General features: G+C 47.3%; 1 protein-coding gene across 2 annotated transcripts; it reads left to right on the forward strand.

Moving 5' to 3' along the window:
* Positions 1 to 3,974: 3,974 nt before the first annotated feature.
* Positions 3,975 to 45,994, forward strand: PELI1 (pellino E3 ubiquitin protein ligase 1). 2 transcript variants are annotated; one of them, XM_075266963.1, is made up of 7 exons: positions 3,975 to 4,266; positions 37,205 to 37,338; positions 37,607 to 37,736; positions 38,189 to 38,290; positions 39,019 to 39,216; positions 39,310 to 39,498; positions 42,018 to 45,994. In XM_075266963.1, the coding sequence occupies exons 2-7, from the start codon at positions 37,268 to 37,270 to the stop codon at positions 42,582 to 42,584; spliced, it is 1,257 nt and encodes a 418-aa protein (XP_075123064.1). In that variant the 5' UTR covers positions 3,975 to 4,266; positions 37,205 to 37,267; the 3' UTR covers positions 42,585 to 45,994. The 2 variants fall into 2 exon arrangements, with proteins under 2 accessions (XP_075123064.1, XP_075123065.1); XM_075266964.1 differs by lacking the exon at positions 3,975 to 4,266 and adding an exon at positions 19,375 to 19,634.
* The last annotated feature ends 15,486 nt before the right edge of the window (positions 45,995 to 61,480 follow it).

Here is a 61,480-nt window from a genome sequence, read left to right on the forward strand (position 1 = left end):
GGCAATTTTTGGACTGGATTCTGAATTGGATTCCATGTCAAAATCCGGTCCAAAAAAACCTGTGTGAGTTCAGTCTTATCCATCACAGGGACACTCTCTCCATCAGGCTGCAAACCTATCATCCCTTCCTTACCCAGTAATGGAAATCAGGAAGCCTCACCTGAGAACACCTGGGACTAGGAAAAACTCATAGCGGACTAGGGGTGTGCACTGGAAGACTACAACGCCCAACCTGTCCTCTGGTCCAGGAAATCCAGCCCATATAACTTAAATAAAGAGCCCCAGTAGACTGCGTTCTGCTAAAACCACATGTGTCCTTCTGGATTTCTGCTGCCATGCCCGGCTGAGGAAACCAGGTGAGATATACAAAGTGTCTACCACTATACCATGCACTTTACCACTATATATATGTATATAGAGACTTTCCTGTATTGATGGGAGTAAAGTATTTGGGGTAAGATAGAAACTTACTATTTTTAGCTCCAGCTCCTGATTATATAGCAATCCTCTCGGCTCTTTCTCCTATATAACATGATGCAGATCACTGTGATAGGTTCCCTTTAAGGTGGACTCATACAAGGATTTTCTGCCCAACAATAGGAAAGTTCATCCATACTGGACCATTGGAGGGCTGACAGCTTCCAACCCCACCATTTAGCTGACATCAGCCGCTGCGGTCACGAGAATTGCACAGTGTACAGAGCTGGGAGCAGATGGCTACGTATACACTGCGCGGTGGCATTGTCAGACTGCTGTTGTCACCTGGTGTCAGGTGTTGGACCCCCACTCATGTAATATTGACGATGTATCCTAAAGATAAGGATATCTTAATCCTAGTCAGCTCCTTAACTATTAAGGGACCTGAAGGTAAGAACAAACCTACTGGGATATAACTTATAGGTTTATGTAATGCTTTACCTATATAATCTTCTTTCTCAGCCTCAGCCATTACTACACGTCTTCCTCAAACAGGACTCACAGCATAGACATTCTTAACAAAGTAAGATTGGATCTGAGACTTATAGACTTAGTAACCCCTTATTGACAAGAGGGCACTCGAATCCCTTGGATGATTCAGCGATACATTCTAATTTTTTTCCTTTTTCATTGTTTGTTCCTTAGGCAGTTTCCACCTGAGAAATTCCATCGAATTGGGAATTGGACACGGAATTTGATGAATCCGCTCGCAGAATTTAGAATTTGGCCCAGCTCAATAGGCAACATACTGTGAAGCTCCTCTCCAAATTCCCTTCAAATTCAGCGTCCAAATCCTCATCTGTTTTTGACAAAAAATAAAAATCTGGTTCAAGTTGCTGAATCACAAATTTTCTGCTTGACAAATTCAATGTGAAATCTGTGTGAGCTTACCCTAAATGTTGTTAACGCAGTAGAGGAGAAGTTCAGGCAAGATGGCCGTCAGCATAATCACATGCGAAAAACAGAAATGGAATATCTACAATCAGGAAATAAAAACAAATTATAAAAAGTCATAGCGTTTTGGTTTTAATAAATAATTAAAAATTGGCGATACATTCCTTTTAAAGGGGTTGCGTGCCGCTTAGCTCCATTCACGTCAATGACGCTGAGTTACACCAGTCGCAACCCAAAGACAAGGGCAGAAATGTTTTTGGAATGAAACAGTCCTGTATTTCTAGTCCTGGACAGCCCCTATAATGGTGTCATCCTGAGCAGGGCCGGCTCCAGGTTTTTATGGGCCCTTGGGCGACAGAGCCTCAGTGGGCCCCCTTGTAAAGGAGGCGGGGGAGTCGAGACACTGTGCGTTGCAGATGAAGCGAGTGACGTCATGCAGGAGTGTGGCGTCACCAACGCCATACCTCCCAATCTTTTAAAGAGTAGAAAGAGGGGCAAAATGTGCGGCGCGCTCTGCGCGCCGCTGCAAATTTAGCTCCACCCACTTTTATGTTGATTCCACCCATTCTCATTCATTATGTGCTCCCACACAGTATAATCCTCCTACAGTCACCTGTAAATTATATGCCCCCCCCTCCATCTCTCCCCCAGTTTCATATACACCCTTCCTCTGCCCCCAGTTTCATGTCCCCCCTCCATCTCTGTCCCCAGTTTCATCACGTTCTCCCCCGACGCTCCTCTCTCTCCCTCCAATCACATACGCGATGCAGGAGCTGTGAGATCAGCTCCTGCTTAGCTGCGGCCCGGCTTGCGTGTGTAGGCGTGATGACGTCATCGCGCCTACACACGCAAGCCGGGCCGGAGCTTTAAAGCAGGAGCTGATCTCGCAGCTCCTGCATCGCATATGTATTCCAGCTCATCGGCGGACGGACGCCGATGAGCTGAAATTGTGACAGGCAAGTGCCGGGGGGCCCCCAGAGGCTCTGTGGGCCCCGGCACTTGCCCGACTATGCCGTGCGCTGACGCCGGCCCTGATCCTGAGTATTTTGTATTCACCACCATGTCTTCATCTGTTGGGTTACATAACCCTGCTGCAGAGCTCACAGGAGCGTCCATAGTTAGACTTAAGAGAACATTAAAAAGAGAAATGAATAAGTGACTTATCCCTAGCTTAGCAGGGTGGGATAACCCATAGACATATCCCATACCATTTTAGGGCTGAGGAGATGGAATTTGGACAGTGCAGCAGGGGACACACTGGGTGACATCACTGCGGGTAAGCTGACACTAGTTTGCTAGAGGTTAAATGGCTGCAATTTACAGTTACAGAGCAAAAAAAACCTTGCACTGTGATTTCTAGACCCGTAGCCGATCAGTTGTCGTGTTTTACCAGTAAATTTCCACAAGGATGCAGGAGACGGCTGAGAAATCTACAGATGAGGTGCAGCAGAAAGACCTGACTTCAGGTGTTTTTTGCAGGGAAGATTTTATAGAGGAATGCAGAACTTCACTTTTCGGGATAGTTGCAGATGTGACATGGTACCCGGGCTGATCTAGATTTAGCCATCACTGGTCTAGAAAGTCCATAAATCTCTTCTAGAATTGGGCAGTAGTGGGCCGAGTCCAATCCATGTGCCAGAAAGCAGCTTCTAGAGTCCCACACCTAAGGCAGGCCGTGTCCCCTCCCGACCCCTTCCATGAGGACGTATCGGGGTCAGATATGTTTGATGAATAATATATAACGGTAATCATTTATTATTGATGGATGAAGACTCTTTAAGGTGTGACTCCAGAAGCTTGAGTAGGACGTATAGAGAATATATCGCAAAGACTTCAAGACCCCAATCTGGGAATAGAAATACATGGGGGGGGGGGTCTATCATTAATGTGAAGGGACATGTCTCAGCTGTACATAGGCTTCTTATTTTTACGGCATGAGGGCTTTTTGGGACACTAAACCCCCTTTAAATAGTTTCTTTCCTTTAATAATTTTATGTATCTCGGGTAATCCCCTTAAGGAGGGCCTCTGACATGGGCTGTATTATATACCACTAGAAAGATGAATTCAGTGCACTGTGCACTTTGCCGGTGGGAGTCCCCCTGTCAGAGATATTGGTGCTGTTAGTTTCGGCACCTATAGCCCTCCACTGTCAGATGGGTGGGCCTTGCAGCCTTTCGGCATGGCTGGCAGTGATGAACCCCGACCCCTCCCCAATAGTACTCTTCAATAGCCTTGTACTGTCTGGGGGCAATCCTAAGCACCCATCGATGAACGCGAGCTGTAAGGCCGGCCCTTCTGACAGTGGAGGTATATCAGGGCCGCAACCACCAGCACCAATATCTCAGGGCATTGAGCACAGCTTTCTAGCTGTATATAATACCGCCAATCTCCAAGGACATGAAGGTTCCCCTCCATGAGACATCTTTACAGTCTGATATTGAATTCTATACAAATAATAGAGAACTGCTCAATAAGAAGAGGCCACTGTCTCTTTAAATGGGTTTTCACTGCTGAACTACATTTCCCGTGATGCCTCTGTCAGGACGTGCGTCATGACGTCATGTATAATGGTTCTTTCCTCAGTGTTTATGGCCGTGCGTGCTGACGTCACCGCCTAGCGATTCCTTCGCCTCCAGCAGTATCTCGGTCGTTGTCGCTGCCGCTGTGTAGCAGTTCCTGCCTCGCAGCCGGGAGTGCCGGTCACTGAGCTCTGCCGGGCGGCCTCGTCCAGCTCTGGGACTATTGGAGGGCGACGCCCCGCTACAGTTACCTCAGCATCGCTGCCATCACTGGGGGAGCCGCTCCATAGACCTCCGTCATCGTGACAGCAGCGCCGGGCCTGTGACTTGTGCTCCGGTCCGCTGAGAGGACGCCGCGCTCAGCCCTGGCTCTCGGTAAGTCGCGCAGACAACACCCGGGGGCGGTGCGGGGTCTTAGTGCCCGCCGGATACAGAGGGCCCGGCCTGCTCCAGCCATTGTTACTGAGCCGGGCTTTGTTCTCCCCCTGTAGTGTCCTGACTCCAGGCAGGGGGCTGTGAGCGGTCTATGGGGGGCTGACACCCCAATCCTGACACCCGCCACCATTACCCTAAATATCCTGCCATCTAATCGCCACCGTGCGCCATACGCAAGTGGCTTCTGCTGCCATTTTTCTGGTTTTGGAAGGGGTGTGGCCATGTTTTCGCGCAAGAATTAAACCGTGGCCCTTGTGTTAGCCCCGCCGGCCCTGAGCACCCCATTATATGATGTATATGAGCACCCCGTTATGTATACGAGCACCCCGTTATATGATATGAGATATATGTGCGTCATGTGACATTTAGGGCATGTTCACACAGCAGATATTCAGCGCCGGTTTTTGGTGTAAATGTCACGTTTACGGCACCGCCATTTCTAGATCGGCATCCTGAGATTTAAAAAAATACAATAAAAAATTCACCATGTATTTTTGTGTGTGTGAAGGCGGCCTCCTATTTTCAGCTCATAGTGGCCACAGTATGGATGCCCGAACCCTGGCTATGCATTGTGTGAATATACCCAAAGCACTGACAGTATTGACCCCTGATCCCGCTCACCTGATTGGAACCAAATATTATAACCCAATGTCCGAAATTTGTGTTCTCCTGCACATCAACTGTGATGGTTTGTCTATTATAAATGGCCTTTTAAGGGAGAATCGTGTAGTCTGGGATAGAAATGTAATAGTCAATGGCAAGTACAAGGGACGCAGTGACGGCCACACAATGGCGGGATTATGCCGATGTGCAGTGTCTTTAGTTTTTTGCAATGTAGCGATGTTAAAAATTTTTTAGTTTTCTTTGTTACTGTGATGCACCTCTTACCTGGCTTTGGCCGGATCTGGTTATAGTGGAATTGTATCGAATTGTACAATATATCTATAATATCTATCTAACTATCTATCTATGTCCTATCTTTCTATCTCGTATCTATCTATCTCCTATCTATCTATCTCGTATCTATCTATCTCCTATCTATCTATCTCCTATCTATCTATCTCCTATCTATCTATCTCCTATCTATCTATCTCTTATCTCTCTATCTCCTATCTCTCTATCTCCTATCTATCTATCTCCTATCTATCTATCTCCTATCTATCTCCTATCTATCTATCTCCTATCTATCTATCTCCTATCTATCTATCTCCTATCTATCTATCTCGTATCTATCTATCTATCTATCTATCTATCTATTTCCTATCTATCTATCTCCTATCTATCTATCTCCTATCTATCTATCTCCTATCTATCTATCTCCTATCTATCTATCTCCTATCTATCTATCTCCTATCTATCTATCTCCTATCTATCTATCTCCTATCTATCTATCTCCTATCTATCTATCTCCTATCTATCTCCTATCTATCTATCTCCTATCTATCTATCTCCTATCTATCTCCTATCTATCGATCTCCTTCTCCTATCTATCTATTATGTCTATACAATATATGACAGATATCTCTCTCTGTGTGTGTATTGAGTATAACAATGGGCGACCTTCTCTGTGATCACCACTATATGACATCAGATTCATTATCAGGTCATTTACGTAGATGTCTGTCCGCTGGTTCCAGTACACAAAGGGTTACTGCAGGGGCTATTGTGTGCAGGATGATATTTGCCTTTGGCTTTCTGAGTTTGCTCAGACTGTTGATTTGGTCTTTAGTTTACATTGTGTTTGGCTGTAGTCCTGGGGGAAAGTGAACCCTGTACTGTCTGACTGTGCGAAGGGTTAATTCATACTTTGTTGATTAATTCGGAGTGTCCCACGCTGCCCCCTCAGGAGGGGCTTACATCTGTCTTCCCTGGCAGGACCACAAGTCTTTGTCACGAAGGCTGTTGCCTTGGGATTTGGCTTTTGGAGCTTCTTCCTGGATGTATCCCCCCTTCCACCCTGTCATTTGCTGTTACTACGCTATTCCCCTCTCCCGGGGTGTCGGGTACTTCCTTTATTTTGTTACTTTTGTTTTTGTTATGATGATTGGTTTCATTTGCTTTCTTGGTTATTTTGTTCTGTTTCCTGTTCCTCTGGTTTCCTTCTTACTGAAAGGTCTGACATGTACATGGAAGAAATCAGCAAAATCTGTGCCGTGCCTATAAGATCCCGCGAATATTGCAAAGTATATGTGGTGCAAATACAATAACCATCCAGCAGGTTGTAGCTAATTATTGGTTCCCTTTTTGCACGATTTTTCTTACTGTTTCTATCTTTCTAGTAAATGATTCTCCTCCCACCCTTTAGGCCACTTGTTAGGTACCTAGTAGAGCCAGGCCTGCACTTGGAGAACATCATGTACTGTTGTATGGTGCTTCAGACATTGCCGAATTAAGAGATTTCTTCTATATACACAAAGGATCAGAAACCATCACTAAGAGCCTTCCTCATACAACTTCTATCAGGCACTGCAGGCCTCTATAGCCATTGTATTATGACACTGTAGCCCTCACAATGCCTTTCTATAGACCAAATAGAAGCAACGAAAAACAAACCTCTCTTACAAATGTCATCAGGCCTACATTTTTGGCTTATGATGGTGTTTAGCCAATATAATATGTAATTACATAATGTACCTGGAAATGCAGCTTACTGCAGGTTATTGGGACCTAGCTGCATGTAGTACCCCACACAGCCACTACAGGATGGATGGCGCCCTGCCTGGTAATGAGGCTGTGGTTGCCCAAGTGCTGCAACCCCTTCAAATTGCTTGAAAGTTGGAGCGACAGAAAGAGGGACCTCCAGTAGTCTCAGCTTGGTGGGTGTCAATATTAAAGGGGTTTGGCAGACAAACTGCAAAACCAAGGGCCCCTGGGGATAGACTAAATGGGGCGGGTTGTTGTGTGCCCTCATTGGGTGCACTGGAAGTGAAGCGGCTCTGGTGGCCAATCACAGACAAGTCGGCCAGTGTATTGGCCAGCACGTGACCACTGCGGCCAACAATCGCTTACGTCCATGACCGTGTCTAAACAGTAAGGACCTGGTGCTGGAATGAAGTATTGCTTCTTTGCCTACGCACCCCTATCCCTGGGTTTTTAGGTTGTCTAGAGAACCCCTTTGAATTGTGAGAGAACCCCTTTTAGCATGTACCCATGCAGATCTGAGGCGAGTCTCTGAAATCCACGGATAAGTCCTGCTCATAGAACTTTTTATCGTCTGCAAGATTCCAGGTTAAAAACAATGAACACTCAATGGGGGGCCCCTTTATAGTCATTGTACTTTATTGGGCTCCATGTATATTCACTATTGTAGTTCTGGCCCTCCGAAGGACTAGAACAACAGAAGTCCCAATGATGGTCTTACACCACCGTAGTGTTTTTGCGGTCCGCAATTTGCTGATCAGCAAAAGTCATTCCACGGACGTCCGTGTCCATTGGCATGTGTGTGTCGTTCCCAGTCACAGCACGACACTCCACGGATAAAATATCCAGAGGTGTAAGAGGCCGCACAGAGTACAACGTGTCCGCAGTTGAGAACCCACAATTGCGGACTAAACTTACTGTCGTGTAAGACCAGCCTTAGTGTCTGATCTAAGTCCATATAGATATATTGGGCTGAGGTGTGGCTGCCCACACTACACCCCGCAGAATGGGGCGAACGGGGCACATTTTTGGCACAAGAAAGCATTGTCTGCCACATTCACAACCATCTACACCAGAAACCCCCAATGTGAATAGAACAAAATTTGAGAATTTTTTATTTTTTTTAAATGTAGATTGTGAGCACCATATAGGGATGTGTGTGCGTGTGTGTGTGTGTGTGTATATATATATATATATATATATATATATATATATATATATATATATATGGATCACAATGTACATTTTCCCCTATCAGTATGTCTTTGTAGAATGGGAGGAAATCCACACAAACACGGGGAGAACATACAAACTCCTTGCAGATGTTGTTCCTGGTGGGATTTGAACCCAGCACTCCAGTGCTGCAAGGCTTCAGTGCTAACCACTGAGCCACCGTCTTGCCCTATCCTAATTTGAGAATTGATGACAATGCAGCTCTCATTACAATGGACGTCTTCTTTTTCTTGGCCTGACCCCGCACCAGCTTTGAGCTGCCAATCTGCAGGGTTGTCCTATCAAGAGACAGAGGCATTTGCAGCAGATTAACCATCGATTTGACTATTGCGCAGTTTTCATCCGCTACCGTTGCACCGTGGTCACTGCACGTGGCTCACCTTTAGGATTGGTTTATATATCGTGTATATTGTAGGTGACAATCCTATAAAAAGCTGCTTGTGTACATGTGCATCCATTGTCGCCGTTCCTCATGATATCTTGGGCTGTGTCTTGTCTGACTCATGTACTGAATATGTGGAAAACTTATGACATGGTGAAACGTAAGCAGAACCCTATAAACGGCATTTACTCATGTACACGGCCAATAAAACTTAGATGAAGACATGAACATAAAGCTCGCCTGGCTGGTCGGCCTTCCTGAAATCAATGACACAGACTATAAGAGACTTTGCTGGGAACAACTTTTCCCAAGGAAAATTATTACAGAAGTCCATAGTCTTTGCATGTTTTACATTTTATACCTGTATCAATGTGGAAAGGGATTAGGGCATAGAGAGAGGTGGTCGTATAGTCAGGATGGAGACCTGCCAACAAGCATTGATTCTGGTGAGCTTCATCTGTCTATCATGTAATACTAAGTCTGTCCTGCAGAGGGCCCTTGCCTAACCTCTTCCCCTAGGCTAGGACTACACGGCGTCTTTGGGCATGAGTCGCGAAGATCACAGTGTCGTCCTGCGACTCCTTCACCAGTGTGAGCAAATGGATTCACATTGTGACCCCCCCACCTCGAGTGTGCTGTGCAAAAAGATTCAGCCCTGCCTGAGAGTTTTGCAACTAGACGTCACAGACACTCCCATGCTTGGGGTCACAGTGTAGGTCCATTCACTTGCGTTGGTGAAGGAGTTGGGCGTGACGCTGCCATCTTTGGTTGTGCAATGAAACTCGCTGTGAAAGTCGCCATGTAGCCCCAGCCTTGTAAGCACTAGAGATATGACAAGACTAAGCTGTCACAGGGGCATCTGTTTTCTTACCGCTGCTTTTCCTGGACGCACAGAACAGAATCCAGGTCTCAAGTGATGGAGGAGACGACCTGCGCTAGTTCATTATCTCTAACGAGCAGTCATAGGGAAGGACATTTCAGTTTAAGAACCTTTCACCACCTCCACCAAGTCCAGTTCTTAGCATCTGTTAATAGTCTCCGTTCTAGCGCACTTAGAATTTATTTTTCTCTAGCCCTCGCTGTTCCTGAGCAGTCAATGGTGTTAATTCTGGTGTCTGATATGCTATCTAGTCTCTGTACTGATCCTGAGAATGGGGCCCTGTCTCCTCCATACAGAGATTAGTCCTACATGTCATTGTCTATGGGACTGCCAGAGGTTGTAGAGAATAGCGCTGGGGATAGGCCAGAACTTGCTTTAACCTTGCACCACCTCTATTAGTGGCGTGCATATTGCTGGGAACAAATTTCCGCGATGTAAGTGAAGCCTCACCTGTCACATCTGTGCATGAAACTATAAAGAGGCGTCAGATGTTGCAGATATGACCCTGCCATACATGTAGATGGGACATTGGTAACCCAGGCCGCCTACAGCTGTGACTATCACCGCACTAAATCTATGACGTGCTGAAGACTTTTATCTCCTGTTGCAGAATTTTGTTTTTCTCTATAGATTTTACCATATGCAGAATAAAGGGAAACTCTGCCTGTAGATTTGCAGAAAAATTAGTTAAACACAAAGTGATCGGCTTCACCCAGAAAGCAAAGCTGAAGTCCGTGGTAAGTCTGGAGAGTTTTCCATGACTCGAATAGCTGGATGTCCCTGATGGTGACGACTGACAGATGGATAAAAAGCCGGAGCATTTCTTGGGAATTGTTCTCGCTCCTTCAGTAGTTTATTTGTGTCTTCACTAAATTTGGAAAATAAAAGTAGTGATGTCCTCGGGGGCCCCAGCAGTGGAAAAGGATCAACAGAGGATCCGCCTTTGATCTCTGGGTCTTATTGAGACAGCTTTAGAGTCCAGATATGCTGTATATGTCTAATGGATGCCGCTCCCACATCTGTCCTCGTATAGGGGGTCCCCAACCCTGTTCTGCTTAGTGAGATGGACGCTAGACATTACATCCAAGTGAATGGGGAGGTGACCATTGAGTGCTGCTCCTTCTATTCCCTGCCATGGCTGAGCTCTCACTGGGTCTAGTTTCACATCTGCTTTCGGTATTCCGTTGTGGGGTTCTGCTTGGGGACCCCCTGAACGGAAACCCATACACATAAAAAAGTGCTCCCAATAGACTGTAATGGGGTCCTTGTGGTTTCCGATCGATTTCCACACGAAACATGTGGAGAGAAAAATACTGCTTGCAGGACTTTTCTCTCTGCGTGTTTCGTGCTGATACCACACGGACCCCATTATACTCTATGGGGTCAGTGGGTTTCCCAGGTAACTGCTTTTTTTATGCGTATAGGTTTCCATTCCCTAAGCGGATTCCCTGAACGCAGATGTGAACTGGCCTAAGTCCTATAGAAGTAAATGGTGAGGGTGACCCGGATGACTCTTCATTCATTGTCTGGCCTGATGTGGACACCACTGACCTATGAATGGTCGAGGGTTGGGGAACTTGATTCTGGATGTAGGTGCAGGCCACCATTGCAATGCGATTCCATGCACCTAATATTGGTGCAATAGCTGCCGGGGCGACCTGGTGGTTGCGAAACAGAAGTCACAGTCAGGGTTGCCCTGCAGTCGTAGCCCAGTCATTGCATTTACTGGCACCTATAGCTGATTTTGCAGTTCCTTTCCTATATTATTAAATCCCATGTATAATTTTTTTCCACATCTTTACAAGGAATCGTTCTATTCCATAGGTTCCCTGCGCTGCTATATGTCCTCGTGGGTTTGGCCCCATTCAGTCTATAATGGACGTGACTTGGCTCCTGAGATTAGAGCCTCATGTCACAGGACAACCTTCAGAAGGCTTATCCATCCAGCTGCTGGTAATAGGACAGAGTGAGATTGCTTATACAGTATTAATCCAATAATCTATTTATACAGTAGGGTTATGTGGTGTAGATATCCCCTCTTTTTTTAAAATTATGGGGCTGATTTGGTAACAGAATGGGTGAGGGGTTGGGAACCTTCCTATGTGTGGTATTCCTGTGTATAGGATAGGGCAAAAGGTTACTTGAGGTCACTGGTCAGGGTTGGGTGTGAAGAACCTTGAGATAAACCCTAAGACCTCCTGCTCGCAAAGTGGCATCTCTGCTGCAAAATCTAGTCCATACATGGAGCGTATTTTCCATCCGGAGTCCTGGACTCCCAGCATCAGTCATCTATTCAGACTTGTGCATGTCGCCATGTCGTGAGTGATGAGATCTATGTGCTGGCTTGGACACTCTTTTGGCTACCAGTGACGTAACTGAGACATATGCCTTTCATTGGTGCGTACATTACTAATGTAATGGGAATGAGCCGAATGTCTATGACCTCCTTCTATATCCTGCGGCCTCCTGATATATCCTGCGGCCTCCTTCTATATCCTGCGGCCTCCTTCTATATCCTGCGGCCTCCTTCTATATCCTACGGCCTCCTGATATATCCTACGGCCTCCTGATATATCCTGCGGCCTCCTGATATATCCTGCGGCCTCCTGATATATCCTGCGGCCTCCTGATATATCCTGCGGCCTCCTGATATATCCTGCGGCCTCCTGATATATCCTGCGGCCTCCTGATATATCCTGCGGCCTCCTGATATATCCTGCGGCCTCCTTCTATATCCTGCGGCCTCCTTCTATATCCTGCGGCCTCCTTCTATATCCTGCGGCCTCCTTCTATATCCTGCGGCCTCCTTCTATATCCTGCGGCCTCCTTCTATATCCTGCGGCCTCCTTCTATATCCTGCGGCCTCCTTCTATATCCTGCGGCCTCCTTCTATATCCTGCGGCCTCCTTCTATATCCTGCGGCCTCCTGATATATCCTACGGCCTCCTGATATATCCTACGGCCTCCTGATATATCCTGCGGCCTCCTGATATATCCTGCGGCCTCCTGATATATCCTGCGGCCTCCTGATATATCCTGCGGCCTCCTGATATATCCTGCGGCCTCCTGATATATCCTGCGGCCTCCTGATATATCCTGCGGCCTCCTGATATATCCTGCGGCCTCCTGATATATCCTGCGGCCTCCTGATATATCCTACGGCCTCCTTCTATATCCTACGGCCTCCTGATATGTTATATGACCTCCTTATATTATTCTATAGCCTTTTGCACTGTTGGCAGGATTGTGATCTCTGTTCCAGACAATATACATTCATCTTCTTCAGAACGGATATGTACATGAGATGACTGTCGTGTGACGTCCATGATCTTGTTCTGAATTCGCTCTTATATGTCTCCTTTGACTCTTTTCCTTCCTGTCTCTTTATTCTCTCCTTAGAGAAAACGTCTTTCCTGTTTATGAGAAATTTATTTGCTTTTTTTTTTTAGCTAAAATCTAGCTTTTAGATCATCCTCCATTTATTAAGGACTCTCATATAGACTACAACTGAAGGACCTCAGATAAGGTCATCGGTGTCAAATTGATGGGGGTCTGACCCTTGGACCCCCCAATCTGATTACTGAGGTGACCCTGCTCGTACTGCTGCTGCTCCCAATTGGACCCCACAATGACTCCCGAGTGCTGATGTGAAGCTGGCCTAAGAATGCTTTCAGGATACGAAGTGTTCATAGTTTGTTTTTTGTCAATCAAAAAAGTGGAATCTAAACCCCATCAATATTTTGTGTGACCTTTGCCCTTTGGAGGAGGAGTCCTGGGAGTGATGATCCGGCCCCCACAGATATCGCCCTGATCTCATCATCCTCCAGTCTGTCTGGGATGACATGAATACACAGAAGGATTGGACAAGCAACAGAAGATCTGGACTTAGTTCTCCCCCTGCAAAGTTCTCGCAAAACCAGTCAAGTGTACTGAGAAGAATTGATGGAAGACAATGGATGGACAGACCAATCCCAGACAGACTGGATGATGATGAGATCGGGGCTATATCTGTGGGGTCATGTCATCACTTCCAGGCTCCTCCTCCAAAGGTCACACTAAATATTCAAGGAATTTGCATTTCTCTCTTCACTTGATTTTGTTAATTGGCAAAAAAAGAAAACTATTAACCCTTCTATGTCTGGAGGTATTCTTATTTTGCAGCATTTTTTCCACACCTACCTAAAACTTTTGCACAGTACTGTACAACCTTAATAGAAGTGTCTACATTCCTAACCAGCATATGTGTGCAGACAATGCCTGGGAAGCAGTGATGTCCCCGCTGCAGCAGCCATGTCATTAGCTATGTGCAGTCAGGCTTCGGTTCTCTCTGCGCCCAGGACTTCACAGATCCTCCACTGGCGACTCCCGGCCGATCCATTGCACAAGCGGCCATAGTGTAATCATTAATTCACTTGTGTTGTGTGACCTCTTTACACAGCTCATAACCTGTTTGACAGCAATATGAAACCGCGGGATCTGCTTCTGGGGTTTTGCTGCTTTTTATAACCTACAGGGAGAATTTAAGATGTTTCCCCATTTTGATTAAACCACCTGTAATAGAGATCACTCAAGTGTAAAATCCGGATGATATTTGGATATTCTGTGCGGTAATAATGAAGGTCCCTTGTCTCAAGAAAATCGCAAAAAAAACTGATCACAAAGCTTTTAAATTTCCACTAAGATTTAGACTCAGTGGACGCAGGTCCGGTTGTGGCGTATTGTGCCCTCAGTGGGGGAAAAGTCCGAGGCGACTTACAATGACTGTAAGGATTCTGACCATGCCGAAATTTTGACTCTCATGAGGTTTCTCTCCACAAAGAAATGTGTTTGTGTGTAAGTTGCAGTAATGCTTCAGTTGTATTGTGACCGCTGATCCATCCAAAAAGGGACGTGTCTCCCATTCTTATGGTTGGTAGGGGTCTGCTCAGATACCCGGTCCCCTATTAGATACAGCCACTGTAAAGGTGTCTTCCTATCTCCAGGATCATATCCAAACTTGTAACTTGAGCGAACAGAAGGGTTTTACTCAAAACATTGCTTTATATGTTTTGTGTAGTTTGTTATATACTGGTCATTGTGTCTCCTCAGTGTTTACAGCTTGTTGTGTAGATTTCAGGCCACCTCTGCTTTCTATCTGCAGTGGCTGGGCTGGTCTATCCAACTCTCTTCTCTTCTTTGTTAATGATGGCTGATGAGAGTCTGTCAGCATTTCAAAGTGCACTTACCTCCTGAGGGATAGAATAGTGCTTGATCAGTGTATGTTATCTGTGTGTATAAATCCAGAGAGAAGTGTACAGTTCAGTCCCTGCAGTAAATCCAGAGATAACTGTCTGCAGTTCAGTCCCTGAAGTAAATCCAGAGATAAGTGTACAGTTCAGTCTCTGCAGTAAATCCAGAGAAGTGTGCAGTTCAGTCGCTGCAGTACACTGCTGGCCTGACCCGTACATCACACCGGCTTGGTTCACATCAGCGCATGGGTTTCCGCTCAGGGGGTCCACTTGGAGACAACCCCCCCCCCCCTCCCAAACCTAATTTGCATAAAAAAGTGGTTACCTTAAGAAACTCATGGATAGATTATAATGGGGTCTGCGTGGTTACAGTTCAGTTTCCACTCGAAAAGGGCGTAAAATGTGGAGAGGGGAATGGAATCGCCATACGGAGTGGAAAGCTCAGATGTCAACCAGGCGTTAGTCTGTCCACCAACTTGACACTGAAACCAGGAAGTAAATGGGAGAGGAGACAGGAGAGCAAGGAAATCCTGAGATGGGGAAAACCCCTTTAGGTGGGGGCCCCACATAGCGTAAAAGCGGGAAAAGTTGCGTTAAAAACTGCGCTGTGGGCACATTGCAATTTCCAAAACTGGCGCGGTTTTGGAAATCACAGCATGTCAATTAACCTACGGGAATGGCGGCGATTTCCTCATAGCTATAATTGAAACAGTCCGGGGGGAAACCTCTGTATAAAGTGCTGCGGGAAGAACCGCGATGTGTTGCCGCCGTGGTTTTCTTTCCGCAGCTCTCTTTTGCTGCCGGTCGCCACATGGGGTCTTAAAATGATAAACTCCCTAGAGAAAGATGACAATGGAAACTCTTCTTTCTGGGTTTTTCTTCTCAATCATTTACAGTTCCCTTCTTGAGATTTCTTCCTCGGCTTCCTCTTGTTTTGCGCAAGGTGTTCACCTTATTCTTAATAACAGAATAAATACATGTGTGTTCAGGTTTCGTGTCCCCGTTCAGACCAGTGTTGCTCAGTAACTAGGTCAAAGAATCCGAAGCAGCCTCAGATCAATGTTCATATCTGAGGATTAGAAAGGCATTCTTAGCATGGTTTGTATTGGCGCGTGGACATGGCTTCCCTCCAGCATTAAATCCGTGTACAGATTTGTTCTGAGGACGCAGCGACTCTTATTCCATGGTAACCGGGACTGTACATGGGTTTTCCTGACTTTGGCAGTAAAAACAAGTCAAGAAAAATAATTGCAGAATTTTTTTTATTTTTTTTTTTTAAAGAGCCAGAATATGAAATGTATTTTTATACAATATTGCAAGAAATCTATCTGGTGTCGGACTAGAATTATAGAATAAAAACCAGGAGGGACTTAAAGGGAATCTATCAGTGATTTGGGACACAAAAACCACTCGCAGGTCCTTACGGAGCCGGGTTTAGTATCCCAAATCACCCCGCTGTAAAGCCATTTTGCCCCCACACCCCAACACATTACCCTCGTGCTACAGCTGTATTCCCAGCATAGTAAACCATGGCATCAGTGCACATGTGCCCAACCTCAGGCAAGGCAGGGGGTGTCCCAAAGATGAATCCTATGAGACTCGTCTTTACAACAGTGCAGTTCCTTTTAAAGCGATCCTGCTCTGCTCTGTCCGAGGCCTAGAAGTCTGAGACCTGCGCCCGAAGAAGATGGGCAAAGAGGACGTTGATGAAGAAGATGGAGGCGGCGCTGGAGAGTTCTCTGGCAGTATTGGGGATGCCCCCAGTGCTGTTTGAGTGCTGAGATCCGCCCCCAGTGCTACAAGAGAACTCATTTGCATACTGACAAGAATCAGGATTCCTACTGAACTGCGGCACGGAGAAGAGAACGATAGGTAGCAGACGAATAACCTTTCTTAAGGTTAATCCGATGTGTTACTAAGAAAAAAATGTTTGCCTGATAGGATCCCTTTAGAGGGGTTGTCCAACTTATTTGTGTTGATGATCTATTCTCAGTTGGGGCCGACACCTGGGACCCCTCTGACCATCTGGATGAAGGGGCCATTACCCTTATGTGAGTGCCGTGACCTCTTTACTGTTTCATAGTGACCATGTGATTTAATTACCTCATTGTATTCCCTCCTATAGGAGCCCTGACTATAGCCACAGCTGTATACTGCAGCCTAAGAGAGGACCACAATAAGATATAGCTATTAATAAAGGGATCACCCCGGTACAATCATCGCAACGCTTTCCTTTTTGTCTTCTCCTAGACCTCTGGACTCCACAAAGCACATTACACATTAAATACATTCCCACAGTTTTGTGGCCTCGGAGGAGTAAGACAAGAATGTGACTCAGCGCCGTGACATTAATAAGTCACAATTCTATTTATTTGTTTTATCCGTCATTGTTTAACTAATGCGAAGATTGTAGTCAGCCCGGAAAAAGGGAACGCGCTCACATGGGTGCCTGCTCATCGTATCCCTTATATAAAGGGGTCACGATTCTGAAAGGAGCTGAAACTGCGAAAGCCAGAGGAACACAAGCAAACCTGGGGAGAACATACTTCATGCGGATATGAGGAGGACGCAGAGACTCCCATCATCATAGATCCCTGTAAGGCAACGAGTCCGGTCTTCTGACTATGTTAGGAATAGGAAATCTGGCCAGTGTACAGACTGGGTTTTGCTGTCCAGATTTCACTGTGTGCACGCGGCCTATAGGGTCAGACAATGACTTTGATTGGTTCATTCCAACATGGGGAGACCTAGAGGAATGGATTTTTCCGAGGATCATGTCCTGTTAGATTCGGCACACCTTAATGGCACTATCCTTAATGAGAAACCGTACCCCCAAGAGCAACATGTTCCTTAAGGCCGGGGCCCCACGGGCCGGAAACACCGCGGGAATAATCAGTGTTATACAGTAATGTGAATCCTGTGCCCACTTTGCATTAAAATCCGCAATGCAAACACGTTGAGCTTTCCAAAACCGGCGTGATTTTGGAAATAGCATCATGTTAATTATATCTGCGGAAACGCCAGCAGCTTTCCCATAGGTATAATGGTAACAGAACGTCTGCAGAGGAAAACTGAGAAAATGGCTGCTTGCACGGTATTGTAAGCGGCCATTTTCTCGTGGCCTGTGGGGCAGAGCAGACTGCCCATGCCAAGGCCCGAGGCCTAGAAGTTACAAGCCACCGCCGGAAGAAGAGACTGAAGAGGATGCTGCTGAAGAAGATGGAGGCGACGCTGAAGAGATCTCTCGCAGCATTTGGGACGCCCCCAGTGCTGTCTGAGAGCTAGGGCCCGCCCCAAGTGCTGCAAGAGAGCTAGTTTGCATACTGACAAGAATCAGGATTGTAGGTGAATGGTGTTGCGGAGAAGACGACAAAAGGTTGGAGACAAATAGCCTTCTTAAGACGTGGTACCTACAAAAAATTGTCTGACTGATAGGATCCCTTTAAAGACAAGTTTAATATCAGAAAGAGGATCAGGTCCCCGAATTGTGTTGTGCGCTTTCTGGATGAGTGTTATTTTTGGATCTGAATAAACAGAATTTCGTGGGACCGGCTGGTGAGCGCCAAATCTTTTCCATACAAGTGAGCCAGTTTTTTTGATCCCTTAAAACTCGTCTCCTTATCTAGCACCGTATCCCAAAGTCTCCACGTCTTGGAGAAATGTTGATTTGTTTCTTCCAGCAGATGTCTCCATGTTCTGCAAGTGTTTCCACTCTCAGGTGGTTCTTGACTCCATATTCAGCCTAGGGGAAAAAAATACCAGAAAACACGGGAACGTTGGCGGCCACCTTATGGGTACGGCTGGATTATGGCTTTGTATCGTATATAGGGTTCATACTGTATCTCAGTTCTATATGGAAAAAAATGTACTGTATTGGCCGCCATGTTATGCAGCTATACCCTTCTATAGGCCGGCCCTGCAGTGGGCATAAAGCCTAAAATACACCCAAAGTAAACAGTACTCCTTACTACAATCTGGTGCCGAACCTGCGCAGATCCTCTTGCTGTCCTCTGCTGGTCTTTGCTTAAAGGCTGTCAAAGATGGCGGCCATGTCTACTAGTCACTGGGGTCAGCTAGCGGCCATGTCTATAGTATGGCAGGTGACCGCTGAGATTACTACTGGCTGCAATGGTCACACACTGGTGGGAAAGACCACCAAGGACCGCCGGAGCTTCTGCTATGGACCAGCTAAGGATTGAATAGGTGAGTAGTCCTTTTTGAGCCCTTCCCCAGGAGTCGGTTGACTTTAACCCTTTAATTGCCTGGAATGCAGTTCCGTTTTATATACCGCTTTGTGATAGACGCACGCCAGATCTTCACTAACGTTAGCCCATGGGCTAGCGCCAACACTGTGCCCATGATTTATTCACCCAGTGACGGCGTCAAGGGTTTTACTCTTTTTGGACTTAACCCTAAACCCCATAGGAAACCCAAGCCCCGCGCCTCTTCACCTTGTCTTTTTATTTTAATCTGATTTAGACTTGTAATGAATCCCCGTCTGGGCTCGGACACGTGCAAACCTCTTGGCCCTAATGGCTGTGTACGGTGTATCACATGACGGCGATGGGCTTGTGTTCCCGCGGCTCTGCTGTCTGCTATGTAGGAGGTGTATGAGCGAGCGGGCGAGGGGCTGCTGGCAGAGTCGTGCTTCCTTTCACTTCCTTTTCTTCCTTTTGAAGCCACAGATTAATGTGTGGAAGCTGATGAGCTCTGAGTCAGATCCCGGGCCGTCCTATTGGTTGCGGCATGGTGTTTACCTGTTTTGCATAGCACCTTCCCACCCGTCTGAGTCAGCACGCCTCACCAAACACATAAGTAAAAGAAAAGCAGGCAATGAGGATATTGTGCCTGCCGGCGGCGGGGTAGCAGGAGGATTGCCGCACTTTGCTCTGGATTGTATGGCTCTGCGCTCGTCCAAGCGGATTCTACCCCGGGAGCTGTAGAGGTAAGGGGATGTGCTGGGTGCCGCCGAATATCTGAAGCCCGTGTAGGCTCACTGCTCTGTAGGAATAAGGCAGTCCTCCGTCTATAGATATATTACTTCCGTCTTCACTACCTACTTAAGTGAGGATTTGTATACCCGTGGTGCCTTGCCTGGTCTACAAGACTCCTTATACCTTATAGACTGTACCCCCAAGATTCTTAGTATACGAGGGATGGCACTCTTGATATAAGCAGCCCATTTATAGGCTTGGTTCCCCTTTAAGAAGCGGGTGATAACGTTCTTTCTTTGGACATTGTAATGGACTATGGGAAATGCCGCCGGGTCCGTAGATGTGGCCGCTCTTTTGTTCTCTGGCTTCTGATCGTGACTCAGGAAATCTGCTTTCCTTTTCTTGTATCCTCTGAAGTGTCGCTGGTGACAGATGAGGTCACTGATCCAACACTTGCCAGGAGTCTGTGCTGAGACTATTACAGGGATCTTCTCATTAACACCTATCCCTTATACAGTACATGACACATACGTGTCTGGTCGCCGGGAGTCCAACCTCTACGATCTGGAGGACATGTCCAGAAGTGAATGGAGTGGTCGCCATCGCCGTCTGTCCCGTAGGTGGGAATCTGCGTCCAGGGCTAAAGGGAGGAGTGGTCGCCATTCACACTAAGATCCCAGTGGTCCGATATCCCTGCCTTATCCTGTGTTACCCTATGTGTTTGGAAAGGGTTAATGCTAGTCCTCTGCGCCCCCGAGCCGATAATAGAGTAAGCGAACCTATAGCATATAGTCTGCTGTGTCCTCCGGTCTATAGGATGTGTTTCAGGGACTACTACTGTGGCCTCTGAGGAGTCTGAATCCAGTCCATAGATGCCAAGGAAGGATCTGTACACTCCATACATTACCAGGCCCATGCATTACCCTAGGAAAGTTTTGATCTCGAGGTTGTCGGGGTCCCCCTTGGTATCATGTGATGGTCCTGATCTCAGAGGTTGTCGGGGTCCCTCTTGGTATCATGTGATGGTCCTTTACCTTGGAGGTTGTCGGGGTCCCTCTGGGTATCATGTGATGGTCCTGATCTCAGAGGTTGTCGGGGTCCCTCTTGGTATCATGTGATGGTCCTTTACCTTGGAGGTTGTCGGGGTCCCTCTTGGTATCATGTGATGGTCCTGATCTTGGAAGTTGTCGGGGTCCCTCTTGCTATCATGTGATGGTCCTTATCTCAGAGGGTGTCGGGGTCCCCCTTGCTATCATGTGATGGTCCTGATCTCGGAGGGTGTCGGGGTCCCCCTTGCTATCATGTGATGGTCCTGATCTCGGAGGGTGTCGGGGTCCCCCTTGGTATCATGTGATGGTCCTTATCTCAGAGGTTGTCGGGGTTCCTCTTGCTATCATGTGATGGTCCTGATCTCGGAGGGTGTCGGGGTCCCCCTTGGTATCATGTGATGGTCCTTTACCTTGGAGGTTGTCGGGGTCCCTCTGGGTATCATGTGATGGTCCTGATCTCGGAGGTTGTCGGGGTCCCCCTTGGTATCATGTGATGGTCCTGATCTCGGAGGTTGTCGGGGTCCCTCTTGCTATCATGTGATGGTCCTTATCTCAGAGGTTGTCGGGGTCCCTCTTGCTATCATGTGATGGTCCTTATCTCAGAGGTTGTCGGGGTTCCTCTTGCTATCATGTGATGGTCCTGATCTCGGAGGGTGTCGGGGTCCCCCTTGCTATCATGTGATGGTCCTGATCTCAGAGATTGTCGGGGTCCCTCTTGCTATCATGTGATGGTCCTGATCTCGGAGGGTGTCGGGGTCCCTCTTGCTATCATGTGATGGTCCTGATCTCGGAGGGTGTCGGGGTTCCTCTTGCTATCATGTGATGGTCCTGATCTCGGAGGGTGTCGGGGTCCCCCTTGCTATCATGTGATGGTCCTGATCTCAGAGATTGTCGGGGTCCCCCTTGCTATCATGTGATGGTCCTGATCTCACAGATTGTCGGGGTTCCTCTTGCTATCATGTGATGGTCCTTATCTCAGAGATTGTCGGGGTCCCTCTTGCTATCATGTGATGGTCCTGATCTCGGAGGTTGTCGGGGTCCCTCTTGCTATCATATGATGGTCCTGATCTCGGAGGGTGTCGGGGTCCCTCTTGCTATCCTGTGATGGTCCTGATCTCGGAGGTTGTCGGGGTTCCTCTTGCTATCATATGATGGTCCTGATCTCGGAGGTTGTCGGGGTCCCTCTTGCTATCATATGATGGTCCTGATCTCGGAGGTTGTCGGGGTCCCCCTTGCTATCATGTGATGGTCCTGATCTCGGAGGTTGTCGGGGTCCCTCTTGCTATCATGTGATGGTCCTTATCTCAGAGATTGTCGGGGTCCCTCTTGCTATCATGTGATGGTCCTGATCTCGGAGGTTGTCGGGGTCCCTCTTGCTATCATGTGATGGTCCTGATCTCGGAGGGTGTCGGGGTCCCTCTTGCTATCATGTGATGGTCCTTATCTCAGAGATTGTCGGGGTCCCTCTTGCTATCATGTGATGGTCCTGATCTCGGAGTTGTCGGGGTCCCTCTTGCTATCATGTGATGGTCCTTATCTCAGAGATTGTCGGGGTCCCCCTTGCTATCATGTGATGGTCCTGATCTCGGAGGGTGTCGGGGTCCCCCTTGCTATCATGTGATGGTCCTTATCTCAGAGATTGTTGGGGTTCCTCTTGCTATCATGTGATGGTCCTGATCTCGGAGGTTGTCGGGGTCCCCCTTGCTATCATGTGATGGTCCTGATCTCGGAGGTTGTCGGGGTCCCCCTTGCTATCATGTGATGGTCCTGATCTCGGAGGTTGTCGGGGTCCCTCTTGCTATCATGTGATGGTCCTGATCTCAGAGGTTGTCGGGGTCCCTCTTGCTATCATGTGATGGTCCTGATCTCGGAGGTTGTCGGGGTCCCCCTTGCTATCATGTGATGGTCCTTATCTCAGAGGTTGTCGGGTCCCTCTTGCTATCATGTGATGGTCCTTATCTCAGAGATTGTCGGGGTCCCTCTTGCTATCATGTGATGGTCCTTATCTCAGAGATTGTCGGGGTCCCTCTTGCTATCATGTGATGGTCCTGATCTCGGAGTTGTCGGGGTCCCTCTTGCTATCGTGTGATGGCCACGAGCGGCAGCCGCATGGTCCGTGTGCTGGGACAGATGGCTTCTTCTCTCAGGTCCTCCTACACTTTGCCACCTGTCGGTGTTTTTTCTGAGGTGTAGATTCACACGGTGTAGCAGAGCTGAGCGCGCTCTAGATGTCTCCGTGCCTGTAGGTCAGTGACGTCCAGCAGCTTCTCCCGTCTAGGAAGGAAATCCCAGGTGACTGCGTCTGATATTCTGCTGCGCCGTCACCTACTTTATACCAGGAGGGCGTTTACCATAAGTCTGACTTTTGTAAGTACGTCCGGGGAAGGGGCGCGCAGTCCTATGTCCTGTGGTTCATGTATGTTCCTTAAGACCAATAAATACGACTTTCCGATGGACAGAATCTGGGGGCAGTCTGAGCAATAGAATAGAGCAAAACAGATAACAATAGGACCGCACATGGATCTGTATCTGCTCGTGTGAACAGGCTCTTAGGAAGGGTTTATTGAAATGGCTGGTGAGATAGACTGAACTATACGGACTGGGTCACGCAGAAACAAATCTGAGGGTCTCATGACTTGTACTAGGCCGCAAGTTTGGCTCAGTAGTCACGTGGTCAGGGCAGTATTTGGAACCGAAATACAGTCTATGTAATCTGGCCACTATATGAGTCTGAATAAGCCCTTAGACTCATTTCCCCAGGCGTACTGTATGTACAGCAATGTCCAAATAAACTTATTTCTATCACTGATGGATTAATAATCTGCACTTTGGTACATGGGTATAGCTATAGGGGTAAAGTGTTTGCATTCTCTACAAGGACAAGCAGCCTCTCTACAATATAAGAAACCACCAGCATTAGATAGCACTTGGTATTTTGGGGCCGATATTGCGAATTTTGCGTTGAGACCTAGAAGCTTCACGTTGCGCCTTTGCTTTAGTTCTGCATTAGTTTTCCATGCACTGCTGTCCTGTGGACCCTATGACAGACGTGACCTACACAGCAGGGAAGAGGGGCGGAGCAAAAAGCCTGAGCCAATGGTGAGAAGGGGGTGTGACTCTGACTACCTCAGACTCCTATAGGCACTGTAGCTAAGCAGTAGTCACAGATCACAGCAGAACTGATACCAACCAAGCAACAAGATGGCAGAACTCCGCTTACAGGTATAGTCTTTAGTTTCTTACCTGTCATTCTTTAATAAATGGCTGCTATGATGAATGCCGGCAGAGATGTCTCCAATAATGCCAAGGAAAGGAAGGACAAGTCAGAGTTGGTGAACATGAGCTGATCCTAAACCATGGCCATCTTTGGTACTGAATGACATTGGAGAAGAGACTTTATGTGGTGGTCTCCAGTCCTCCGATGGTGGGCACCTACCTGTCTGCGCTTCTCCCCATCACCACAAGCTTTGTGACACGTCTTATCAACTTGTTGAAGAAATATAATTTGCAGACCGACTCCTCCAAACCCTGCGGTGGGACCTGGGTCTGAGCGACATTGCGTTCTGGTGGCCCCGGGGCTTGTAAAGGAACAGTTGCTGCTCTCGGAGACAGCTGGTAACGCAAGGGTGCACAGACGCACATTGTACTGTCCTGTAGCATCTGTTCAGTTCTTGGGAACGTTGCGATGGACAATGTTACGGTGTCTCAGATGGAGATGTTCTTGAGTAATGTGTGTACTTTATGTGGGCACATCTCTGACTCCTCTACCTTATATGTGTGGGCTTATCTTCTTGGTGCTGGTGAGTTGTGCCAGCTGCTTTAAATATCCATCTTATTAACATGTTAAATGTTCCAGACGGCCCACACACAGATCTGAGCTCCAGCGACGTATTGTGGAGGAAGGCAGCGCGGCTTCACCAGGAGACTCAGCTGTCAGCTCCAGACATGGCGGGGGATTTGGGCTGCAGGCGGCGTTGTCATATGGGGGACATTGGAACATGTCAGGGACTCCCTGCACCTCTATCTGACCATCCGGACCCTGCGGACTGAATTGTTCTTATAGGCGCTGTCTGGACACATCTGATCTATAGGGACTTCAGTAGTAGGTAACAAAGGATTCTTAGGCCGAGGGGCACCCAGCGAGCGGCCCCCAAATTCAGTGACTGCAGTGGAATCTTCTGCAGGATGTCTCCTGTGGGTCTTCGCTGCTTGTGGCCTGACCCTTGGGGTACATAACACACTGTTCATCCATCTGCATTATCGAGAAACCTCTTGGGGTATGTTCACATGGTGCAAGGAAAAGGAGTTTTAGTCAGACACACATTCCTCCCCATTTTGTATTTCATCCACCGGTTAGGCTCAGGGTTCTGAATCTGCAGCAAGATGGAGCAGGACACTGATTTTTTTTCGGCCTCCTCTGACTTTGCCCCCCATTAAGTACAATGCAAAGCAGATTCGGGGCTCAATTTGACCCTGATTTTGAGGCAGAACCTGCCAAATTACACACTGATGTTACCCTTAGGGGAAGAACACACAACCGAGGGCAACGAGGCAAGTGCTGGGGTCACTGCTGGGGGCCCATATAACTGTGCAGGGACTCTCTGGGGTTATTCAGCAATAAATTTGGTCTTTGCAGCCCTTCAATTTAATTTTTTCCTGTCTGCAGCCCATTTGCCCTGGTGTCGTGCATTGTTAAATTTATCGTGTATTTACGGGCAACATACAGTATGTCACTGTGGATATTTAGGGTGTACGTCAGGGGACCCCCTTAAGTACAACTCTGATGTTCACTGCAAGCACAGTGTGAATAGACCCCAGCCTCAGTAATACACAGCAGATTGGGGTTTCGTTCCTGATCCCTCCACGTTACTGTTATAGATCATGTGCTTCATGCAGATGAGAAGGGTCATGGATTCCCTAAATCCCTTCACTTTCACCTTCTATTTGAAGGCTCCTTAATACGACCGTCCTGCGCAGCGACCAGGATCCCGATTGTTCTCGACAGATCTGTAGCTTCCAGTGTAACCTCTTTACTTTCTGACATGATGATGATCTGGGATTACATAATCCCCCTCGAGTGAACAGGTCACCGCTTGCTGCAAAATCAGCGCCGTCATCTTCTGATGTCATCCATATTGTTGTCCAAATCGCTTCAAGCCTTGTCTGTTTTCTATTGAAATGAGAGATATTAGACATACGGCATCTATCCTGCTGTGCACTGAGCTGCTGGCCTTAGCTGTCCCAGTATATATATGTGCGTGTGTGATATATATATATATATATATCATTGCCATCTGACTATACAGCCTGTAATGCCTGTTAGACTATTCGGTATAGTACAAAGTCTTCTTTATAGTCACCGGGCCGGCATACGTGCTTGCTGTATAGTTACTTGCAGCTTCCGTATCCTGACTTCCACCGTTCATCTGGCTCTTGTACTTGTACTTTGCTCTGAATTAGTAGCCGACGGTCCTGGAAATAGCGAGGTAAGTTACTTACAAGTGAAAAAGTCTAAGACTCCGTTCACATCTGCACAAAGGACTTTTTCCTAGGGGTCAGTCAGACTGTGCGTCCGACAGACCAGAGCAATGGATAGGCCGAGGGTAAGAAGTATATCTCTAGTCTGGTACATACCATGGGAGTCTGTCACTAGAGTCAGGCAGATAGATAGGTTACTGTCACCAGAACCAGCATATCACCCCAGTCCTGCAGATAGATAGGTTACTGTCACCAGAACCAGCATATCACCCCAGTCCTGCAGATAGATAGGCTACTGTCACCAGAACCAGCATATCACCCCAGCCCTGCAGATAGATAGGTTACTGTCACCAGAACCAGCATATCACCCCAGCCCTGCAGATAGATAGGTTACTGTCACCAGACCCCAGTATATCCCCCCAGCCCTGCAGATAGATAGGTTACTGTCACCAGAACCAGCATATCACCCCGGCCCTGCAGATAGATAGGTTACTGTCACCAGACCCAGCATATCACCCCAGCCCTGCAGATAGATAGGTTACTGTCACCAGAACCAGCATATCACCCCAGTCCTGCAGATAGATAGGCTAGTGTCACCAGAACCAGCATATCACCCCAGCCCTGCAGATAGATAAGTTACTGTCACCAGAACCAGCATATCACCCCAGCCCTGCAGATAGATAGGTTACTGTCACCAGACCCAGCATATCACCCCAGCCCTGCAGATAGATAGGTTACTGTCACCAGAACCAGCATATCACCCCAGTCCTGCAGATAGATAAGTTGCTGTCACCAGAACCAGCATATCACCCCAGCCCTGCAGATAGATAGGTTACTGTCACCAGACCCAGCATATCACCCCAGCCCTGCAGATAGATAGTTTACTGTCACCAGACCCCTCCATATCACCCCAGTCCTGCAGATAGATAGGTTACTGTCACCAGAACCAGTATATCACCCCTGCCCTGCAGATAGATAGGTTACTGTCACCAGAACCAGCGTATCACCCCAGCCCTGCAGATAGATAGGTTACTGTCACCAGACCCAGCATATCACCCCAACCCTGCAGATAGATAGGCTACTGTCACCAGACCCCAGTATATCCCCCCAGCCCTGCAGATAGATAGGTTACTGTCACCAGAACCAGCATATCACCCCGGCCCTGCAGATAGATAGGTTACTGTCACCAGACCCAGCATATCACCCCAGCCCTGCAGATAGATAGGTTACTGTCACCAGACCCCAGTATATCCCCCCAGCCCTGCAGATAGATAGGTTACTGTCACCAGAACCAGCATATCACCCCGGCCCTGCAGATAGATAGGTTACTGTCACCAGACCCAGCATATCACCCCAGGCCTGCAGATAGATAGGTTACTGTCACCAGAACCAGCATATCACCCCAGCCCTGCAGATAGATAGGTTACTGTCACCAGAACCAGCATATCACCCCAGGCCTGCAGATAGATAGGTTACTGTCACCAGAACCAGCATATCACCCCAGCCCTGCAGATAGATAGGTTACTGTCACCAGAACCAGCATATCACCCCAGCCCTGCAGATAGATAGGTTACTGTCACCAGAACCAGCATATCACCCCAGCCCTGCAGATAGATAGGTTACTGTCACCAGAATCAGCATATCACCCCAGTCCTGCAGATAGATAGGTTACTGTCACCAGACCCAGCATATCACCCCAGCCCTGCAGATAGATAGTTTACTGTCACCAGACCCCTCCATATCACCCCAGCCCTGCAGATAAATAGGTTACTGTCACCAGAACCAGCGTATCACCCCAGCCCTGCAGATAAATAGGTTACTGTCACCAGACCCCAGTATATCCCCCCAGCCCTGCAGATAGATAGTTTACTGTCACCAGACCCAGCATATCACCCCAGCCCTGCAGATAGATAGTTTACTGTCACCAGACCCCTCCATATCACCCCAGTCCTGCAGATAGATAGGTTACTGTCACCAGAACCAGCATATCACCCCAGCCCTGCAGATAGATAGGTTACTGTCACCAGAACCAGCGTATCACCCCAGCCCTGCAGATAGGTTACTGTCACCAGACCCAGCATATCACCCCAGTCCTGCAGATAGATAGGTTACTGTCACCAGACCCAGCATATCACCCCAGCCCTGCAGATAGATAGGTTACTGTCACCAGAACCAGCATATCACCCCGGCCCTGCAGATAGATAGGTTACTGTCACCAGACCCAGCATATCACCCCAGCCCTGCAGATAGGTTACTGTCACCAGAACCAGCATATCACCCCAGCCCTGCAGATAGATAGGCTAGTGTCACCAGAACCAGCATATCACCCCAGCCCTGCAGATAGATAGGTTACTGTCACCAGAACCAGCATATCACTCCAGCCCTGCAGATAGATAGGTTACTGTCACCAGACCCAGCATATCACCCCAGCCCTGCAGATAGATAGGTTACTGTCACCAGACCCAGCATATCACCCCAGCCCTGCAGATAGATAGGTTACTGTCACCAGACCCAGCATATCACCCCAGCCCTGCAGATAGATAGGTTACTGTCACCAGAACCAGCATATCACTCCAGCCCTGCAGATAGATAGGTTACTGTCACCAGACCCCTCCATATCACCCCAGCCCTGCAGATAGATAGGTTACTGTCACCAGAACCAGCATATCACCCCGGCCCTGCAGATAGATAGGTTACTGTCACCAGACCCAGCATATCACCCCAGCCCTGCAGATAGATAGGTTACTGTCACCAGACCCAGCATATCACCCCAGCTCTGCAGGTAGATAGGTTACTGTCATCAGAACCAGCATATCACCCCAGCCCTGCAGATAGATAGGTTACTGTCACCAGACCCAGCATATCACCCCAGCTCTGCAGATAGATAGGTTACTGTCACCAGACCCAGTATATCACCCCAGCCCTGCAGATAGATAGGTTACTGTCACCAGACCCAGCATATCACCCCAGCGCTGCAGATAGATAGGTTACTGTCACCAGAACCAGCATATCACCCCAGCCCTGCAGATAGATAGGCTAGTGTCACCAGAACCAGCATATCACCCCAGCCCTGCAGATAGATAGGTTACTGTCACCAGAACCAGCATATCACCCCAGCAAATAGATAGGTTACTGTCACCAGACCCAGCATATCACCCCAGCCCTGCAGATAGATAGGTTACTGTCACCAGAACCAGCATATCACCCCAGCCCTGCAGATAGATAGGTTACTGTCACCAGACCCAGCATATCACCCCAGCCCTGCAGATAGATAGGTTACTGTCACCAGAACCAGCATATCACCCAGCCCTGCAGATAGATAGGTTACTGTCACCAGAACCAGCATATCACCCTAGCCCTGCAGATAGATAGGTTACTGTCACCAGACCCAGCATATCACCCCAACCCTGCAGATAGATAGGCTACTGTCACCAGACCCCAGTATATCCCCCCAGCCCTGCAGATAGATAGGTTACTGTCACCAGAACCAGCATATCACCCCGGCCCTGCAGATAGATAGGTTACTGTCACCAGACCCAGCATATCACCCCAGCCCTGCAGATAGATAGGTTACTGTCACCAGACCCCAGTATATCCCCCCAGCCCTGCAGATAGATAGGTTACTGTCACCAGAACCAGCATATCACCCCGGCCCTGCAGATAGATAGGTTACTGTCACCAGACCCAGCATATCACCCCGGCCCTGCAGATAGATAGGTTACTGTCACCAGAACCAGCATATCACCCCAGGCCTGCAGATAGATAGGTTACTGTCACCAGAACCAGCATATCACCCCAGCCCTGCAGATAGATAGGTTACTGTCACCAGAACCAGCATATCACCCCAGCCCTGCAGATAGATAGGTTACTGTCACCAGAACCAGCATATCACCCCAGCCCTGCAGATAGATAGGTTACTGTCACCAGACCCCTCCATATCACCCCAGTCCTGCAGATAGATAGGTTACTGTCACCAGAATCAGCATATCACCCCAGTCCTGCAGATAGATAGGTTACTGTCACCAGACCCCTCCATATCACCCCAGTCCTGCAGATAGATAGGTTACTGTCACCAGAACCAGTATATCACCCCAGCCCTGCAGATAGATAGGTTACTGTCACCAGAACCAGCGTATCACCCCAGCCCTGCAGATAAATAGGTTACTGTCACCAGAACCAGCGTATCACCCCAGCCCTGCAGATAAATAGGTTACTGTCACCAGACCCCAGTATATCCCCCCAGCCCTGCAGATAGATAGTTTACTGTCACCAGACCCCTCCATATCACCCCAGTCCTGCAGATAGATAGGTTACTGTCACCAGAACCAGCATATCACCCCAGCCCTGCAGATAGATAGGTTACTGTCACCAGACCCAGCATATCACCCCAGCCCTGCAGATAGATAGGTTACTGTCACCAGAACCAGCGTATCACCCCAGCCCTGCAGATAGATAGGTTACTGTCACCAGACCCAGCATATCACCCCAGTCCTGCAGATAGATAGGTTACTGTCACCAGACCCAGCATATCACCCCAGCCCTGCAGATAGATAGGTTACTGTCACCAGAACCAGCATATCACTCCAGCCCTGCAGATAGATAGGTTACTGTCACCAGACCCCTCCATATCACCCCAGCCCTGCAGATAGATAGGTTACTGTCACCAGAACCAGCATATCACCCCGGCCCTGCAGATAGATAGGTTACTGTCACCAGACCCAGCATATCACCCCAGCCCTGCAGATAGGTTACTGTCACCAGAACCAGCATATCACCCCAGCCCTGCAGATAGATAGGCTAGTGTCACCAGAACCAGCATATCACCCCAGCCCTGCAGATAGATAGGTTACTGTCACCAGACCCAGCATATCACCCCAGCCCTGCAGATAGATAGGTTACTGTCACCAGAACCAGCATATCACCCCAGCCCTGCAGATAGATAGGTTACTGTCACCAGAACCAGCATATCACCCCAGTCCTGCAGATAGATAGGTTACTGTCAGCAGAACCAGCATATCACCCCAGCCCTGCAGATAGATAGGTTACTGTCACCAGAACCAGCATATCACCCCAGTCCTGCAGATAGATAGGTTACTGTCACCAGAACCAGCATATCACCCCAGTCCTGCAGATAGATAGGTTACTGTCACCAGCCCTGCAAGTTTTTGATCATTATTTTATGTCATGATCGACCTTCATTTGGAAATATCCTCGTAATCTGTATGAGAGCGTTTTATGTTGTAATTCAGACCTAGCACAAATCTCTCTACCTGGTCACCTCCATCTTTGTGTAACCACTGCCTGGACGGATTAGTCTTGTTTAGTTTACTTACCTGTTCTACATCGCAGACAATAGATCAGATCCTCCCATATTAATATAGGGTATTGTTCACACGCTGGAGGGATTGTACTGTAGAAGAGATCAGACTGGCCATTACATAGTGATCTCCTTAACCCACCTCCTGGCCCCCCCTTCTGTCCTGTAGAATGGCTCGGCCTCATGTTCTCAATAAGGGGGGGTAAACTGCTACTAGAATTACCCCCCCCCCCCCCCCCCCCAAATCCTACCAGGATCAGGCACATTGGGACGGACCCAGCTACCCAATTCCTCAGACATCTGCCATTGAGAAGGATTTGGGAGGACCCTGTAGGCTTCAGATTGTCACCTGTCCAAATTTGGGGACTTGGCTAATCCATTCTAAGGTATATGGCCAACATTTAGGCTTTGTTCACACTTCGTCTACAGTGTTATGTGCCACCTATTTTATATGTATTGTTAGGCCCCCATTGGCCTGCAGGCTATCCCCCTGACCTTTGTGGGGCTGGTATATATTAGAATATTTCGGGATCTGTGGGTATAGACGCATGGCGCTCCTTGTATTGGAATCTATCATTGCACTGTCTAGAACACAGTATGAACAGGACCTTAGTAGTCGTTACTTATTTATGAGCTTGAGGGACCCTCTAAGACCCCGCTTGTACTACATGTGAATATTAAGCTCCTTTCTGTGTGCCCTTTGGCGCGTGTGTCGGCGCTGACGGTTACATTGGCACAATAAAAGCTCAGGTGCAGACGCCGCAGACAGGGCTCCCTCTGTCAGCTCCTACTGGAAAGCAGCGCTGTCTGTACGGCGTCCAGAAATAATGAGTTTACCTTCTAGGAATCACTGCAGCGTCTCTTACCTTAGTTGGTCTTCAGTTACGACGGGTAAAACCTAACAAATGCCGCCTTTATACGCGCCAGCTATTGGCCTGGAGATAGAGGATTGACTGTGCATTGTGGCTCAGGCTTAATCACGCCATTGTTTAGGGTTGTGAAGGATCCAGCACATCTGGCCTGTCATTATTCAGACAGGAGGCGCTCGCAACGCCGCTCCTTACACCTGGATCTGGGGAGCCGCTTACCCTCAAGGGTGGAATGAAGGAACATTGCCAAAAAAAAAAAGGCAATATACATAGTATAGTATAGGCGTCGGCTTCCATCAGACCCAAGAAGTATCAAAATGAGCAAAAACGTTGCAAAAAATACAGATCATGAAGCATCTGCTTGTCACGTTTATGGCTGCAGAAAATGTCACCAAATGCATTTAAATGCAAAGCGTCGAAAGTTTTCTATCCCATCAGTATGTCTTTGTAGAATGGGAGGAAATCCATGCAAACACGGGGAGAACATACCAACTCCTTGCAGATGTTGTTCCTGGCGGGATTCGATCCCAGGACTCCAGCGCTGCAAGGCTACAGTGCTAACCACTGAGCCACCATGTTGCCCCAGTTTTCCCAGTTTTTGAAGCCAAATTCACCAGAAGAGAATTAAAATAAATAAACAAAATTAAAGTTCCCTATGTCTCACTCTTTAGGAGCCCTGCACACAGGCTTATATTGTCTGGTAAAATATTTCCTGGGCTAAATCTGGTCCAAGGTCTAGGACTCCCTGTGCAATACTGATGTAAGATACTAGGACTCCCCGCACCTGTACTGCCCCTTACTATAGACAGTACGGCCTCGGGAATGCCCTCATCTTAGACCACTGTAATGCAGGGTGCAGCAGTTCTGTTCCAAGAATTGCAGACAATATACGGTCTCGGGCTATAGCTCCCCATGTTCAGGAGGCCATACATCATCTACACCTGGTTTTGACTCCAAAAACAGCAATAGAAAACCTGCAACCTTAGGCAATGTATGTAAGGTTGTGTGCAGATGTTTCAGTTGCGGCGTGGTATAAGTAATATTTAAGCCTCCCTGGGATACCGGCATGGGGTTTTGCAGCAGTTCTTGATGCGCCTTTTATTTCGGGTACATGATGAGATGGTTTTAGGAGGCCAATGGTTGTGTTCAGATGGCGGAACTTGCCGCAGATTTCTATTGTGCTTGATCTTGTCGCAGGTTCAGCCACGGCTTGAGACTTCTTGCTGATTAGGCTCATTCATCGGGAAGCCACGACAGAAGCCGGTGACTTGCATCAGCATCCAGTTGTGGCCGACCGTGGGCAAAAGTGTAAATATAGCCAAAGATGTGACGTTATGTTAAATGTTTTTTTTTTTTTAAGTTAAATATTGACATCCTAACTTTACAATTGCCATGTATAGCTGACTGGTGGGGCTCCGACACCCATCGATCAGCCCGTCAGGTGACCCCCACTCCCATTTCAATGTCCTGTTCATTGGTCACATGACTTTGTTCCATTCAAGTGAATTTGGCCGAGCTGCAATATCTCGCACAGCCACTATACAATAGATGGCGCTGTGGCTTCCGTCAGCTGATCTATACTAGTCTTTATCTTTATTCCAGACAGCGTGCCGGACACAACCTATGTTATTGACCCTATAACATGAAGCCTCCATCTTAACCGCCGCTGACCACTCCCGCTCGCTCATATATTTGCGTCGCCTCTTCTAGGTTTCGGTTAATTGCCGGTTCTTTCCTCTGTGGAGATGTTGGGAAGCTAATTGTACAATATTGCCCTGGCTAATGTTCTCCGGAGCTTTCTGTTCCTTCTCGCACAGAAGTAATGGCGCAGGTATATAATTGAACCGCACATCACATCCTCCGTTCATTTTTACGAACGTGTCGCTTGTAATGAAGCAGCGGGGTGCAAAGTCAGGTCTGAATCATGGTTCACAGGAGCAGATAATGATAATGAGTGCAATAACTCCCACCTCTCCGGCGCGCTTTGTGCCATACACTTCTGTTGATTTATTGCAACCAACTCTGTTTCTATCTCCCGTGTCGTGCTGCCCCTAGTTACTGTTGCTATGTTCCGAAAGTTGGTTTGACACCGCACCGAGGAAATACGAGCCCAAGGTATCCTTGCCAGATGATTGCGCTGCTGTCCTTACTCTTAACCCTTCGCATGGTAATAGGGAGGAATGTCAAGGTGGTGATGCCATTGGACTTATTAGGACGGGTGTCAGCGCGAAACTGCTCTTAGGAATACGTGATCTAGGCGGCCGGAGGAAACCGTAGAAAGCGAAATCTGACACAAGGACTGCGAAGAGCAACTGATGGCGATGGGTTCCTGGAATCCCACTAGTATTACCAGGACCACCTGCTGTCTACCCAAATGGGATCCCCAGTTCTCCATGGAGTCGTCCTCTGGGGGGTTTACATGCCATATGGAAGGATTCTGATCCAAACCAGCAGTATTACCCGTAGAGGAGGAAGTTTTTGAAGTAGGTGCTAAATTGGGTTTATAGGAGAGCATGTGCACCCCTATGGCTCCATGGTATTGCATTGGTACGTGACTACTAGGACTGTGGAGTCCCGGTTGGACTTGAGGCCAGTTTTGGATCAGAGTCTGAGCCCGTAAAAACCTTAACGCTTTGGCTTCAATATGAGCCGATTATTTTTAACATGAAGGAGTCCATCTGTGGAAAGTAGAAGAGTCGGAGGATTTGGCTGGGTGACTGCACTTTTACATATCGCCATCATTGCAGGTACATTAATCAGTCTCGGGGCCACGGTCCTGTTCTCGTAAAGTACTTACAAACGTTACGGGATGTTCTCAGAAGGTTAAATAAGTCCAATATCTATGGTAAAGTTTATCCGTGGATTTACTGCGGATTTGGCGCAGCTTTCACACGACACATTGAAAGTGGTGAAAACTTGTGACATCTCCTCCCCTTGCTTGTATTATAATCCACACGAAGCCTCATCTCCTGAATTCACCCGACAGTAGAAACAGAAGAGATCCTGATTATTAGATGTGACCGCGGTGCTCGGAGATATAATGATAGGGATTGTGGCCGTGACTCGTCCAATGTCTTCCCTCCGCCCTCGGCCCGTACCTTGTCCTCGGCGCCCACTTCCTTGTATGTGGGGTTGTGTCATCCCTGAGACTGGTGATCATTGTGGTGTGTCCGTCATCAGCCGTGTTCTGGCCTATGAGAGTCACAAATCAGGCGCTTGCTCAATATTTGGCCAGTTTTTCCTTTTACGCCGCCCTTGTCACTTTCCTGACCAGAGAAGTAAAAAATAGGAGGCAAAAAAAACCTGGAGCGCTGTAATAAGAAGGACTTGGATTGGGATGAAAATACTTCTATTGGTTCCAGTAGGAAATGCAGAGGCAGAAGGGCAACGTGTCTCAGCGCCAAGCCGGTGTCTTCATCAGGGCTGCAGCGGTGCGGGGGTGATCGAGACTGACATACGAAACACCATGCTTCATAAATCCACACCATGGTCTCCCAAAGGCTTTCCACATATGGAATATTTTTAGTTGCGAAACCCTCTAGTATGTATTTGTGAACACTCTTAGACATTGTAGATAAGGTGAGCAGTGCTGGAGAAATACAGGACGGAATACCGGGCACGTGGCGTGTAATATATGGCGGGCAGAGCGGGTCCTGGCCTCTCCATATAGAAATATTAGCCGAAGATCCTCGAGACGCATCACTTGTGAGCCAAAGTATCCTCAGTGTGCCTATGAAGTCCTGTCGGCACCAGAAGGCCTACCTGCTGACAGTTTCCAGGCTGAGAGTCATTTTCTGCAATGCACCTTGTAAAAATAAACTAGGAACAGACTTTTGAAAACTGCGCGTAATATCACGTTTTACATTACGACCATAGTTTTTATCCGCAGTTGCAGATAGTACGGACCTCTACATTTCTATGAGCCCAGACACATCTGTAGTTTTTGCATCTGTCTGTCCGAGCCGTCGTGAAGAGCCACAAGTTAGGTGTGAACAGAGCTGAAATAGTGCAGTTTGGTTCCCTTCCCATTGGATGCCCCCAATACCATACGGCCTGGTGCAAGAGCTCGGTTTGCCCTTAGGTAAAAGCTGTGCTGACTCCAAATGTTTTATACATTATAAGATGTGAGGACCCACAAGTTCTACATGTTTGACCCTAGAAAACAGAATGTGGGTTGTCAGAACCCTGAAGAATCTCTGCATGACGTGACATAGCCCATAGCTTAGCACATCGTGTCCGGGGAAAGTTCTGCTTTTTCTCTGTTGCTAATTTCAGATCTGACACAATCCACAATGTCATTTTCATGCTTGCATTTATAATTCATATTTCATTACAAAGCGGAGCCATTCAGCCAGGCTGAACATCGGGGCAGGCCGTCATTTAGCCAGCAGGTCATAATAATATGCAATGTAAAAGTCGTGACAAATTAGATGGGGTCTGCGCCTTTATTTAAAGGTACCATAACCTCAGTAATTGATGCTGAAAACAAGCGGCTGCATCGGGAAACTCCATCATAGGATGAGAGCAACGGACATTAAATGGCAGAGGCAGGGGATGACTGCAACGGACTGTTGTGTGACTGTACCATAACTGAGGGCATGTTTGCAAAGGTGGAAGGTTTTTGCTGCAGCGACATCAGCCCAAGCCCGTATACATATCTAGCACTTTAGGACGGTGACACGATGGACATTTCAGGGCGCACAATGACGATTGGTTTGGATTTCGTCTTTTATCAGTCTCTTTGAGAAATATCAACTTGTGCTTTTGTACTTAGACAACCTGTATTCCATGTGCAGTGATTTGGGAAATGTTTCATGATTTTACATCACATTTGTTAATCCTTCTGTTCTGTTTTTTTTTCCTTGCAGACTAAATAATGAAAAAAGAGCAAAACTCTTGATACGACTGGGGTATAAGTAACGGCCACGCTCATGTTTTCTCCTGACCAAGAAAACCACCCTGCTAAAGCACCTGTGAAATATGGGGAGCTCATTGTACTGGGGTGAGTCCTATATGACCTGTGTGTGCGAGATACATAATAGCAATCCGTATTTGTGTAATGTGCGTCTGCATAGAAAGCTGTCGTGTGTAAGGACCTCCGTCTCAGAACTCGTGCAGTTGGGGGCGCTCCAGACTACACAGCTGACATCCCGACAGGGCGCCGCCTGTACCATAACAGAATGATTCCCAGTCCTGTTCATGGCGACTCTTAACACTGTAGTTATGTCTTTATTATTTGTAACCTGTGGCTTATTCTTGCAATTCTCCAGATACAATGGCTCTCTACCAAATGGGGACAGAGGGAGAAGGAAAAGCAGGTTTGCGTTACTGAAAAGACTGAAAGCCAATGGGGTGAAGCCAAGTACTGTTCACATTGCCTGTACGCCGCAGGCAGCAAAGGTAACCGCTCCCCACTTACCTGGATACAGGCGACCCTGTTGTGGTCGTCCAGTGGGTGTTGGCCAGGGCAGGGCTGTGGGGTCTGAGTCAGTGCCGGGACCAATTTTGGATGGAACCATAAAAAAAAATATTTCCAATGATGTTACATTGTGTAATATTATATGTTACATATTTACTGTTAGGAATTCCATCACTAGCTTTATAATAAATTAGAGGCTTTTTTACTGTTTCTGACCGGAGTCAGTGCAGGATGTGGGCGGTGAAAAAATAGGAGTTGTGGTGTGGGTATCGGAGCATCTGCCCTAGGTGATGGGGACTGTGAGATCACCAACAAGTCACTTAGCCTTGCCCATAGTTTTTAGCTAATTGGTTATGGTAGCAAACAGAACCTTAGCCTTGTTGTGCGCCCCGCTAATTATATGGATGTGTGATGTGATACTGATTTGTTCCAGGCAATAAGTAACAAGGACCAGCACAGCATATCTTACACCTTGTCACGGGCACAGACTGTGGTGGTGGAGTACACGCATGACAGCAACACGGACATGTTTCAGGTAAGCGGTTCATGACTGTAAAGTGTGTGGAACGCTGCTTAAAGGGATTTTCTGGGGTTACATTATCTATGGATATTCTTAGTCCATCAATATTAGATTGGGAGACAGACTCTGGATGCTCCTGCTGATTACCTGTCAGAAGGGGTCACCCCAAACCCTGTGGCCTCTTCATTGTTTCCATCAGTCTGTCACCCCACATGTCGTGGTCCTTGGTCGTGGTACTTGCTGGGTTTTACAGCTTTGCCCCAATCGCTCGAATGAGACAAAACTGCAGTAACCTGTGCAGACAATGAAGAGGAGTCAGCGAGCGCTGCAGGACCTCAAACAGTCCATCTTCATGGGTGCTGATTTTAAGGCCTCATGCACAGAAGAAGGGGGTGTTGGGCGTTTTATAGCTGAATCTGAGTTCCTTCCATCCCCATTAATTTGGGGGGGGGGGGATTCTGTTGTGATCCTAGGACCTGCTCTATAATCACCACAGCAGAACGGAGCATCAGACGCTCCCTGGGACGACACGCTAAAGATAACTCATCAGTAGTGTGAACCCGTAAACCCCTTTCAGCATATCCCTCAATGAATAAACCATGGCCTGCTTGGATGAAGGAGACGCCTTTGTTTACTCTCTACAGATATTTATTGTTCGGCATTGTTAATAATCCTGACGAGCCGTTCCCCACGTATCGGCCGCTTCACCTGATTCCTATCTCTTTTTTGCAATGCATTTCTAGATCGGAAGGTCGACAGAAAGCCCTATTGATTTTGTGGTAACCGACACAGTTCCAGGAAGCCAGAGCAACACGGATACCCAGTCTGTTCAAAGCACCATCTCCAGATTTGCCTGCAGAATAATATGTGAAAGAAACCCGCCCTTCACTGCAAGGATATACGCCGCAGGCTTCGACTCCTCCAAGAATATTTTTCTTGGGGTAAAGATAAGACTGATAACTGTTTTTATGAACGTTTTGCTCTTTTTTTATATTGTATCGGGCCTGACTGTTTTTGGCTTCTGTCACCTCTAGGAGAAAGCTGCCAAGTGGAAGACGGTAGATGGACAGATGGATGGGCTAACAACAAATGGAGTCCTTGTTATGCATCCTCGCAATGGCTTCACCGAGGACTCCAAGCCGGGAGTCTGGAGAGAGATCTCCGTCTGCGGCAATGTCTTTAGTTTGAGAGAAACCCGCTCTGCCCAACAGCGAGGAAAGATGGTAGGTGCAGCCGAGAGTCCCCGGACACGTCCCTTGTTAGGTCTCCGTATACCCCAGAGCACTCGCTAAGTATACAAATACTTGGTTTGATTTCTTTAAGAGATTTCGGGTCTATTTTCTCATGGATATAAATAATATTTATAGCGCTTTTCAAGTGAATTTCATCTTGTCAAGCTCAGAACATGCTGTTCCTCCATGAAAAAATGTGAATCCTGGAAGATGATTCATCTTAACATGTTTTCCTTTATATAACGGGGCTGTTCTTTGACAGATTGCGTTGCAGAGCCCTGGCATTTGAAGTCGTTCCTGTTAACCACTCGGCTGCTGCTCGGGAATTTTCCCTTTTTGACTTGTTAAAGGAGCGATGAAGCTTAGAACTTGATAATAGACATAAGCCAGGAATATACCAGGAGATGTCCTGACTGTGACATGTTATAAAGGAGGGCCCTGATGTGCACCGTCTGGTAGGAATCCTGCAAGACAACACAAGGCTAGAGGGTGGGGCTTAGCCAGGGGGAGGGACTTATCGACCTAGGGAGGGGAGGCTCCTGCTGCATACAGGTGTTTTACAGTCACAGGACAGCGAGGTGGATATTGCCGAGCTCCTGGGGTAGATAAAGAATTCTTTCTTGTAGGACTTAATGGATGACCTATCCTTGGACAAATAGTACCTCCACGGATCAGCTGTCTGAGGCTTCTTGAGAGCCACTTCTGCTTCATAGACGCCATGACTTCCCGTTCAGTGATCACATGACCTGTTTGCAGCTCAGTCCCCTTCAAGAGAAAGGGCTGAGCTGCAATTCCAACCACAACCACTATACAAATGTATGGCGCTATGTTTGATAACTAGTCAGAGGCTGAATGTTGTGGCTTCTTCAAACAGCTGATTGGTGGGGGGGTCCCTGTTGTTGGGCCCCCACTCATCTCCAGTTGAAAACCTGTCATCCATTATTAAAGGTTTTATCCAAGAATCATCCACTTCTTTCCCCAGCATTTCATAGTCCGCAGTCCGTTTACTTTCGGTGCAGGGGATAAAGGAACGCCTGAGAGGCCGGATATCATTTATTTTTGTTACACCTCCACATGGGTTTGTTCAATTTCTAGAAAACCCCTTTGCTGTGCCATTTGGCGAAGCCCCTGGTAGTGATGTTGTATTGTGTGGCATTGCTGGCATGAGCATAGGAACCGCTTCATTTGTCAGGTGCACACGATTGTCCCATCAGGTTGTGGATTGTAGTCCCCAGAGGTAACTGGGCTGTAATAATAGGAGTCTCTGCATTGTAGTCGGTTCTGATACCCGGAGCTCCCAAATGGCCCGACCACGACAGGAAAGAACTGATAGATTTATGGTCATTACTGTAGGGATTGGGTTGTTGTGTATGATGCAGTGACTCCTATGCACACGGCCCACACGTGGACGGTTTACCACGGACAGGACTCCGTCATATTTGTTACATTGTGTCCTTATTTGTTACATTCAGATACTCTGTAAGCTCCTTGGGACCTCTTATCTTGTCTTTTGCAGCTGAGGGTCCCAGTTACATCCACAAATAACTTTCCGATCATCCCTTTTACTGTCTCTTCTGCTTTTTCTAATAAGGTTATCGATCCATTAAGAGGGTGACACGTCCTAGTGTTTGTCGACAGTCTCACTTGTACGCGGCCATCTTAGCTTAGTTGCCTCTATGTCAGAAGGGCTGGCGTCCAATGTAAACAGTTGTAACAGGACACGGATGATTCATGGTCTCCACGAAGGCAGGGATGGCCTCGGCCAATTCCAGACCTTCTTACTAATCTGGCGAACGTCAAGATAATAAATTACCTGGGCAGCGAGCGCAGCTCTGTAGTTACATACAGAAGTGTTCTGCGAAATTGGGGCCAGAAATTCCCAGGGAAATCCCAGCCAGCCATGATTTACGTACTGAGACGGGCTAGCACTGATTTAAGCAAAAACCTCAGGCATGGCAATTATTGCAGCGCTACAGTGGGCAATCCCAGCTGAGAGGGTGGTTATTATGTCTGAAGTGTCGATGTCATGAGTCAGAACTTTACACAAGAACTTTTTGCGTGTCTGCGATGTGGGACCTCAGTCTAATAAAATGCAGCTGCAGCGGTGACTCGGGGACAAGAGGAACCCTGACCCAGTATATGGACATGTTGTCTGTGGCCTAGCAGGTGCGGGTAGCATGAGTGCAGTGTTGGCCCACGGGCACATATAACTGGGCACATATAACACGTCACAGCTGTGCGCTCGAAGCAGACGGAGAACGTGGCCCGGGAACAGTGAGCTAAGTACAGGGCGGTGGTGGGGGTAACTGGTGGGTGCCATTTGTGGACTACATGCAATGCAGCCTGTCAAAGATTGTTTCTGTATGCGGCCACTTCCCTGGCAGAGATCGTCACCCCTGACTTAGCAGTGAGGAAAAGCCATTTTAAGTTTCTTCAAAGACAAATACAGAATTTTTTTTCCTTGTGCTGTATTTAATCCAGACGTGACCACAATCCTTCTATTTTTACAGGTGGAAAACGAAAGCAATGAACTTCAGGACGGTTCCCTCATCGATCTGTGTGGAGCTACTTTGTTATGGCGCACCGCCGAAGGGCTTTCCAGAACTCCAACTGTGAAACACTTAGAAGCCCTAAGACAGGAGATCAACGCGGCGAGACCTCAGTGTCCTGTCGGCTTTAACACTCTGGCCTTTCCCAGCATGAAGAGAAAGGATGTGGTGGATGAGAAGCAGCCGTGGGTCTATCTGAACTGTGGCCACGTGCATGGCTACCACAACTGGGGGAATAAAGAGGAACGGGATGGGAAAGACCGGGAATGTCCAATGTGTCGTTCAGTGGGACCCTACGTTCCTCTATGGCTAGGATGTGAAGCTGGATTTTATGTGGATGCAGGTCCTCCAACCCATGCCTTCAGCCCCTGTGGACACGTGTGCTCAGAAAAAACCACGTCCTACTGGTCCCAGATTCCTCTTCCTCACGGTACTCACACTTTCCACGCGGCGTGTCCCTTCTGCGCACACCAGCTTTCAGGGGAACAAGGTTACATCAGACTTATTTTCCAGGGACCTCTAGACTAGGTGGCTTTGTCTTTCCCTCTTTTCGTCAGGGCTTGCACTGAACACATAAGCGACGATGGGTTTAGTTTGCTTTCCAGTGGACTTGTTTCCGAGTTTCTAGGAACCCTCATCAAGGAAAGGAAGGAAACCAGAAGCATGGAGAACCGAAAAGAGAAATGGGGAGGAAAAAAAACAAAAAAAATGTCTCTGTGCAACCAGACATTTCAATCCGGGATTATGCAGATATGATTTATTGCCTTCATTACTCTTTCTGAATGACCCACCTCAGTATTAAATTATTTTGTGGAAACTGGGGAGATTACAGTCAGCTCAAACTACATTAGTTTACAGTTCAACACGCCGTGTAAGATATAGCGTAAGGACAAGTTTTTGTATTTAACTTTAGTATGGAAAATTCCCAGTGACTCGCTGGAACCGTCCTAGATATTGATCCGTGTACTTTGGATGCTTAAAGTAGCCCAGGGACAAGTCATCACCGCACCCACAAGGACAGCGTTTCGTTCTTTTCTTTCCTTTCTGCGTTGCGAATGGGACGGGCACATCCTTACCATTGAATCCAGTATGGAGCTCAAGCAGAGGAGTCTGAGGGATCTGTAAATACGCCGCTCATCGATGTCCTCCATGTTTTAGTCTGATCACGCGCTAGTCCGTTGGCCTCCGTTTTTGTGACATTTCAGGGTTTTATTTATGGTTAGTAACTTTTCTGCCTCGTTTTATTCCTGACGTACTTGTGACCTTCCATGTTTGTCCTTTTATGAGCCATTTGGGGTTTCTTTTTGTTCCTTTTTGACCAGGAGAGAATCTCCGTACACTTTGGATATCTGCGGGGACTTCTCTTTTATTTTGTGAGCCTCCATCCTCTTGCGATTAACCCTCTAATTTCCGTGTTCCGGCAGCCGATGGTAGAGTAGGGTGTTTTTTTGGGTTTGTTTTCTGCATGATGATTGTAGCCTAGCTTTAGCTTTAAGACATCGTGTTCTCGAGAGGTGACGAATAAGGAAGCCTTTTATCGGTGAAGAAACAAGCGAATCTCTTAGGACATTGGCCAGCGGAGGGTTTTTGTTTTTTTGCACACACTCAGGAAAATCTAACTACATGGGTAGCTACTGTTTTCATGACCTAGGATGGAGAGCAGACGGGGCGCCCAGTTTCGGCTGTGTCTGGCATTTGTGAGCCTGAAATCCCGTCAAGGAGATTGTGTGAAGCCGACCATGCGCATTAGATTAGGACAGGCATGATGTCACGGAGGTGGGGGCTGCCAGCGCCTCCCCGGACAGTGAATGGGCTGTCCCTATCATCCCACTCCCATATGGGCAGACCTACGTGCCTGGCTGAGCCAAACGTACGCGTCCATAGGGGGCCACAAGGGAGAAGATATCGGTAGCCGGATAGAAGTCAACTGGCTGTTCTCTTATTATAGGCAGCGTTACTGTGTGCCCAAAGTATACAGGAGGGAAGGCGGCCATTGTGGTTATTTCTGGAAATGGAGCCGATCAGCCCACCAGGAAGAGCTTTGGTATCAGTGACCAGGGCCGTTCTTAGTGCATTAAAGGGAATGTCCACCCTTCTATTTTTTTAGGTTCAATATTCTGTGCTCACTAGTAGCAGAGTGTTATCGGCTGTGGATAAACTGATCACAAATCATCCCATTGCCAGGACCCTCCACAATCTCCTGAGCCTTGGCTTTAAGTGGTCAACTTATTCTGCAGCGCCACCACAGAGGAAATGAGGTATTACACATGGCTTTGTAATGCAGGATCGGTCCTCCAAGTCAATGCTTTATGTAACGTCTCTTCCCTAGGATTAACACAATCCTAGATAGCGATCCTCTGTCATTTATCTCCGAATTATATATTACAAGATATGAATTTTTTTTTTCCTCTAGACAATCCCTTTAATTATGCCTCCAATTATGGTGGCAGAGTTCACTTTTTTTTTTAGTACAAAGCTCCAAATACCCTGCAATGGTCATAAATAGAAAACCTCACAATTTCCCAATCTTAAGTTCCCACCGGAGGACACAGATGGACTCCGGACTAATACAGATCAGTAGAGTTCAATGTGTATAGGGTATGCCATGGGCTCATAGGGGGACGGCCCAGATTAGGGAGCCCATTGGTTCTGCAGCAGATGTCAGATCTAAGATGGCGGACACTAGGATTGGAGGTTACTCTTGTCCCAGTCATTGAACCCTTCTATGGCCGGGGGTCAGGGCTCGTCATAAACCCAATGGCGCCCCCTACAAAGTAATCTCCGAATACTGAGGGGTTTCTTGAGGCCTAACAAAACCTTCCCTGTACTTTTATAACTCGGAAGGTCGATCATGTCCGGCAGCAAAACACTGACAGACAATAACACCCTGCAATACTTATTATATATATAATATATACACACACACACACTATATATCTAAAAATACTAATTAACTAATTTAACAATCAAAACTTGTTCACAATGTTATTCTATTATTACACTGATGCTTCATCCAAACCATAAACGTAACTTATTTATTCCACATGATAAACGAAACAAACATCTAAAATAATAAATTTCCCGAATATCTGTATTTGTTCCCGCACCTCCTGTAGAACAGGAATAAAAAATAATCTAATTGTATCTGACGCAAAACGGTAACAATGAAAAATAAGTTGTCCCAAAAAACGAGCCCTGAATGGCAAAAAAAAATCCGTATCCTGTATAATACAAATACTGCAAAGTAGTAAAAGGGATTGTGTAATATAACCGCCATCATATTCACCCACAAAAATAGCATTTAATATGGGGAACGCCGTGCAAATAAATTCTAGAAGCAATGACAACATTACTGTTTTGTTTTGGGCATCCCCCCCCCATTTCTAAAAAAAAATAATTAAAAAAATCTGTTCAATACATTGTGTACCCCATAATGGTCCCAATAAAAAATACAAAAACACAAGCGCTATTTCAATAAAAGAATAAAAAATATATATTTAAAGGAGTTGCCCAGGTTATAAAACAATGTGGGACATTGCTGGGAATGAGGGATCTATACTTTACGTATATGGTCAGTGATCGGGCTCATCTGTGTATTTTGGACGCGGCAGCAGAAAAACATTGAATAAGTTTAGATCATTATTCCCTGCGTTTATCCACAGACATCCCCTTTAAAGGGATCCTATCAGTCAGACACAATTTTTTGTAGGTTCCACGTCGGAATAGCCTTAAGAAAGGTTATTCTTCTCCTACCTTTCGTTGTCTTCTTCGTGCCACCATTCATCTACAATCCCGATTTTTCTCTGTATCTAAATTAGCTCTCTCACAGCACGGGGGGCGGGCCCTAGTGTTCAGACAGCACTGGAGGCGTGCCCAATGCTCCCAGAGAACTCTCCAGCGCTGCCTCCTCTTCTTCAGAAGCGTCCTCTTCATCCTGACAGTGGCTTGTAACTTCTAGGCCTTGGGCAGAGCAGAGTGCGCATGCCTACAGGCCACGAGAAAATGGCCGCTTGCACAGTATTGTAAGCGACCATTTTCTCGTGGCTTGTGGGCATGCGCACTCTGCTCTGCCCAAGGCCTAGAAGTTAGAAGCCACCACTGGAAGAAGTGGCTGAAGAGGACGCTGCTGATGAAGAAGAGGCGGTGCTGGAGAGAGTTCTCTTGCAGCATTGGGGACGCCCCCAGTGCTGTCTGAGTGCTAGGGCCCACCCCCAGTGCTGTGAGAGCTAATTTACATACTGAGAAAAACCGGATTGTAGGCAAAAGGTGGTGCGGAGAAGACAACGAAAAGTAGGAGAAGAATAGTCTTTCTTAAGGCTATTCTGATGTGGTACCTACAAAAAATCTGAGTGATAGGATCCCTTTAAGAGCCACACTAGACTGTCTTCAGAGAGTTGAGAAATTGGAACAGAATTTTGGACCTAATAAAGTCCTGGTAAGAGGCGGAGGTTCCCTTTAAGTCCTCCTTTCCGTGTCTATGATACAAATGGCTGCCGTCGCTCCGTGTACACGACTGATCCCCCTTTGGTGTTGCCGCCCCCCGAGCGCTGCTTTGTATTCAGAAATGTAAATAACCTTCAAATTTTAGTGATATCTCTAATATATTCCTGTAAAGTCCTGACTGTACGATGGAGTTTTATTTCATTTACCGCATTATTTATTTCCTTTCGGCTTCAGGACGGGGCGACGTCCTCGCAGAGGTTGTAACCAAGGTTTTATGGGCATTGGGGTTGGAACGGGTTAATGGGAACCATCCATGATTTTACAACAAACTTTATTTAAAAAACAAAAAAAAGGGGGAAAAAAAAAAGGCTAAACTTGTCTTACTATGCATTGACTTACTGCATAAAGAGATTGTGATTGTAGTTGTCTATGAATTCCTTTCCTTTCTTGCTTTTCGTGGCAGCCGTGGCGACTTCTTTGGATCTGAATGTTAAATTTATGCAATTTCTGGTCCGCATTAGTATGCCTTCCACCTGCAGCCTGTACATTGGTGAATGTGTATCCACATGGAGAGATAGCAGGAATATCTTCTGTATTAGGTGGAGCCGTTTTCTTTCACTCATTTCTAAAGCATTCCTTCTACCAGAACTCTGATCTAGAGCTAAGCCATAAATGGTGCCCTTTGTGCAGACGAGCATACTGTGTATGGAGCCCGCGTCCGAAATAGCGATGGGGCACTTACTGAGAAACCTTAAGTATCTTTGCATATTAAATGAATTATGTGAAACTTGACGTTCTCCTTGAAGTGTCCGATTTTATTAAAGTCTTATGAGCTTCTGCCTTGTAGGAACTGGTTATGGGGGGAATGGGAGAGGACGGCCATACAAGGGCCAAGGGGGGGAGGGGTAGTATCACATCACAAATGGCATTAAAGGGGCGGTCCAGGATTAGTGAATGAGGTGCCTTCAGAGACCTCACATTGCAGAAACTTCAATCCTCTCCTGCCTGACACAAAGATACAAGTAGAACTTCTTGGATATTTCTCTTTCCTTTTGTAGCCGTTCTTGGCTTTGGCTCAAAATTCCGCTGCAAAATCTGTAACAAAAAACTGCATTTCCGCAGTGTGGAGCCTCAGCCTAAAACCCGGTCTGCGGGCACCAGATTGGCATAAATAGTATACCCAGAGACGGGACTCCTTATTTGTGAGTCCCTTCCCCATACTGTTGTCTCTCAGGACAGTATTTCACAGTGAAATGTTGATTATAATGTGAATCTGTTTTCCCTTAGTCCTAACAGCAGCACAATATGGGGTATCTTGGTATCTCTGCCCCTGTGTGCTGGCAGGAAAGCAGAACTTTTTAATTAGCATAATTGTGTGACTATACTTCCCTATAAGAGGGCCAGAGACACCTTTCCCCCCACCCCCGTGGCAATAAGGAAAGTCAGTGCTATATTGGGGGGAAAGCTTGTGCTGCTGTTAGGACTAAGGAAAACAGATTCACATTATAATCACCGACTCCCTTGTGTCCTACAGCAGGACAATCTGGGGATGTAGCAAGGAGATCCCCTAGGGAGGGGAGAATCAAGAACTTGTACAAAAAAGCCAATACTTATAGGGGGGGGGTCCTATCCGGGAGTACGCGACATTAATAGAAGGGTCACAGAAGTAAAAGAAGCCCACTGCTAGCAAATCCACTGCTACAGGACGTGGGGTGCAAAAGTGCAACGGGGAAAGCCGGACCCTTTAACAAAAGTGCCATAAATGAAAGTGTGCAACATCACTACCGGGGCTGAGGAGAAGACAAGATGGAGTGAAGGCCCTGACATAAGACCACAACAACCTCTTCCTTGTGAATATAACCCCACCGAGGGGGGAGAAACTAGAAAAACCGCCCTCTCTGTGAGTACAACTTGGGGGGAGAGATGTATAAAAAAAAATTTAAAAAAAATTCAGGGAGGACAAGAGAGACCCTCCCCCCACCTGTCCCACCACACAGGACAGACACAAGCACAAGGGGGTGGTCTCTATAGGGCAGTATAGTCACACATTAATTATGCTAATTATAAAGTTCCGCCTGTACTGCCAGAACCCGGGGGAGAGATCCCCCATATTGTGCTGCGTCCAGGCCACTTATCTGGCACCGATAGTTTCATGACCAAAACTCATGCATGTGAAACCAGCCCTAAGCCCCATTCACATGACTGTGCGCTGATCAAGGTGGGGCCGATTTTGCAGTGCGGCCTTAAAGGGAATGTTCCACAAAGTGACCTCTGCAGACCTCCATCCTGAGCGCAGCGAGGCTGAATGTGGCAGGACTTGTGGTTGGCGCTCCGAATGATGGCGCCGATGGCCCATGTACAACCTGAGTGCGGGAGGGAGAAAGGTCCTGCTGACTTCATTTTGCGGTACAATCACTTTAGGCCGAGGCCCCACGTTGCGGAAACGCAGCTTTTGTTGCAGATTGTGCTGAGCCAAAGCCAAGGATGGCTACAAAAGGAATGGGAAATGTATAGGAAGCTCTTTATACGTCTGCTCAGTCCACTCCTGGACCACAGCAAAATCTGCAACAGAAGAAGCCGTGTATCCGCAACGTGGGGCCTCGGCCTAAAAGGGCCTTCTGCTCTCGGCCTTCAATGGCTGATTTGAGGTATCTGTCTCTGAGCTGCCTGAGAATATCGAAACGGTGGAGCGAGTTGTTCTACGCCATGTGAGATTCCTAGAATTCAGTAAGAGCTACGGAAATAGTATAACACTCATCGTCTTCGTAGAGAGTTTCAGAATGTGCGTAAGAGCGATGTCATCCCCTTCTGGGAGGAGCAAAGACAGTCAGAAGACTAAAACAAAGTCCTTCTTGCCGCTCTGACTACTTGCAGTATATTAGGGCTGAGGACTGTTCCCTGTGTCTATACCATGGTGTATAATGGCGCTCTATCTATAGGAGCCCACAGCTCACCTACAGGAAGACTCGTAGACGTCTTATTGAGCCTATTATAATGACTTGGTGCTACAACGGTGAATATGACGGCTCCTGTCGTGACACTGCGTTAGGCGTCCAGCCTAGAAGGAAAAAATTGTCGGGGTTTTTTAATATTTATTTGTAAAGCTCCATCAGGTTCGAGCTGTGATTGGTGCCTGCAGGGAGTTTACAGTAGTCTTGGACACGCCCCTCTCCCCCCATTGGCTCATGTTGCTGGTCTGCCACCTCCTCCCTGCAGCGCTGTCTTCCGATTGGCTCCTGTCTGTAACTGGTTTACCAAGACGTCTGGGCAGACAGAGGTGACTTCTGTGACATCGAGGGCCGGAGGATTATAAGGAACAGATTATAAACCAGCCGTGAGAAAGATCAGCGGGAAATTCATGAACTTGGACTGAGGCAAATGAGACTTTGTGTAGGGGGAGCCCGAATAGTCAGCGATGTCCGCTCTCCTGTATACAGGGTACATTGGGTTCTGCTGCTGTGGAGTCCACAGGCCAAACCTCCAACTCCTCTACTGTTACACCGTCCGACCAGGGGAGAACCTAGGGTTTGTGCCGCCTGAGGCGGACGTCAGAAAGCTGCCCCCCCCTTCCGGAGGAGGGGGCGGGGCCGAGCGGAGGGGGCGGAGCGAGCGTTGTTAACAGGCAGGGAGAGGACCTGCTGTCTGCTAAGTGTGAGGGGCGGCCGCTGGAGCAGCACTGCATTCACAGGGCCGCCCCAATCCACTGAGACGTCCTCCCCCGGGGCCCTGGAATAGCGCTGCCTGAAGCAGTCGCTTCAGGTCGCCTAATGGGAGGTGCGGCGCTGCTGACAGACGCCCTTTAAAAAATAAATTAAAAAAAAGTCAGACATCTTCTACAAGATCTTTACATAAGTAAGTTAAAACCTGAGATAAAACTATTTCCAAACCATCTGATGAGATGCAACGAATGACTGTGACCTGCGGAGGGAGGGTCCGAAATACAATCCTACAATCTGATCCTGTGCAAGGCCTAGAACGCGAATGTCTAATAGTAAAAGCATAGACTGAACTTTAGCACGATCGGGTACATTCCTGTATCTAATCCTCTCATCATGGATTGGATAATGATATGGCCGGAGTGTATGTATACACAACATTATATAGTCGTCATTCTGACATATCACTTGTTACACGTGTGCGAAAACCTTTATTGCTAGAGAGACCTGATAGAACTGGCGCCAAATGTTCCACCTTACAGCGTATACAGTACTGAGGGAAAGGTGACCATAGACCTGATATATCTCCTACCAAAAGATCCCCCTTCTATTCTATAGGATACATAAATAGACCAAATATAACTGGCACCAAATGTTCCCCCTTGTAGCCTATATGATACTGAAGAAAAGGTGACCAAAGACCTGATACACAGTAACTAGCGCCAAACATTCCCCCGCCACCCTATATAATGCTGGAGTAAAGGTGACCATAGACCACCGTATATACTCGAGTATAAGCATAATTATGTCCCTACTGTCACACATGGCGGAGTCTCTGTTATGTTCTGGGGCTGCTTTGCTGCATCTGGCACAGGTGTCTTGTATCTGTGCAGGGTACAATGAAATCTCAAGACTATCAAGGGATTCTAGAGAGAAATGTGCTGCCCAGTGTCAGAAAGCTTGGTCTCAGCCGCAGGTCCTGGGTCTTGTAACCGGATAATGACCCAAAATACACAGCTACACCCCCCACCACCACCACCCCTCAGGAATGGAGAGAGGAGAGCGTTGGACTATTCTGTAATGGACATGTATGGAGTTATAATGTTGTTCCAATCCCTTATGACATCTTAGGCCTCACTTAGAAGTCTGTAAAGCCGATACAGCGGCAGAAGCTGATTGGTTGGAGCTGCCGAGTGTCGGATCCCACAACTCCTGAGTACTTTGCATGTTTGTGCCCAAATTTACAGAATTTTCTTTGGAGTTTTCTGAGCCCGATGCCGTAGCTAAGAAGCAGAAAAACCAGTTTGTGTAGTTGTCCTTAATCTGCGCGGCACGCCGTGACATCTCTCACACCTCATGACCTTACAGTCAATACAGATTCATAGAACCGGTTGTACAAGGGTTTGATCTCTTTCATATCTCAAGAATTTCTGCCACAAACCATAAAGAAAGGATTGGAGCGATCGATGCAGAGAGGTGCGGGTGTTTACTGGTCTATAAGGGATCTGCGACTGGGGTGGAGGGGACAAATAGAGGTGACCGTGGAGCACCACAGAGCGTACGTGGACGGCTGGCACGAAAATATGTGAGAAGTACCAACATTGATGGAAGGGTTAATCATTTATTATTGTCAATGAATAAAGTGAAAAGAGAAATGTAAATGCCATCAATATTCGGTGTGACCTTTGCCCTTTGGAGGAGGAGTCCTGGAAGTGATGACCCCGCCCCCACAGATATCGCCCTGATCTCATCATCGTCCAGTCTGTCTGGGATGACATGAAGAGACAGAAGGATTGGACAAGCAACAGCCACAGAAGATCTGGGCTTAGTCCTCCAAGATGGCGGCGGGAACAACCTCCCTGCCCAGATCTGCCAAAAAAGTACTGAAAAGAACTGATGGGGGCAAAGGTCACACCGAATATTGATGAGATTTACATTTATTTTTTCTTCATTCACTTCATTGTGTTAAATGGCAACAAAAAAAACAACAAAAGTCCAAAGTACCGACCCTTCTATGTCACCGATACTTTATGGGATTGTAAAACTTCTCAGGATACTGTATAAGATACGGAGGAGTGCGGAGATGCTGACGTCACATAGTAAGGGAATACGCAAGTAAAACACACTGTCTGCTCCATGGCGTGGTGTGTGCGGTATTATATGATGCAGGTGTGAATACCTCCGTAACACGATGACGTACATGTCATATAGAAGGTCATGCTGCGGACGCTCCTCCAGTCTCTTCCAGTCTTACAATCTGTTTTCCTATGATCCCAAAATGAAATGCTGCTCCATCATAATCCCCTGCAGTAAATGGATCCCCAGAACAGGTCCCCCGTATACTCGCTTCTCGCTGATTTGGGACCTTCTTGGCATTTGGTGCGTCAGGACCCGGCGGTGGCGGCAGCACCTGGAGCAGAAGAGGATCTGAGCCGGGGCTTGTATAGTCATTGGCCTGTGTGGCCTCACCTAATAGTCACTAGAGAAGCCGTCACTAAGCGCTAATTCACACATGTAGTGGCCGTAGAGCAGTATGGACGTCTCAGTAGGGTCTACGAGGGATCCGTGAAAATGGGGCAATAACTGACAAGTTCTGCTAGTTAATGGTTCCGTCTGTTATAAAGAATCAATCCATCGATTTCAAGGGGCCGTGTTGTCCGTGAAAAAACACATTGACTCCCTGTGGTGTGAATCTGCTCTAAGGCGGCTTTCATACAACAAGGGATTCAACGAGGCTGGATGACTACCGTGTGCCAACTGGCGGCCGTGAATTAAGGGCACGGGCGGCATACGGGGGACCAGCAGATATCACCCATGTTTCGCCCGGGCACTGGCTGCACTTCCTCAACCCCTTTCATTAAATGAATAGGAGCCACGAAAGCAAAGGCCACAAAATCCTACAGGAATAGGACCGATTCTATATTTGGTGGCCCAGACTGCGTCCTGCACAGGTGACCATGTAATTCACAGTGATGTGTACAGGACCATAGAAATGAATGGGTCAGTGTGCTACACGGGAAAACCACTGATAACAGACTGATCACGGCCACGGTCGTCTGCACGCGCCTTTAGTCTCAGCCGTGACGCTCAACCTGGTCGGAGTCCGCCATTCTGCATAGTGTTCAGTAGAAATGGAAAACCTTCCAAAATTTGTTTCATTTCGGGTTTGATTTGTTTTGGGCAGAACAAGTTGGGATAAAACCAGAAGTGAAATGATTGTACAGTCTTGTGTAATTTACACCCTGAGACTAGAATCCGATAGGGTCAGACCAACGTTCGGGATTCCACCTCTCATTCTGATTGAAAAACATAAGCAGGACTTTTCACAATTTTTGGGGAGACACCTGAGTGGTAGCCGCTTTTTAAGCAGATTGGGTTTTTGTTTCCCATGTGGACCCTGAGAACAGAAACCCCAATGCAGTTGTGACCCTAGTGTAAGTCCTATGATGTTGCAGGGTCACATTTCGTTGTCCACGTCTCCGCACGCTTATGTCATTGTGCAGTCATGTAGTCTGACTATTGTGTCGCTCTTTGAAGTCTATGTTAGAAGCGTCCCGTGCAACCCGGAACCGAAATCCAACAGGTTTAGATTTTCTGTGACTGTCTTGTCACATGATATCACATGTTGCAAAGTGACACCACGGAAATCTATCGGTTTTGTTGCTTGTCACATGTCACTCTTTCAAAAAGTTGCTAAAAGTGTCAGACTGTAACAAATTCGGCCGTCTCGGACTTTTAGCCACTGTTGATTGAAAAGCCAAAACCTCAGCAATAAATGACTTGCGGTGGGATAACATTCTGCAACCTAAGAAATACACTTTGTACTAAAGGTTCCTTTCCGTGGAGTGTGGATGGGATTCCTTTATCCCTTGTCCCCTACACATGCACATCGCAGCAGCTTAGTTCCATCATGGCTAGCCCGCTGCTGCAAACTTGCCCCATGTGTCCCTGGCCCTTGAATTTCCTTCATAATATTGTACAGCGGTTCTGCACTATTATATTCCCCTGTGTATATGGGTATCCTAGGAGCAGATAGGAGTTATATAGACATATATACACGCATGCGCTTCTGTTCTATTAAACCCATTCTTGCAAAAGCTGCAACTTATAAATGTAGAATATTCCTGAAACCTTCCATGGTCGCCTACGATGGCTCGTCCCCATTTCATCCAGCTGCCGGTGAATTAATGGCGTATTCATGGTTCTGACCCAGCTGCTCGCCCTTCCTCTGTTTGATTTCCAACTAGTGCGATGTATTCACAGAACACAAGCGCTCTGAATGGTTATTTGTATAACGTACAAGACGCCTCAATTACATCTCCTCTCACACAAAGACTTCTCATTACACATTCTGCATCCGTAGCCGCATGTGTGTATCCACCAGAGACAACACTAAATCGTTTTTGTCCCCAAAACACCAACCTAATCTTCTGTGCGGATTAATAGGAGCCAAAAATGAGGCATTTACTGAGCTAATGATGTGGCGTCTGCACAATGATGAGTCGGCCGTCGCACGTGATCCCCTCACCTATTCTATATAGATTTCATGGATTGCTTCTATTAAAGCTTGTCCAGGGTTTCTTATTAAGAAACAGCACTACTACAGGCAATATGTGGTATTACAGCGCAATTCACTTGATATACTCACCATAAAAGTGGGCGCGACCCTGGATCAGACCTTTAGGGGGATTTTGCTTCTGCACCGAAGGCGACAAAGGAGTGAAGCGAACCCAATATTCACATTCACTGAATTAGCTGCCATCACCCCTCACTATGCCCAGATCTCTCATGTCTGCTCCCTCTGATACAAAGCTAAGCAGTATTTTCCCTTTTACATTTAGAGCCAAAAACAATCTTATTTATGTTTTAGATTTAATATTTGCAAAAAAGTACAATGCTTATAAAAAAATAAGATGCAAAAAAGACATAAATGCAAACAGTTTACAAAAGCAAAGGGAATGATATAAAGAACAGTCTTACAAGCCTTGTTGTGGCTCAGCAGGAAGCGGGAAAGGCTCGGCTGCATCTCCAGGGATCTGATCAAGGGGTTCCTGCCATGAGCCGTTCTGATTCTTACTAGTCCTCGCTCGTCTCTTCTTCCTGGTCCCGGTTTAGTACATAGGAAATGCCGGAAAATACCCCCTGAGCCAACCACTGGTCCCACAGGTGACCCCACGGCCTCGCCCCATGAACAAGCATTTACTGGGTGTCAAGACCAGTAAGTAGTGATCAGTGTTGGATGGGAGCGGTGGGGGAGCGGCAGGGGAGCAGCGGTGGGGGAGCGACGGGGGAGCAGCGGGGGGAGCAGCGGGGGAGCAGTGGGGCGCGGCTCTATGGTTTTATCCTATTCGGTTTTTATCCCACCCCTTCAATCTTTTGTAATAACATTATTTTGCCATTCATATCCTATATCCTGTGTTATCTTCCATCATGTCATGTATATCATACACCACGTAATAATCTTTGTCCTCGGCCGTCCCGATACTGGTTCCACTCATGTGGTTTCCATATTTCATCCCTTCTATCCAAGATAAATATTTGTATTTCTGTCGTGCCGTGATCTGCGCCGCGCTCATCTGCCCAATGTACCAGGCTGTGAAGACGAATCTGTGAGCGCGTCCAGGAGGAGATAGAAGTCATATAGAAAAGAGGCTCTACCGGAACAGACGGATTCTACAAGAATTCTTATAGTGGATACTTAAATAGTTACCTATAACAAAGTATAAGGATAGAGAACAATCTAATAAAGCAGGTACACACAGGTGGGCTATGCAGCAGCTACAGGGCCCTCGGAGAGAGGGGCTCAGTCCTGGTCACTCCCATCCCGATTGGCTTTAGAGTTGGAGAATCTGTCACAGAGGAGCAGCATGGCTAACAAACAAGGTAAGCGGTCATATAACGGCAGTGATACAAACAAGCAGCTCTTCTGTCCCGGGTGACACACATGACCCCCGTCTTCTTTAGACGCCATTGCACACACAGAATATAACACATAATACATGAGCAGACCAGGCGATGGTGCCAGATATTACTAAGGCTCCATTCACATCTACATTAGGCAACATGGAGGCTCAGTGGTCTGCAAGGAGTTTGTATGGTCTCCCCATTCTTGTGTCTGTTTCCTCCGGGGACTCCGATATTCCTGCCGCACTCTAAAGACATCCTGATAGGGAGTTCAGATTGTGAGCCGTCCTCGGTACATTGATTGACAATATCTCTGTATAGGACGGTAAAATAAATAAAATAGTGTCTCCTTTTGGAGTGTCCGGCCGGAATCCTGGCCGAAAAAGTCTGTAAGCCTGAAGATTTGCATCCAGCGATTTCAGGGGAAAAGAAAAACGGAAATCTGAAAGACAATTATAGTCAATGGGGTCTCTCAGGATCTGCTGCTGTCTGGGTGGGCCCAGCTTATCGGGGAGGTGCTAGGAAAGCTCCCGGCTTATTCATCAATGTACCCATAAAACCCTACTCACCCAATGGAGGCCAAAAGAGTGTGGACCCCACTATATAGAATGGCAGAGTCTACTAAAGCCACGTTCACGTCTTCGCCCAATGGATGTCCTGATAGTCAGTGGTGTCCATGTGTCAGCGCTATGTTAAGCCTTCACATGGAGTAAAAGCACGTGTATTTTTGCAAAATACACGTGTAAAAATAAGACTCCCATTGACTTCAATGACATTTTACAGGCGTATTTTTACATGTGTATTTTGCAAAAATGCACGTGCTTTTACTACATGTGAAGGCTCCCTTAAATGTTCTGCCTCTCCATTATTCTGTTCTTCCGATGGATGCGATGCTCGTGTGAGGTTAAGCTTTGGTATACAGAGGCGTCCAGTAACAATAAAGTATATGGCCTACTACAATATATCTTTAGCACAGAGCCTGTATTGTGGGATATTCCGAATAACGTCGCCACATCGGCCAAGGACGTAAAAATGAAATATTTTACTATATGGCAGGAACTGTGGTATTTACTCACCATATGTAGGTCAACTGTAATACGGGAACAGCGAGCCATAACAAGGGCCATATACAACATATATATATATATATATATATATATATATATATATCCAGGGGACAGCAGCGCTGCGATGTGAAAGGTCATCATATAACGCAATGTAATATAACACGTGTGTGCGCAGGGACTGCGGCTGCGCCGGCTCTACAGATACAACACAAATTCATGAATTTGGCAAAAAAAAGAGATTTCACAATAATAATAAATTGTAGTTTCGCCTCCCGGATAATTACTGAAGCTGAAACAACAATTATTGTGGATATAATAATAGGATTAACGTTCCAGAGCTCCGGCAATGAAGACGAGACAGGAAATGAATCATCCAGGCGGAATGTCTCGAGGTGTCAGAGATGGGAAAGTAGATCATGACCTTCTTATCACTCATAGGGGAACCAATATCTGGTGACTCGGAGCGGCCTCGTGGTGACTGGCGCCCCCTGTGGTTCCATCTATTGACGTGTCGAACCAACTCTTTGTCTACTTATTCAAGCAAAGTAACGCCAAAAGCCCATTCTAACCAATTATCTACCAAGTACCAATAAAGGGCTTGTCCGAGGAGTTTGGATTCACTTACTTGTTCCCGTGGACTATTGCTGATGGACCTTGTGGTCACAATCACCAGTATGTACCAGTAACCCAGTGAGCACCAGTAAGTAACTGTAACCCAGTGAGCACCAGTATGTACCAGTAACCCAGTGAGCACCAGTAAGTAACTGTAACCCAGTGAGCACCAGTATGTACCAGTAACCCAGTGAGCACCAGTAAGTAACTGTAACCCAGTGAGCACCAGTATGTACCAGTAACCCAGTGAGCACCAGTATGTACCAGTAACCCAGTGAGCACCAGTATGTACCAGTAACCCAGTGAGCACCAGTATGTACCAGTAACCCAGTGAGCACCAGTATGTACCAGTAAGCCAGTGAGCACCAGTATGTACCAGTAAGCCAGTGAGCACCAGTAAGTACCTGTAACCCAGTGAGCACCAGTATATACCAGTACCCAGTGAGCACCAGTATGTACCAGTGACCCAGTGAGCACCAGTATGTACCAGTAACCCAGTGAGCACCAGTATATACCAGTAACCCAGTGAGCACCAGTATATACCAGTAACCCAGTGAGCACCAGTATGTACCAGTAATCCAGTGAGCACCAGTATGTACCAGTAACCCAGTGAGCACCAGTATGTACCAGTAACCCAGTGAGCACCAGTATGTACCAGTAACCCAGTGAGCACCAGTATGTACCAGTAACCCAGTGAGCACCAGTATGTACCAGTAAGCCAGTGAGCACCAGTAGTGAGCACCAGTATGTACCAGTAACCCAGTGAGCACCAGTATGTACCAGTAACCCAGTGAGCACCAGTATGTACCAGTAACCCAGTGAGCACCAGTATGTACCAGTAACCCAGTGAGCACCAGTATGTACCAGTAAGCCAGTGAGCACCAGTAGTGAGCACCAGTATGTACCAGTAACCCAGTGAGCACCAGTATGTACCAGTAACCCAGTGAGCACCAGTATGTACCAGTAACCCAGTGAGCACCAGTAAGCCAGTAAGTACCATAAAAGCATTGCTAGGGGACTGTTAGGAGGACGGTTCAGAGGGCCCAGAACTGGAACAACATGGGTGCAGCTTCGTGGCCATCCAGTGTCAGACCTGGGCAAAGAGCCAATAATAACTGAACCAAAGGGAGAAGAAGTGAACTAGGGCCGAACGAAACCGGGACCAACATCAGAGGTTAATGACACTTAACAAGGGGGACAATGGACAGTGACATCGAAACAACAGGATAAAAAGCAAGGAGAGGAAAGGAAAAACCAAGTTAATGTCCAGGGGGGGAAGTAGTCTGAGTATTTCAGGGGGACCCTCGTAGACACCATCAGAAAAAGAGGTTCACAAATTCATCTGATTCCCTGAACAAAATCCACGGCAGCCAGATTGGATCCTTTATGTCAGAGGAGTCTTCCATCATTTGGGCTTCCATCCTCCATATATGGGGAAACTCCAGAAGCAATTCCACCATGGCAGGAGAAACAGTTCTACATCAATGTCTAGGAATGACCATCGTATAGAGATCAAACGCTGCGCCCCAAAAGGGTTCAGTCGCATCGTATCACCTTCCCACCAAATGTTACCTAAGGGTCCCTCTCTCGGTCCCGCAGTGACAACGCTGCTTCGGATGGATAGACTTTATGGAGGAGGTCTGGAGAGCGCAACATGGCAGAGGCAGTTTGGGAGAAAACAAAAAAGATCTATACCAATCGGCAAGTGTGCAGGTCGCGCTCTCAGAGACAGACGTAGGGAGGCTATCCACAAAGCCTCTCACAGCAGACCGTATGGAACGGAGAGGACTCCATCAGGGTCTCCACGTCTGTAAAAACTCCTTCCATGGGACTGGAGATGAGTGATGGAGCCAGGGAAAACCGTCACACACGAGGAGTAGGGTTGAGCGATCTGGATCGGAAAAGATCGGATTCCGATTGGCGATCAAGTAAATTTCACGATTGCGATCGAAATTCCGATCCCTATCTTTTCCGGCAGGATCGAGGTCAGAGATTATCTCAAGATCGGCTCAAACCCATTAATGTATATATCATTAATAGGATTGAGCGATCAGGATCGGGAAAGATCGGATCCCGATCGGCGGTCGAGCACATTTCATGATCGAGATCAGGATCGGCTGGAAAATGATCGGAAGATCAGCTCAGCCCTAGCGAGGAGTTGTTGGTATTCCAGCCAAGACAGGGGGGCCTTGGGGCAAGAAGATTGCACCTGTTGAAACGAGATCAGGGGAGAATTCCCCGGATCCTGATGGAGCTGCACATCATTGCAGACATTTCAAGCTTATAAATATTTTCCCTATATGATGAACATTGTAGCATATAGAGCCGGAGCGCTGTTTTTTTTTTGCTGTTTTGCTTCTCTTACAATAATTTGAAGTGTCCTGCAAGTTAAGGCTAAGTTCTCCATTGGAGCATCCGCCACAGAAACCGCTGGTTTAGCAGTCTCCGTTGTTCTGGTCCCCCGACAGAAGGAGATCCCAGCACAGCTGTGAACCTGACCTAAGAATGGTAGAGCAGGAAGCCAGTGGCCGCCTCCTCCTCCACCAGGTGTCTCGCAGATGACAATACAATTGCAATTGCTGTTGGTCTTTACGCCTCTCCCTTCGTCAGTGATGGAGTTTTATACAGACTGTGACCAGAGAATACTAAGCCTGAATTCTATTATCTTTCGGAAGGTGCGGTATTATTTCTAGTAGGATCTCATGGGGGGATTTATCTTTCCCTTTATACCAGTTTTCTGTGATATTGAGGAGCACAATTGGTGCAAAGCCCTTTTTTTGCGCCAAGCATGCGGCACAATCATGGTTCTATACCTCGCTCACCACACTGCAAATGTGGGCAGATCAGGGAGTGGGGCAGATCAGGGAGTGGGGCAGATCGGGGAGTGGGGCAGATCAGGGAGTGGGGCAGATCGGGGAGTGGGGCAGATCAGGGAATGGGGCAGATCGGGGAGCAGGGCAGAATGGGGAGTGGTGCAGATCAGGCAGTCGGGCAGATCAGGGAGCAGGGCAGATCAGGCAGTGGGGCAGATTGGGGAATGGGGCAGGCCAGGGATTCGTCATCCCAACATAGTTATAATAAATTAAACATTTTCTGGCATTTTAGCGCCCCCTGTAGCCTAAGATTGGTGTATGAAATGCCAGTCTTATTACATTTCTTACATCTTGGCTTCTGTGCACTACCACATTAGGACAGTAGGGGTCATCCTAAAACAAAGTTTTCATAGTGGAACCAAAAAAGAGCAAATGTCCAAAATACCCAGCAGGGGGCAGAAGTGAGGAGAGCGAGACATTACCGAGTAAGAAATGAGACAAGGACAGTAGTGTGCTGACCACAAGAGCTTACAATCTAGGAGGAATTATGAGTGACATCAGAGGCTTGCTTTGCATAATGGTAGTACAGATAATGGCGCAGAGTTACGTGCCAGTATTCTGCCGAAATCTGCACCAAAAACACAGTTATTAATTCTTATAGACACTTTTACAACTTGTGCGATAAGGGGCGCGGTAGAACACGGGGGCGAGACAACTAATAAGTGGTGTAACATTAGACGAGACAATCGAACAAGCTCAGATCTATCAGACACTGTGATAAACCTGGTGCAGTATCGGGCTGGCTCATCTAATGTATCGGCGGCTAAAACTTACACATTATTAGTAAATGTGCCCCAATGAGTCATGAAACGGTCGCCTGTCCGTAACGGCGAGTATCTGCACAAACATGGAGTCCATGTCAGCACATT

This window comes from Leptodactylus fuscus, chromosome 3 (genome assembly GCF_031893055.1).
Source record: "Leptodactylus fuscus isolate aLepFus1 chromosome 3, aLepFus1.hap2, whole genome shotgun sequence".
In the NCBI taxonomy this organism is placed as follows: domain Eukaryota; kingdom Metazoa; phylum Chordata; class Amphibia; order Anura; family Leptodactylidae; genus Leptodactylus; species Leptodactylus fuscus.

Excerpts from the sequence above, each read along its gene's own strand:
- PELI1 (XM_075266963.1), top strand. The coding sequence starts at position 37,268 with ATGTTTTCTCCTGACCAAGAAAACCACCCTGCTAAAGCACCTGTGAAA. Across the intron at positions 37,339-37,606 it reads GGGGAGCTCATTGTACTGGG|ATACAATGGCTCTCTACCAA; the intron begins GTGAGTCCTATA and ends GCAATTCTCCAG. Across the intron at positions 39,499-42,017 it reads CCCAACAGCGAGGAAAGATG|GTGGAAAACGAAAGCAATGA; the intron begins GTAGGTGCAGCC and ends CTATTTTTACAG.